A 70028-nucleotide genomic window follows, 5' to 3' on the forward strand; every position below is an offset into this window, starting at 1 on the left:
GATCTTAATAAAAAATTATTTTTTATAAATCAATTTTTTTTTAAATTTCTACTACCCTAAAAACACTCAAAATAGATTTTTTTTATCCTTTTTATCTTATGCTCGATACCTTGCCAACCTCTTCGGAGAATTAGGAAGCAACCCTTTCTTGACCAGGAGGCTCTGCTCGGTCTTGGATTAACCACACCCAAAAAAAAAAAAAAACAAAAAAGAATAAAGAAAGAAGAAGAAAGGTATAGGACTCAAATATTTTGCTGTAAAGCCTGGCATCCCGATTGGGAACAAAGGAAGACCCATGATCGAAGTGCCTTAGCCACCAAAATGATCACGCATAAGAGAGAATAAATAGGCAACACAAACCCCACAAGAACTCGCACAGCTTAAATACACAAAACTTCAAATTTCAAAAACAAAGTCTTCAATCCAAGGCACATAAATTATCCCACCTCCTCACCTTCATCCTAAATATCGGCAAGCTAACACAAGAAAAGAGTAATGACGACCTGCCGCAGCATGATTCTATGTTCCTCATATAATATAAATCATTGCTAGTATATCCTAGCAACATGCCAGAGATAAATCTAAACCACACTACGAGAATGATATGCGACTACATGGTCTGCCCCTCTTAAAAAAACAAACGACCCAGGTCCAGCTGGAAAGGGGGGCAAAAAGAAGCCAGCCCCTAGTTCATCATAAAGACAAGGCTTGTCAAAATGCAGGATAGATAGCTCAAGCTTGTCCGGACAAAGGATTTCATCATCACATCTTCAACCATTTCAACTTTTGCTGGAATCGGGAGAACCATCATCATAAGACACCAGGCCCTTCTTCCGACCAGGGCTTCTAGATGATGACCTTGATCTGTCTTTACTGGGTCGCTTGGGAGACTGGGAGTCCAAAGAGGATCGTGATTTTGATGGGCTACGGCTACGAGACGGCAACCTTCGCCTATCAACTCGTGGAGACACACGTGACTTGGACACGTCAACTGGGGAACAACTGCGAACAGGGCTGTGGCTATAACGACGGTTACGATAGCGGGGGCTGCGTGATACAGATGGGCTACGTGTCCTGCTTCTCCTCCCTCTGTATCTGCTAAAAGTATCATATAGAGAGATCAGGTTGGCAGGATGGAAAATTGTACAACCAAGGACTGATAAAACACTTCAAAAGAACCATCCCACTAAACAAGACATGCAATTCCAAGCAAACAAGCATTTCCAGCATCACTACCATCCAATGAGAAATAAAATCAGCCAAAAATAAATGAAGTAAATCACCGACCTTGGTGGAGTTCTTCCTCTTTGAGGACTCCTATAACGCCTAGGAGAATACCTTCGGTAACTGGTAAATCTAGAAACATATCATAGTGAGTTAGCATTCTAAAAAAAACATCATGTAGTTGAGCATGATAGTTCAAATGACCTGGATAAATTAGAACAGAAACGGGCAAATAACAAAGGAGGTTGGCTTGCCAAGTACCTATCACGGCCGCTATAACGGTAGGATCTCACAGGAGAACGCTCTGGAGAGGGGGTTCTGTATCTCCGAGCATAAGCGTATCGTTGACTGAAACCCCTTCCCCTCCTGATACGCTTGGGGGACCCATTAGGGGAAACACTTCTTGACAAACTTCTTCGATCAGGAGACCTTGCCCTCCGTATGCTTGGGCTCCTTGAATAGCTGCGACGATTATTCCTGCTTGGTGCCCTAACTGGGCTTCTGCTAATGCTTCTCCTTGAAGGAGCCCTACCAGAGCTTCTGCTGATGCTTCTCCGAGAAGATCTGACAGGGCTTCTGCTGATGCTTCTCCTCAAAGATCTAACTGGGCTTCTGCTGAGACTTCTCCTCAAAGATCTAACTGGGCTTCTGCTTACGCTTCTCCGAGAAGATCTAACTGGGCTTCTGCTTATGCTCCTAGAATCTCTTACAGGGCTTCTGCTTATAGATTTTTGCAATGATTGAGACCGAGATCTCACAGGGCTCCCGCTTATGCTTCTTCGAGGTGGTAATCTCACAGGGCTCCTGCTAATGCTTCTTCGAGACCTAGATCTCACTGGGCTAGTGCTTATGCTTCTAGCCTTCTTTGCCCTCACAGGACTTCTGCTGAAACTTCTAGCTGGGCTCCTGCTGCTTCCACTTCTAACAGGACTTCTGCTGATACTCCTCTGGGAAACATGAGGATGGCTTCTACTAGCACTGTGACTCCTGCTAGTGCTTCTCTTTGGACTAACACTCGGGCTCTTGCTCAGGCTCCTCCTGGGACTAATACTCTTACTTGTGGTCCTCTTGGGACTCATACTTTGGCTCCTGCTCATCAACTTTCAATAAAATACAGATCTGGAAGAATCTGTAAGCATAAAGAATAACTGTCACAAGATTTGAAAGTAGACCTAGATTTTCCTGGGTGACCATCTCTGATATCAGGTTGCCTATCTTCACTTCCAAAAGATTTAGCATCTGCCTCAATACCATCACTTCGTCGTGATCCATTTTCCTTGGGGAATTCACCATCTTCCTTTTCAAGTATATCAGGTTCCTGTCTCCTTTTACGAGGAAAGGAGGCCGCTTCTTCCTCCAAAACCATAGGAGATTGATCATCAGCTGCATAACATTACATGAAGCAAATAGTACAATATTTGTTAAATGCAGAGTGGATGACTATCACACGAGAGTGGCCACAAGGCCAACTTGAACAAAATGCAAATAAAAAAGCAATTCAGGAAGTATCACTATCTTTCCAACATTGTTAGCATTAGATATAAAATTGCAAGCATCCAAATGTATTGCAAATTTAACAAGAACCAGCATAGCAACAAAGATGACACATATGCAACGTGATTTGAAATAAAGTAGGAGCAACCAGATGATATTTTCCAAACACACTGCTGCAATTTTGGATGAGTGAAAAAACATACAGAATGACTTCAAGAAGCAGTACCAGTTTTCTGAGAAGGGCCCCTGCACTTCCTGTCTTTTGCTTGAGCATCATCATCAGAGCTGGTTTCACTCTCACTCTCAGCATCTGTTAGACTATCTGATGATCTAAGAGAAGAAGGAATTAATTCAGTATGGAACACGGAGAAGATACAATATAAAACATGAGTGACTGACAAGTGTTAAAAAAATGAAAGCCAATGAACTCAAAAACATAAATGATTAATTACATAACAAATGGGTTCACACTGTCATATCTAAAATACTTCTAAAGAAAGCAGATTCAAGTCTGTACCACAGAATTTCTATCAAATCATTTGTAACACCTAAATGGAAATTAACCTATCTGCAGTAGCATGTGGGGGTAAATATCAAAGACCAACAAAGTAGTTTGGAACCTTCCCTTGATTTTAAGAGCATACATAAAACATTAAGGGTATAAAAATCATGGCTAAGCAACTACCTTCTTGATCTACGCTTGGATCGTTTATCACGTCTCTTTCGCCTTTTGTCACGTCGCTTATCTCGTTTTTTGCCACGTCTGCGTTTATCTCGTTTAGAAGTTCTCTTTCTCTTCCTACGTCTGTCCTCACTTGAAGAACTAATATCAGATGATGAGGACATAGAGTCAGAATCACTGTCAGATTCCGATGATTCCATATCAGAATCAGATGAATTCTCTGAATCAGACGAATGGTTTCTCTTCCTCCTCTTCTTTCTGTCTCTAGAAGATTTCTGGTGCTTTTCTGTTTTCAGTTTATTTACTTTCTTTTTGTCTGCAGGAAAAAAAAAAAGGTATCTAAAGTGAAACTTGTGAAAAAATAGTGGCACCTCATCAAATAAAAAAGGATGACACAGAATGAGAGGGAAACAAGAAAGAAAGCATTCCTCATACACTTACTGGATCTCTAAACCAAGGAAATCAAACAGACTAACAGTCACACTTATCGTAACACATATATTAACAATAGAATACTTACCCTCAATGAATTCACCACAATTGACTATTTTCACTGTTACAGTGGGTCTCCCTTCTTCATCACCCACGTCTTCAATTTTCTTCAGTACTTTATCTCCTTGCACAAGCTTCCCAAAGACCACATACTTCCTGTCATACAAAATCCACAGCAAGCACTATAAAACATGGATGCAACAGCACATCAAACAGACAGTGAAAAGAAGGGCATAAACTTTAAAGTATTGGCATGCTTCCTAAGTAACAAACCTGTCAAGATGATGATTAGCCCTAAAGGTAACAATAAATTGAGAGCCTAAAGTGTCACGATCAGCAATTGACATGGATAGAAGACCAGGTCCATCATGTTTTAGCTTTGGAGACTCATCTGCAACAGTGCCACAAACCACTTGTCAGCACATTCAATCGAGGATCACTTTAACTTGCACAATGAATGTAAGACCTCAGAAAATCATGATAAAATTGTAATGCAAGGCCTGTGGACGAGGCAAGACTGTTGGTTCCCACACTGCTAAATCGCACTGGGGGGCCAAACATGAACATAGTGAAATTATCGCATCAACTGCAAAGCAGATTCTGAGTTCTTACATTACAGCATATTAAAAGAAAAATAAATTGCTTCTGAAAGTGTTGCACAGAGTCAATATCAATAAATAGGGATGTGTCAATGATATGCCCAGACAAAAATCAATCTGCAAAATAACAGTGCCAGTCTTCATTCTTGCACTGTTCATTACATTTCTTTCTAAGAGGGTGGTACTATTCTTAAGAGACCGGACATGCACAGAAAAAGTTTCTTTATTTCAAACCTATCTTCAAATTCAGACCCTCATAGCCTCTAAAAGGAGGCACAGAAAAAATAAAAAACTTCAAAGCTATAGGTACAAACATATATGATAAGCTAGCATAAAAAAAATGGCATGACATGGGGCAGGTCATTCCAACAAAGAAAAACCTATACAATGTGATTTAGTATCATTTGGACAATGGGCCAAGTTATTCAGAAATTTTAAGACATGACATGGGTATCTGTATTGACATTGAGTATGCCCTTATTAAGGAACCACTAAACCTATAGTTAAAATGTACACAAATTCATAATTTCACTTCATTTGGCATTATGCATAAAATGCAAAAATTTCCCAATTCTATGCTCACAAATCCATAACGTTTTCCTTGCAACAGGAATCAAAAGAAACAAAAGATTTCAAGTATTCTCACCAGGAAACTTGTCCCCATATATGCTCTCTCCAAAGGTCCCTGCAGAACAGGAAAACAAAATGGTTAATAATTTGAAGAGCAAAAACATGTCAGGAAGTATTATCCCCTGAAAATCTAAACTCATGCTGCATTCTGATTGCTTGTTTATCCTGATAAAAACCTAAACGCATCGATTATAAGGGAATTTCGATTGCAGACAATTTACAAAGGGCAAATCATAGAGTTATGTCATAAACAATAGTCTCCTCCCTTGGCCAAAACTTACTGTATTGCAATTGTTAATCACTAGAAAAAAGGAATTTAGATCTTTAAATCTAAAGAATGTTATAAATTTCAGGAAAAATTCTATAAATCCACCCTTATACTTTGAACCTAATCTCCAATCTACCCTCTTAACTATCAATTGCATCCATGATACCTCTGGAGGAAGATGAAATCTCCAATATAGCCTTCAATTAGTGAAAATTATCAAATTCTGCCATCCAAGTCTCAGATCCTACAGAGATGTGAAATTACAGATTTGAGTTTTTGAGATAAAAGAGTAGTTCAGATTTTTATCCAAGAAAAAAATAGGGACTGATAGAAACCCATTTAGATTTTACAATTAAACTGTTAAAGAAAAACTTGGTCAGCAACTGCGCAGTAAAGGAACACCCCTTATTAATGGCAGCTAATCCAGTCATTTATCATGGAATACACATGTACATGACACAAACTCTTAAGTTTAACAGATTTCACGAGGTCAATATTAGAGATTTTATCATAGTTCAAGTGTATGGTAGTTGCAATTAAAATTAACAAGATAATCAGAGATTAGCTTCCAAGTATAAGGGCAAATTAGTTGATTTTCCCTAAATTAGAGGGAAATGAGAATATAAGGGGTGGAAAAGTTTCTAGAATAAGTTGAATGTTGTAAGATTGTTAAAACAATTAGTGTCATCATTTCAAATCCATACAACAAAATGAATGAGTCATAAACTGCATAAAATCAAAAAGATTAACAACCCAAATGAACCAACAAGAATTACGTACCATCTCGTTTCAGAATATCACCACCCTGCAAAATTGACAAAAGAAGTTAGTCCACCAGTTGGCAAAATTGTTTATGTTTCAGAAATGGGTTGGGCATGGTGAATCATAGTAAATTTTGAGGATGGACAACTCAGTAAGTACAACCTTAAAACTACATCACAAGAAATGCAGTCATGACCATCAGCCCTGTAACCCTACAGCATAAACAAGGGTAACTGACTAAAAGATGGACCACCTCTTAGGCATGTTCAAACAAGAGAACTAAGCAAACCTATGCAAGAAAAATCTAGATGGACACCAGACAGGACAACAAACCTGAGCCATGGACCCTTTAACGATGCGATGGAAAAAGGATCCCTTGTAGTGCAATGGCCTTCCAGATTTGGGACCAATTCCTGTCTCCCCTGAGTTGAAAAGATTAAAGACATCAGAAAAGCAACTCAACAATACAAAATCAAATTTCTAAAATCTACCCAAACCAGCCTTCAAACAAAAATTAAAAATTCCAATAGCTGAAAAATATCGAATAAAAAGAAGGCATTTCCATCTAGAAACAAGGTAAAAACTATCAATCAAGACAAAAAAAAATGACAAAAGAGACAGCACTACCATCAAAAGACAAGTCATTACAAAGATTACCATAGCATGCAACCATTACCTGTACAAAGAGCACGGAAATTTTCTGCAGTCTTGGGAGCAATATCCGAGAAAAGCTGCAGAACAAAAAAATCACAGAGGAATTAATAAAAATGCAAGACAACACTCAATATACAGGTATTTCCCCATGCATCCAACAAGGTTGAAACATAATGATACCTCAAAAACCATTCTCTCCTTAGGATCGCCATCAATACACAAGTCCATAAAAACCAACGGGTTCTTCTTCTTTGCCGTTTTCTTCTCCATAACTTACAAGTATCACAAACTCAAGCCACCATAAACAATAACCTGATACCCAAATAACACATTACCAACTTTACAGTGAGCTAAAAAAATTGAATTAGCCCCACACCGACCGTGCGAGTAGATCTTGAGCCAGCATTTAATAAAAAACAAAAACCCGTAAAAAAACCATCAAATAACTCCTAGAACCAAAATAGTAGCTCCATTCTCCACAACCTTTAACTAATTTGCAACAAAAAAAAGCTCAAATAACCAAGTAATCATGCAGCCACAAAAAACCCTTAAACCCTAGCTAGATGCCCACAAATTAGAGAACGAGAAAACAAAGAAAAAATAAATCAATTAAATAATCAAATCTAAGTCTTCACTGAATATAAAAGATATACAAGCTCATCTCCCAAAAAAATCCACAGAAATTTAAACGAAATCACAGAGCTGAGATTTTGATAGGGCGTGCCAGATCAGGCACGCGAATTAGAAGACGGAGTAAAAAAGATATAAAAACGAAAATAAAAAAAATAAAGGGAAATGAGAAAGAGAGCTAGGGTTTTATTTTTTACCTGAAAGACGCGGAGCCACAGAAGACTCTCTGTGTGGAGATGAGAAGACAAAAGAGTGACGTGCTGCTTCTACTAGCTTACTAACGAAGGAGAACCTAGCTCTCCTAAATTACAGTGTTACCCTCGTGGTTATCGAGTCTGCTGGGTGCTGTCTTCACTTCTCGTCTTTTTGGAATGACGGGTGTGTCCCGTGTTTTTTTTTAACTGATATCACTTACATTTATCTACTGTGATAATTTTTTATCCAATCAGATTTTAAATAAATCATTTATATTCAAATAAATATATATATATAATTGTTTTTGAGTTTTTTATTTAGAAGCAAAATTACGAAATAAGAAAGGGAAAATTGCTAAGAATACTATGCAGGCAACATTTTATTTTCATATTTTGATAAACTATAATTTTGGTGAATTTAGTAAATGGTTAATAATTACAATTTAAAATATTTTTAATTATAAATATTTAATATGATTTTTTTAGATTTTTTATGATCTGCAACATTTTATTTTCATATAATTTTGTTGTATTTAGCAAATGGTAATAATTGCAGTTTAAAATATTTTTAATTATAAATATATAAAATAATATTTTTTTATTTTTAAAAAATACAAAATTTTAAAATTAATTTTTTAAAAAAATAAAATTTTAAAAAATATGATTTTAACCCGTTCTCTAACAGTTTATTTATATACTGATTCAACACCAATTTTAAATTTTGATGCGTTCACCCGTTATTTAATGAATTTTACTACACTGTTAATATTACTACAAATTTTTGAAATCAAGCTTTCGAAACTAAAAGAGCTACTGCTATGACTATTGTATCCTTACAAACACGGCATAAATGGCTTTGGAAGCGAGGTACAATAGTTTTTTTATGGTGAAATGACTAATATGCCTTTAGAGCAAAAAAATTCAAGCGGTGGTGGGGGGAAGTTTTTTTTTTTAACTTTTTCATTTTAAATACACAGTCAAATAATCACAAACTTTAAAATTAAAATTGTCTTTGCTGTTGAACAAGAGGTTTTTTTGCCCTTTTCTCTTAGTTTTTTTTTATATAATTATCAAATTTAATTATGTTAATTTAGTGTTTAAACACGTATAAAATATTAATTAATTTAAAAGTTCGGCTGTGCATGGATGTTCCCTAGCTCTTTAGATGCATTTACAATGTTCTTTCCTTTTTTCTTCTTGATTTTAGGTCCTTTCTTTACATATTTTAAAAGCAGTTATTTGATTATTTTTTTTCATATTTAGTTTTTATTTTTCTGAATGGTAAATTTTTTATAACTTAAATAATTTTTTTAATTGTAATTATTGGATTTTGTTAACTTTTCAAGTGACAAATTTTAAAGATTTAACCTATTTGATTTAGATTTATTTTTTCAAGTTTTTTTTTTATAATTGATGTTTTTCCATTTCATTATTCTATAGAGTTGTTCAGATTTTATATAGCAAATCACGTGTTTTATAGGTTAACTTAACTTAACCAAACCTAATGTTTTTTTATTTGTTATTGTTGCTAATTTTTTATATTATATTATTAAGTTAATCGAGATTTAACCTGATATTTAATTTTTATTACTTCTATGAAAGTTGTCATCACTTATTTTTTTGTGCTGAAAAAATTAGTAAAAAAAAATAATTGGTTCAACATATGGTGTTATGTGAGCCACAAATCTAAGTAACAAAAAATAAAAGAAAAAGGGGTTTAACTGTACTCATCTTCATAAAATACTATTCACTTGAACAATGTCTTTTTTTAGATTTTTTTTAATTATGATTTTTTTTTTCAAATTTAATTTTATCCTCCAACATTAAATTTATTGGAGATTGGACTTTATATTTTTTTAAAATTTACTTTTTATATTGTTACCCTACTCTCATGACATATACCATAAGTTTGACGAGGTAACTCAATTACCTTGAGTTTTTTTCCCTTTAATAATTGATTTTTTCACTCAATTTTATTATTTAATATTGGATTAATTGATAATTAGTTTTTATGATTTGTTTTGGATTCCTTTTTATAAGGTTATCTCTATCTCATAAAACGAGATATGAGTTTTAATGAGTTAACTCGACTACTTCAAGTTTCATTTTTCGTATTCTTTTTTAATCATTTTTTAATTTTAATTTCATTCATCGACATCTGGTTTATTGGAGATTGAGTTTCATAATTTTTTTAATTTACTTTTTATAAGGTTTTTCTAATCTCATGATTTAGATCGCGGGTTTGACGAATTAACTTGAGGTTTTTTTTCCCTTTTTCCTAGCTGAATTTTTTCTTAATTTTATTCTTCAATAATAGGTTGTTTTGGAATTAGACTTTGTGATTTGTTTTGATTTACTTTATATGAGATTATCTTAGTTTTACGACTTAGATTGCAAGTTTAGTTGATTAACTTGAGTTGACTCAGGTTGTTTTTTCCTTATTTTTAATTTATTTTTTCAATTTTATCTTTCAACACTGACTTTATTAGGGATTGAACCTCATAATTTATTTTAATTTATTCTCCGTAGGGGTTTTTGTGATCTCATAATCCGATTCACAGGTTTGACAGGTTGATTTGGGTCATTATTTTGTTGTTTTTAATTATTATTATTATTATTTCATCTTATAACATTGAGTTTATTGAAAATTAGGTTTCATAATTTATTTTGATTTGCTTTCTATAGTGTTATCATAGTCTTATGACTAGCTATGCAAAATGACAGGTTAATTTGAGTTAATCCAAATCGATCAAATATGTTATCGTTTTAATAATATTAAAAAATTTATTTTGAATATTTATTTTAAATCAAATTATATTTTTTATTGGTTATTTAAATTGTTTATATTACACCAATTTAATTTCTATACAATTTAAGTTTTTTTTCTAACTAAAAAGGCATGAATAATATTTAAATATTATTTTACATTAATTTTTTTTTGATCCGATTAATGGCATAAGGCAAGCTAATAATGTATTGCTAACATGTCTTCAAAAACAAAGCCCCGAGGCCACCATTGTATTCTTGAAAGTTAATGCAACATTTCAAGTGCACGGTCCCTCTAAATCATAAACATTATTTGAAACCCCCACCAAATAAAAAAGTGAAAAAAAAAAGATTATTCCATCTCAACTTGGCAAGCACATAGATTCTTGGCCACCGTGAGCTTTGAATTGGATTATTTCTTTTACTAATGTAGAAAGTAAATACTATAAGCATTACTAATATTTTTATAGTAGAATTTCTTTTAATTATATAAGGGTTAATATGATATGATTCATTTAATTTGATAAGTTTAAAAGCAATATAAATAATTAGTAAAAATATAATTTGACTCTAAAAAAATTCAAGATAATATCTTAAAAAAAATATATTAAAATGAAAATATATTAAATCGACTCGGGTCGACTCGGGTCAATTTGCTAAATTCATGATATAGAGCATGAGACTATGATAATTCTATATAAAGCAAATCAAAATAAATTATGAGTCTTAATTCTCAATCAGTCCAACATTAAAGAATAAAATTTTAAAAAAATCAATAATAAAAAACCTGAGTCAACTTGAATTAATCTACCAAATTTATAATCTAAATCATGAGATCAGGATAACATAATAAAAATCAAATAAAAAAATAATCCGAGTCAACTTGGATCTTCCTGCCAAACTCATAATACGAATCATAAGACTAAAATTAAAAAAAAATTATTAAACACAATACCCAACCAACCCATTATTAAAAATTAAATTAAAAAAAAAATAATCTAAAAAAAGACACTATAAAATATATCATCGAAAGTTAGAATTTCTTCATTTGCATTTAAAAGTTTAATTACTGCGCATTAAACCATAACAATTAATTTACTCCTAACATAAAGCCAAAAATTTAAATAATTAATTATACAGAATTGGCTTGGTGGTTAACGAAGAATATTTCTTCCCTCGACTTCATGAACTCAAACCTTGGGCCAATATCCAAAGAAATTATTAAGTTTTTCTAAATTTACTATATTGGAGGTTATATTGTTAAAATCATCTGGAATAGGAGTTAATTTTGATTTACATGCAAGCTGTTCTAATAATATATTTATTCTAAATTGAATCCTTCAAATTATCTACTCTACTTTAGCATCACAATCACAATCTTAAAGATCGTGCTAAATATCTCATAATTATTAAGATCATGCTAGGATTTTAGATAATCACATTTTTAAAGATTATATATACTAGAATTAAATACTATCTCTCGAATAAGGATTAAATAACATCTCTCTCTACACACGCACACATATATACACATTTCTGATATAGTTTAAAATTTAAATTTTATATAAATATTAGTCAGTGATATAAAATCATTTTAAAAAGCTCACTCCATCAATTAAGTTTTTGAATTAAGATGATTTTTTTATTTAATTAATATAATATTATCCATTAGCTCATTCATTTCTTAATTTGACCTCCAAATGCAAAATGAAAAATCATAATTTTGAGATATTTAATACTTCATCTAATTTCTTATCTTGAATCTTAATGCAACCTGAAAAATAAAAAATTCAATTGCTTAATTTATAGTTTTTAAAAATCAAAAAAATTCCATGAAACATTGCTACATAGTAACATCTAAAGTGTAAATGGTTGCTTGATATATAGTCAGGGGACTCTCTAAAGCTTAAACTGGTAAAACAGAGAGAAAAGAGGTGAACTAAGAGGGGATCAAGCTGGGTGATTTAGATCCTTGCTTTTTCTTTCATTTTTTTCCTTCTTTTTTTTTTTAATTATAATGAGTTTTTCATTGATCAAAGTCAGCTGGAGCAAATTGCTTACAAGGTTTGTACAATATACAAACACCACAATTCAAATAAAAGCAAACTACGTACTGAGAGTCCCAACTCTTGCATAGAGCATCGTTTCTGGGATTTACAGTAGCTTCTGTATGATTCTTGTTTCGTGGAGTTAAGAAGATTGGAATTGTAAAAACGATTATTTTTTAAATTATTTTTTCATTAGAAATATATTAAAAAATATTTAAAAAATTAATTTTAAATTAAAAAAAATTGAATTTCAACTGCAATTTCAAACGAGGGCTAACTCGACACTAACAACAACCCCATCCATACCATGCACTCTTCTGTTAATTTCTTTCCAAATTTGATAAATATAGGAGCATTAGGAAATCATCAACAGAACAAAAAGAAAACATTTGTTTTATAGAAAATAAATAGCCCAATCCAAGTACTCTTCCTGCCAATTCCCAACCTGCTTAAAATTCCCACTTTTCTTCAAAATACGTTGTAATATATTCTTAGTGAAGCTACAAGAGATGAATAGGTGATCATATATCCAACAAAAAGAAAATATTTCTCATTTTACAATATTCTTTCTCATAAACCAGGTCTATGGCAGTTCATGTATCATCTCCGCAGGCGATGAAGTACCTTGCCCTTCTGAGTTGTTATTGTTAATCTACTAATTACATCAATTTATATTGGTAGAGATAATATAAATTATATTCTGACCTTATTTAATAATTTAATTTTTTTGGTTGAGATAATTTTTTGATATAGTATCAGAATTTTGATAACCAAATAATTACGAGTTTGAATTTTATCATTATTATTTATTTAATAAAAATTAATATGTTTTGATAACCAAGTAGTTACGAGTTTGAATTTCACCATTATTATTTATTTAATAAAAATTAATATAAGATAATGTGCTTGACAAGATGTATTAAAAAATAATATAAATTATAGATTTGTGTAAGTTTCAAATTTAAAAAATCCTGTATTAAAAAATAATATAAATTATATTCTGAAATTTTATCTAATAAATTAAAATTTTAAATGGAAATCTCTTTTCAGGATGTATTTATCTTATGCATAATGTCCGAGATTGCTTGGTCATTTTGCTACTAGTAGTGTGTGGCTTTGTGGCTTCCCTAGCATTTAGCTTTTCTTCCCCGTGTTTTTGAGAGTGGTTTGACTCCTTTTTGAAAGATCAATGGACCGAAAAGGTTATGTTTTGGAAAAGTAGTTTGGAAATTGAAAAGAAAAACATTACGACTTCGAGGTTGCCAGTTAACTATTGTTACGTGTATGCCAAGTAAAGAGGACTGAACGGGATTGAAGAGAACAAGACTACCTCACCAAATGAGATGCTGCTGCGAAAATTAAGTCGTAGGATTGAACAATTTTATTATTATTTTTTATCATATATCCCATATGCACGTTAACACTAACACCAAAATGTCTTGTTTAGATACGTATATCAAATGTTACCTTAATGCGCTATACGAGAAGAGTCGTTATATATACGAAGATGGGGTTGGACAAGAACTAATTTTCATCATAAAATATGCTCAGTAAAGTTATTTTGTCCTCATCTATCAAACGCTACTCGAATGAACTCACCTGATGAAGCAAGGAAAAACGATGGAAGCATTGTGAGTTAAGCACAGGATAGTTTGAAGATGTTTATTGAGGAGAGTTTCATTCCCACCTGATTGACATGCAACTGTGTTATAGATGGATTAGTAAAGGAGGGCCCTGTCAACTCCGCGTTGTTAATTTGTTTATACAGGGATAACAAAAGTGGAGTACTGTCCCAAATGTCTTCTCTTACACTTGCTTGATTATCGGGTTTTGCAAGAACAATAATTTGGATCTTGCTGTGAATATGCTGGATGAGATGAAAAACAAGTTTACTGAACTGGATGTTGCTGTGTACTGTGCTCTGATTGATGGATATTGCCATAAAGGAGACATGGCAAGTGTAAGCCAGCTTTTCTCTTAACTCCTCGAGGTTGGCATATCTCCTAACACAGTAATATTCTACAGTTCCATGGTTAGTGGCTTCAGGAATCTCCAGAATATGGAAGCAGGACTTGACTTGCACAAGAGAATGGTGAGGGGATTCCTTGTGATTTGCAGGTTTACACAAACACTGGTTTCGGGATTGCTGAAAGCGTAAATTACTCTTTGCGTCAGATCTTTACGCAGAGATATTCATGCTTGCTAAGAGTATCTATCATGCCTGATTTAATAACTTTTAGTGTTCTTATATGCAGTCTTTACAATAAAGGACAGCTAGAGAACGCACATAATGTTTTGGAAGGCATCGACAAGGAATGCATGAACCCCAATGTCTACAAGAAGCCTTTAGACAGCACGATGAGATGCTCGACAAAAGGCCTTGTTCCTGATGAGACTACCTACGATATTCTTGTAAATGGAAAAGTCAAAGATGGAAATCTCTTTTCAGGAGCTTCAAGTGTTCGAATCCAACCTTGTAATTTTCTTTCCAGATCATCGTGCTTCTGATTCGGGCTGACTCTTAGCTGAGCTGAGATATATGGTCCTTCAAGATACTGAAGCGCATCACGATCAACATTAGTCCGTACCAAGTGGCGACCATCTCTGTTGGACGGTTTGGTACAAAATTTAGAATTTCGTGCGTTAATGAGAATGTTTACTTTATTAAATATGTTAGTTTTTTAAAATATAATAATTAATTTATTAAACAGATTTTATTTTTTTTAAACTCATTTCATCATCATGATAATTAATATTATTTAAAAATATATAATATTTTTTCTAATTAATTTAAAATAATAAATTATCTTTTAATTACTCAAATATTTTTATATAATTTAAATTTGAGTATATCTCAGTCATGAAAACAACTATTTTTTATAAAAAATAATATATATATATATATCAATTTTAATAATTCTAATTAATATAATTTTAATAAAATATTAATCAAATTTTTTTATAAATAGTGCTTTAGTGCATTAGATATCTCATTATAACAATTTTCTATATAAATTATTATTGTTTCATAAATTTTATCTTTAGTCTATATTTATTAATTAAATATAATTAAATATTATAAATAAATAAAGCCTTTATTAATAATAAATATATTTTACATGACTAAAATTAGTGTTACATATAATTAATTAATTGATTATAATATATATTCACTAACAAAATCAACTTCAAGAATTTTTTTCTTATTTTTTTGGTCTAAATTCAAGTTTTTTGTTCTTTTTAAACCAATAAAACAATAATATTTTAGAATTGATTTAGATTAGTTAAATAATTTTCAAATTGATATAATGATCCAGACCCTTAATTAGTACAACAGGAGTAGACCCTTAATTAGTACAACAGGAGTGACAACTACATTCACTACTCAATACTCAAATCTTTAATTTAAATTAATATAAGAATATTTTTATTTAAATTAATCTAAAAATATTTTTTATGTTAATTAATTTGAATTTATTATATATTTTTTAATGACAATATACACTAATTTGTTTTTCCATTCTAGTTATCAACTATAATTACAAAATCCATTTCAAGTAATAAGTTAGACGAATTAACTTTGAGGCGTTATCTATAATATTATTTAAGATTATATTTTAAATAGTGTTTTATAAAAATTAAAAAAAATTATTTTTATTTAAAATTATTTTTTATGTTTTTGAATTGTTTTAATATATTAATATTAAAAATATTTTTTTAAAATAAAAAACTTTTTTTAAAATATTTCTTAATAAAAAAATACTTTAAACTTTTTTTTAAATATTTCTTAATAAAAAAATACTTTAAAAAATAACCATTAATACACTCACTAAATATCTCATTAGCAACATCATTTTAATAATTAAAAAAAAAAATCAAATCGTGTTTTACTTAAACTCTAACTAGATAAGGAGTTAACCTCCCAGGTGATCAGATTTAATAAAACCAACTTCCATTTAACTTGATATGAAACCTGGCCCATTTCGAGCCGATGATCATCAGATTAACTTGGTGAACAAGTCGGGTCATAATACAGCAATCAAAGAAGAATCCTTTTCCAACACAAATTAAGATTTCAACAGATTTGGTCCAGTCCAATGGGTCCCGTTTTCCAAAATTTGATTTGGTAGAGAGAGAAGAGCTTCATAGATAATCTTGAATCCCACGTCACCAAGGAGGATAAAACATTGCCTAACTTCTCATCAATCCTTTGTTCCTCCCAATTAAATAATGCAAAAACAAAAACACCGTTCTTTTTAGGAAAATAAAACCTTTTTTCAAGGAAAAAATTAAATAAAAAAAGTCTCTAAATTGAAAATCAACCCCCCTACCCCCCACCCAAAAAAAAAAAAAAATCTCTCTATGATCGAGCTTTTCACGGGTTATCAATGCAAGGTTAGTGAATTTTTTTTTTTAAATCCTTCTTAAATTTTTATTATGTTTTTCAATTTATACATGATTAAAATAAATTTATGTTCTCATTGAACTAATGAGATTTTTAATTTTTTTTATGTTTCCCAGTTCACTGTATTCTATGTTAATTCGATTTAATTTAATTTTTTTCTCATGTAATTTTGATCAATTCGGATTTTTTTTATTAATGTTTGTTGTGTATTTTGCTATTTTGAGTTTAATTTCCTGCAAGGTGATTGCATAAAGAATTCTCTTTTTTTCAGGGTTTTTTCTTGATGGGTTTGACTTATTATTGTTTTTAGGTTACTAAAGTTTGTGTTTTTAGCAAAATTGTAGAGTATCTTTAGAGAAAGATCAAGTTTTTAACTATCAGAATTGTAGAGTTTCTTTAGAGAAAGATCAAGTTTTTAACTATCTAAACCTGGGGATTAATTGTGATTATTATTACTAATTACATCTCACTGAGTAATGATATTTTGGTTTATGTTAATACAGTAACAGTTTGTTGATATACATATATGATTTGTTTCTGTTTTTAGGCTATACTTGTTTTAATTAAAAATATTTATTTCCGCCTCGGATTTTTTTTAATGCTTGGAGACATAGAAGTTTCTGCAATTTTAAATGTTGTTGAAGTGGTTTCTGATTACTAGAACTTAAATTCCTTCTTGTTTCAGACATCGGCGAATTTGGGGATATCATGAAGTTCAAGAAAGGAAGTAGAGTGGAGGTGTTAAGAAAAACACACTTGTCGTCCTGTGCATGGCGGTGTGGTGAGATTATCTCGGGAAATGGACAAACTTATTGGGTTAGGTATGATGGTTTGTCGGGTTTGAATAGTGAGGATGATGTGGAGAGTGTGTCAAGAGAGGTAATTAGGCCCTGCCCTCCACCTGCGGATGTTTCAGATGGTTGGGCTGTTGGTGATTTGGTGGAGGTGTTCGATAATCTTTGTTGGAAAACCGCAGCAGTTATGAAGGTCATGAGGGGAAATTGTTGCTTGGTTAGGCTAATCGGGTCTTCAACAGAACTTCGAGTCGACAAAGTTAACATTAGGATGCGCCAATTATGGCAAGATGGTGGATGGGTTGAAATTGGAAAGGTAAGATATATTCCATTCTTCTCTACTGTTTTTTTGGTTCATAGTTTTTGGTTTCCATATTTATGCTTGTTGTCTTTATGTACGTGGTTCGTTAGCCTGGCTAACATAGTTTGCTTCATTTGCTTGTTCGGACTTCTGTCAAGCCAATTATGAATATTCACTTCCCATGTGCTGCATGTGTTGACTAATAATTATTTGTTGGCTACTGTTTCCAGGGTTCTGGCAGTTTTGAAAATGAGAAGTTGAATAAACCATCAGTTTTCAGTTGTTATCAGAAGAAGAGGTCTCTAATGCAGCAAGCCAGTGAGAAGAGGAAAGTGCAAGCAAGAGAAACTTGTTTAGCTATTGAGCACAACCTTGGTTTCCAGGAGTCTTGTGCTATGTCAGCTAGAACATCCAAGAGGGCATCCCCAGTTTGGGCAACTCACTTGGAATCATGTAATGAAAAAGTTGACAAAATGAGAGCAATTGAGAAACAGAGTGAGGTCCGGCGAGTGATATCAGGGTACCCATCCTCATTCATGACAAAGGTAGATGCTGTTGCTTACCCACGAGAGTGTCTGGGTGAAATATACATGCATGCTTCCTCTAACAATCAAACAATTGGATCTTGTGAAATGGAGAGGCGAACACCAAATAATTTTGTCACTTCTTTTTGTGGAAGAAGCTCAGAATCCAATGATTCTGATAGTGATGCATGCTCCGTTGGTAGTTGTAGTGTTAATAGTGACAGTCCAAACAGACTGTTTAATTGTGTTGTAGCTGGGAATAGTCCTGATGCAGATACCCTTAGTAGTGATGCTGAATCTTTTTATGGCCATGGAGACAAGGAAGAAAATTGTTCCCTTCCCTTAGGAGAGGATGTTAGAGTAAGAATCCATAGTTTAGAGTTGCATGCTTATCGTTGCACTCTAGGGGCATTCTATGCTTCTGGGCCCTTAAGTTGGGAACAAGAAGCATTGTTGACAAATCTCCGTATCTCACTTAACATTTCAAACGATGAACATCTGATGGAGCTAAGGAACTTAATTTCTGCTGGAACAAGCATTCATATTTGTTAATGTTTCCTCTCCATTTTCTTGTTTTTAGGTTTTTTTCTCTTCTAGCAACAGGTTTTCTTTTGGGTTTCATGACCTCACATCATTGTAAGCAAGATGAAATTGTTACATTTTGTAGCTTTATTATAACTCTTCAATCTAGGTGATGAGCTGGTGAAAATTTGTAATTTGGATTCTTATTATATTATAACCTTTCCAGGCCCATTAATTTGTTGTATGCTTCTCTACGATTCTATGCTCCTTTTTCTCCATTTTCCCATCCTCTCTTTATCCTTTGTTTTGCTTTAAGGAACTTGTAACTGTTCTTTGGATATTTCATCAGCCACACTATGCCAGAATGATATGGCAGCTACAAAAAATGCAGTTCATATAGTATCTTTGAATTTGCATTTATTTATGATCTGTGGTTTGGTAAATATTGTTGAGGGTGCTTACTCTATTTCACATCTGATCTGTGAAAAATTGCGCTTCTTCATCTGGTGTTTGGCATGCAAGTAAAGGGAGCCTGTTCATTTAGCATGCATGACAGGATGATTAAATGTTGTATCGAATGGAAATTGGAAGATTTGGTTGTCATGGAGTGTGAAGTCCACATCAATATTATTTATGTCTTCTTGCCAATGGAATGCCTATTGCTTCCCAACTTTCTTTCATACAGTTTTGAGGTTGTTATTGATGAATCCCTACATTTTTCAGGGCCACAGTTGGAGGCATGCGAATTTTGCTTCCAAAGGTCTAGAGATGATGCTGGGGACCTGTGGTTCACCATCATTTTTCTGGCTCAACGAGTTGGGGGCAATGTTTGCATCTTGTTCTTTTCAATTATGCCAATTAGTGGCCGGATACTGACATCATTGTTATTTCCTCTGATACCATAGTTCGTTTCAGGTGTGCTGGGATCATGTGCAGAGTACTGGATGAATTAAAAGCAGAACTCTGATATGGCTGACATGAGGAGGTCATCTTAGCTCCAAGATTGAATCATGCACAAGATTTATCTTGCCCTTCCTTTTTGGGTACAAATGCATGTTCTCTTACTGATTACAATGTCATTAACTGCTAATTTTATTTAACCCAAGTTTCCTTCAAAATATGTATCCCTTCTGGTTTTCTTTTGGCAGTTTATGTTTTATAATGTGGTACTGTTAGAATTGGAGTGGAGTACTCAGTTGGCTGCTGCCAGTTTTGTGTAAGAAGTACAAATCTACTAGTTTATTGATCAGCCATCAAATCAGTAAATATGCAAGTCATATTGTCCATGGGAAAGGAGGGTCTAATGAATTCTTGCTATTTGAATTGTTGGGGTCCTGGACATGGGTTTCAATATTTGGTTGAAATGGCAATGTATGCTGGAATAGTGACAGTCTGTTGGGCTGTTCTGGAGACCGAGCACCAATGTAGGCTTAGGAACAACAATAGGATTTGATTCCCTGAAGAAGCATCCGGAAACATTCATTGAAGGCTAAGTTTATTTCCCAAAATTATACTCTTGATTACTTTGACAGCACAGCACCAGATGGTAAGTACTGATGTATTATATAGTATATGGATTTATTTGGCAGGTTCCCAAGTATTCAGATTTTGAATGATATCTAGAAAGTAACAATGTTAGAACTTCATCAAGCATTGATTTTCATATGAATTTGATCCGAAGTAATGATTAACCTCTAATTTTTTCATCTCAAATATATTGCCCTCTAATATGGACGCATTAGTTACAGCTTGTAGTCTCACTGTTGCCAGATTTCTAATCAATATTCTGAGGCAGCATCCCCATTGAAGTTGCTGCTGGGGCTTTAGTGAGAAGTTTAGAGTTTGTTTACAAGTTCATTTATCATGTCTGATGCTGTGCCAGCTGATCAGAGTATAGATTCCCCTCTAATATGGATGCGTTAGTTACAGCTTGGAGTTTATCTGTTGCCAGATTTCCAATCATTATTCTGAGGTCATTGAAGTTGCTGTTGGGGCTTTGGTGAGAAGTTCAAAGTTTGATTATGAGTTCATTTATCATGCCTGATGCTGAGCAAGCTGATCAGAGTCATTCTAAAAGAGCAACGTCGATTATGAGTTCATTTATCATGCAGTTCAAAGTTTGATTATGAGTTCATTTATCATGCCTGATGCTGAGCAAGCTGATCAGAGTCATTCTAAAAGAGCAACGTCGATTATGAGTTCATTTATCATGCAGTTCAAAGTTTGATTATGAGTTCATTTATCATGCCTGATGCTGAGCAAGCTGATCAGAGTCATTCTAAAAGAGCAACGTCGATTATGAGTTCATTTATCATGCAGTTCAAAGTTTGATTATGAGTTCATTTATCATGCCTGATGCTGAGCAAGCTGATCAGAGTCATTCTAAAAGAGCAACGTCGATTATGAGTTCATTTATCATGCAGTTCAAAGTTTGATTATGAGTTCATTTATCATGCCTGATGCTGAGCAAGCTGATCAGAGTCATTCTAAAAGAGCAACGTCGATTATGAGTTCATTTATCATGCAGTTCAAAGTTTGATTATGAGTTCATTTATCATGCCTGATGCTGAGCAAGCTGATCAGAGTCATTCTAAAAGAGCAACGTCGATTATGAGTTCATTTATCATGCAGTTCAAAGTTTGATTATGAGTTCATTTATCATGCCTGATGCTGAGCAAGCTGATCAGAGTCATTCTAAAAGAGCAACGTCGATTGAAGTGATGACATGAAATCCCTTACTCCTTTGTGGAGACAGGAGCACTCGAAATTGGCCTCATTAAGCATGCTGTATTTGAAACCGATTATCACCGGCTGTGGTTAGATTATTTCCCATTGTGATTCGTGACTTGTTCCAATTGTAAATGCTTATGCAGCCTGCTCTGTCGGTAGTTGTAGTTTTGCAAACTGTTTGGTCATAATGTAGCAGCTAGCAGTATTGATGCAGATAACCCTAGTAGTGATGCTGAATCCTTTTTACGCAGATAACCTTAGTAGTTGAAAGAATTAATGGCAATGACAACTGCGCAACAGTCCAAATCAATATATTTCGTTATTTACCATAGCCAGCAAGAATTTGTAGAAACTTGATCCATCATAGTGGATGACTTTTGGTTTTCATTCTGAATTACACCTCGAGTTCATTAATTTTTGACAGATTTCTAAATTATATTGAAGACAGCATCTCCATATCAGATTCACTGTTGGTTGTGAGCAGCTTCTTGCGTGGAACAAACTGAGAATAAACTAGACAGATCTCTTCCAAGGCATGGGATTGCTACTGCTTCTCTTTTGGTGAAAGTGATCAGGAAATCTTGTTATTAAAGTTGGTTTCACAAGAGGCTGACAAGTGATGTCTGAAACACCACATAACCTAAGAAAGGCATGTTGAAAAAGGAAGCAGAAGGGTGAAGACAATCATGGGTTATTGCAAAACCCGCCAAAAAGAACAAATTATCCGGCAGCTCATTAGATTCCATGAAAAAACTATGCGCCCTCTTCAACTATCACAGAGCAGGAAACAGCAAACTAACTGCAAGATGAAATCTGAAAAAAAGAAGGAAAAAAAAAGCAACACGAACTCAGTAGACAAAGATAGGCAGACCAGAGTATGATACCAGCAATACAAGAAGGATCACACGGGCACGAAGGATGTGTGTACCACGCATTTTACAAGAGATTAAAATCTTCCTCCTAAGAATCTCAGCTAAAACGATGAATACATGAAGAACACTGCCTCCAAGCATATTCCCTAGCGTGTGATTACATTTGCCACCAAAACCATTCTAGGTTTTACAGATGCCTCCTTCAGTCAATAAAACAAACAAGATAGAAACCACCCCATAATTGTTCAACTCTAGAAAGCTTCCAACTCTGTAGGATCCAGTGTCCTCTCTGCTTGTAAAGTGTTTCAATGAGAGGGATGCCTTAAGAATTTGTATACATAGACTTGTGTTGCCGCTTTTCTACTAAGAATTCTTTAATCAATTTTTGAAAGAAAAAAAAAGGAAAAGAAAAGCTAAACATGCTACATTGATTGAAACTCGGACATTTTGGTCTCGACCTTTTCTCATCCTTATCTAGAAGATCGAATTTCACTACTCTGAAATTACGGGCTTTAGTGAAGTTGTTCTTTTTCAAACAAGATTTCAATCTCTTCTCCTCCTGAGAACTGCTACAATTTAAAGCTCCATCATCATCTCTTGATAGTGGAACAACTAATTCAGCATCACTCAAAGTGCTTTGTGATGGAAATGAAGAGCTTGACTAGTTCCGGCGATTTCTGTAATCGCAGACTACCGGACGATGCTTGGGTGAGCGAAGTTTCTTTGGAGAATCGTCAAAATGCTGCTGTGTCTTCACCTCGAAGTGAGCCTTGCCTAATGATTGACCGTCAGGGCATTGTTCAAGGAATTGCTTAATATTTGAGTCATCTAAATCCTTCGGGAAAGTAGCATATTCATCTTCAAACTTGCAATCTACTTTAGCTCGTTCTTGGGATACTGGAGGAGATTGTTTCTCCGCGAGAAGATGGAAGTCTTGTCTTATCTCAAACGAAGACTCTAAGGAGTTCCCTTCTTGAGGAAATTGAATTAATCCATCAGATTTTTCCCACCTAACTTCTTGTTCAGCCCATGCTGGACAAATTTCGTCGTCACATGGAAGAAAATGATCTTGTTGTTGCTGCATTAGAGAGGTTTGTAACAATTCATACACGGTATGGCATGGAACAATGAAGAAGACATTTCCGGGCTTCAAAATGGACTCAGGACAAATCGTTATCCATGGAAATCTGAACGCATCAGGTCTCGTAACGAGATGTCTTGGATACTTTTTCATGACCTCGGCAGCTGTTATTGGATTCTTATGAATCTCAACAAAGCCTCCAGGATGCACCAGCTTGAGGAATCTTCGATTCCAGGAGAATGACCCCATTTTCATAGGATTGCAATTTGCAAATGCTTGGTTTGGAACAAGGAAAGATGGCGGCGAGGACGTTGACATTATACTCAAGCTCAGTTGTCGTGTTCTTGCTATCTGACATTTTATTTTTGTCTGGCGAGTATTCTTAAGCATCTTGGGACAGCATAGGCGTTTCCACTCTATGCTGTTGTTTTGGATTCGTCCTCTGCTGTCCAACAAAAGTCTAGGTAAAGTTGCTGATTTATGTTTCATACACGTTTTGTCTTCAACAGTTGAAGCAGACCTTTTCTCCATTACCTTTTCTTGGTGCAGGATCCCCTTTAACCATTTTTATTCTTTCAAAATGTTGCCATAATGTCTGACCAGCCACTAATAGCTTGCTTTCAAGAGTGTGTGTGTGTGTGTGTGTATTCGTGTATCATTTTGATGTACTGAAATAAAATAAAATAAAAAAAATAAAATTATTTCAATGTATTTTGTACATAATTTTTTTTTTTTTAAATAATTATCAAAACATCAAACTAGCTCTAGCTATTGACTATTCCAACTTTTGTTGGATTTTGATGGGAATTTAAATATTCTGAATAAATTCCTTGACGAAGATACAAAGAAAAGATACAACCAGAGTTCCAAAGATAATTGAGACAATTGCAGAGAATACTATAATATTTTCTACAGTCAATAATTCATAATCTTACTTCAAAATTAACACACCAATTGTTTTTATAATGGTAAAATCGATCCTAAAAATTAAAATTAAATAGAAAAATAAATAAAATCCAAAAACATATAGAAAAATAATTAAAACAATAAAAACAACATTTTCTAAGAACGGGAGAGTCTTCCTGACTTCATTGATTACAGCCAACTAACGTTTTAAAATTTAAAATTATGATTGTTTTTGTCAAATTAATCATTTAATATATCCAAACTTCTTTGCAGGTTTTGTCTTGTCTATCTAATCTATAAACACTGGTTTTTTCTTGTTTATATGATCCATAAACACACACACATTACAAAGTTCCCTCATCTTTCAAAAAGCTCTATACAGTTCGAGAGCCCGCCCACCTCCACGGCGAGTGTTGCTCCGTGAAGTAATTGTTACGAGTTTAGCGGGTGATGCTGTGGCAGCCAGTCAAATTCTTGCCAGGTTTAAATAGTCAAATTCTTCCAACGGTGTAGTTATAGTTAATTTTTTTATTTATAAATAAAAATATATTAAAATAATATTTTTTAATTTTTAAAAATTATTTTTAATATTAACATATTAAAATAATTTAAAATCATCAAAAAATAAAAATATTAATTTAAAATAAATAAATAAATAAATTTTAAATTTTTTATATAATTAAAAAACAAAGCACGATAGCAACACTAGAACAAATCAAAGCATGCCAAGTGACATTCATTCGAGATTCGTTTAATTATTAGAATTATTGATAAGATGGTAGCAAGCTAGACCGGCCACTATTGCCTTAAATTATAATGGAACGCCCCTTCCCCATTGTATAGCCCTCCATACAAATCCTCTGCGGCTGAAAATCCAAGGAATTAAAGAAGATCAAATGTAGAGGCATGCTAAGATTTTACTAGCGCCACAAACATCCGAGTCACTCAATTTGCCTCTGGATTTTATTTGGTTTATAAAATGAAAGTGAAGCCATGTTTTAATTCACACTAGACAAAAAGGAATCACCATAATCACATCGCGAGCACTCATTGAAAAGGCCGTGATTTTAATCATTAATCAGCACAACGCTTGCAAATTAAGGATATAGAGCAACACTAAGCATCCTACAGACATCAATCAGCAGTATAAAACCGTAGGTACGGGGATGGAATGCACAAAGCTAGACACTCCCCTGGAAAATGATGAAATGAGCAACTCAAAACAAAGAGGTCAGGCAGAGACCTGAAACCACTCAATTTATACTCATACAAGTCAGAGGACATAAATCCATATCCTTGAAACCATATAATCAAAGCCTCTCACTCCAACAATGACAAAGCCCCTTCTATTCTTTATTCAAATGCATCATCGTCATCATCTGGAAGAGGCTGACTAGCAGCAGCAGCAAGTTCAGCCTCATGCCTGCGGAAATTACAGGCATCAAGAACAAATGTTAAAAACTAAACTGGTGGTATCTACCAAAATGACATAATAGAGTGAGACCAGAAAAATAGCATGGATGGTTTGCTATATCATCTGTTTAAAGATAAGGAATCAAACAAGCCTCTTATATACTTGCTAAACACACAAATAGTCATGGTGCTATATGGATTCATTTTCATTAAATTTGAGAAATTCTTTTTTTTTCCCTTCTGTGTGTAATTGTGTATGCCTATGTATAAACAATGCACAGAATATGCATGCAGAATTGTAAAGATCCATGGACTAGAGAGAGTAACAGGCTAACAAAGAATAACTAATCTAAACAAAACAAAACACTTACTGTGCTTGGGCTACAAGGTCGATAGGCACTTCTGGGGGAGCCAAGGCAGGAGTCTCAACAAAATGCAAGTTCGGATCCCTGCAGTCACAAAACAATTCAAAAAACTATCGCTTGGGGTCCACAGAAATTGCGAGAGTGAAAGCATTCTGATTGAAAAGATTATCCTTTACCCAGCAAGTTTTCTGGCAAGGTACAAGAATGGCTTCTCAAAATTATAGTTGCTCTTAGCTGAAATCTCATAGTATTGCAGGTTCTTCTTCCTGTGAAAGGTAACCTGCTTTGCCTTCACCTGCCTGTTCTTCACATCCACCTTGTTTCCACAAAGAACAATTGGAATGTTTTCACAGACCCTGAAGATTATGCAACACAAAGTGATAAAATGTATTAAATAAATCAGCTTGGCAAAAAGAATTGAAATTAATAGATCATGAACAAAGAACTCAACACACCTGCAAAGATCCCTGTGCCACGTAGGGACATTCTTGTATGTCAACCGAGCAGTGACATCAAACATGATGATAGCACAATTACCATGGATGCTGCACCATAAATTCAATTGCGAAGCAGTTAGTAACTCCAAGATACCAAGAAACAAAATTACAGAAGGACAGGATCAAGAAATATAAAAGTACACAACCAAAGATAAAGGTTGTTAAGACCCAGAATACACCTTCAAGGCATATAAACTAATCCATTAATCACAATTGAATTTAACATAATCAATTCACTCAAGAAACAGCCTAAATCTAACAGCTGTAAACAGAAATGTATTCAGATATTCAATTGCTGACAAAACAACAAAGCGAGACTAAGACATCTTGCAGAATCTGTCAACAACCAAGATCATAAAACCTACTACACAACTATTACACAAGCAGTAGTCTTGTAGACAAATCCCCCGTAAAAATAAAATTGATCACAAACAACCGTTGCACTCGTCACGTTTTTCATAAAATAACATCTCACAATCTATGTAACACAAGCAGTAATCTTGTAGACAAATCCCCCATATAAATGAAATTGATCCAAAAACATTTTTTGCATTCTTCATGTTTTCCATAAAATAACATCTCACAATCAGCACATAAAATTTCACATAGAATATCAAGAAAGGTAAAATCTTACAATAAATCACTTACTAGTATCCATCTCGAAGACCACCAAACTTCTCTTGACCAGCTGTATCCCAGCAATAGAATCTTATTTTGCCACAGTTAGTGAAGAAATCCAACGGGTGCACTTCCACGCCAATAGTTGCTGTATTCATCACAAAAACATCAACCAATCAATAAACAAAAAACGAACTAAAACATAAGATTATTCGAAAATAACAAACGAAATATATATTAACTTACGCTCGTATTTCTTCTCAAACTCTCCGGTAAGATGCCTCTTAACGAATGTGGTCTTTCCTACAATTCAAAACCATCCAGATGCCACAAGTCAGAACCCAAAACAAAATGAACATTAAAAATCAAAACCCCAAAATGACAATTTTCACAAACAAACATTCTCTTCATGTTATCAAATACCCAGAAGCTAAGAACCTAAAATCAAAAACCCAAATTGCAGACAACAGAAAAATTCAATCTTTCTATGAAAAAGCCAACTTCCCTTTAGGAAAAAAAAATCAAAACCCCAAATGCCAAAGAAAATCACTACAAATCAACATAAAACCCAGATAAAAAAACCCGAGACAGATTTAACCGCACAGAGCTTTGACGAAGATAAATTTATACCTGTACCACCATCACCAACAATTACAAGCTTGAAGCTTGGATAATCAACAGTTTGCTGATTCGGCAAAGCCTAGAAATAACCAAAATCCAATAAATAATATTAGTAACAAATCAATAACATAACGAGAGATTGCAATTAGATCTAATTAAAGCAAAGAACGATAACCACTCACCATTTTGGGTTAATTTTTCAAAATAGCGAAGCTCGAGAGACAGAGAGAGAGAGATTGAGGCTGTTCTTAAAATGATTTTATAGAGAGAGGTTTTAAGGAGATCTTGTGCGGTAAGGTTCAGGGATTTGGAAGATCTGGAACGTTGGTGAACGTGGGCTTCGTTACGTGGAGGGTGGATATTCAAAGAGTGACGTGTGTGTAGAGGATGGAAGCTATGGGTTTTCAAAATTCAAACTGGTTCAGGTGGCTTAAGTTTGACGCACGAATCTAGACCGTCCGATTTTTGGGAATCTAGGGTTTGATCTCTTGACGTGTGGGTCGTGTATTGGAATTATGCTCGCTGTGTTCAGATTTTTTTTTTACTTTTAGATATGATAAATTGATAACTTTAATTAAATACTATTTTAATATTTAATTGATAACCGAACATGGAATGAATATATTAAATTATTATAACCTAAAGATAACAAATTTTGTCCCGTTTAATATATAAATTAATATTTTTTTATATATCAAAATTATATATATTCATGACTCAATTAAAAGATTTTTATAAAATATAACTCCAACATTTTTTTCTAAAAAATAATTTATATCTATTTCATTTCTAATTTTTTTAATATATTGATAAGCTCTATATATTATTTTTGTAGAAAATTATATGATATGATTCTTATTGTAAGTGTAGATTTCCATTGTTTGGTTTTCTAAAACATATATATTTAGTAAAAATGATAAATTTAAATTATTTTTTAAAATTTCAAGGATCCCATTAAATAAATATAAAGTTTTTTAGGGTTTATATAAAAATTATTTAAAAATGAAATGTTTTTTTTGTTTTGAATATTTGTTTTAAAGATAGGTTGTCGCAAATCACAAGTTGTCCATGCGTTTGGTCTCCAATAATAATTTACACAAACCACTAATAAGAAATCTTTTAAACTCTTTTATGAGAAATTGATTGTTATACCTTAGAGTGTTATGTTTTTCATGTTATATATATATATATATTGTAGGTCTTCACGTACTATAATTTTCTCACCATCACTTAAAAAATAATATGTATAACATTCTATTTATAGATGAACCTAAAAAACCTTATATATGAAAAAAAATATCAATTTGTCTTTTAAATAATATCACATATATTATTTTAGGATGATTTAAGAAATTTATTCAATCAAGTCCCTACTTAATTTTTTTATATCTAGAATTATAATTCCTTGTATTAATTACATTATAATTCTCAATTTATAAAATTTATTTACAATTAAGTCACATTTGATTAATTATCACACTTTAATTTTTAATCAATGATTTTTATATACGTGACCTATCAACTTCCTTGATAAGTTGGATAAATATAAATAAGATAAGATTAAATAAATTAAACAAGTTAATTTATTATCAATTCAATAAGTGATTGACTTATATTTGAAGGTCAAGTATAATATCTAATAACCTATTATGATCTCTTAAATATTAGAAAAGTCATAAGTGATTTGATTTGACATTTCAGTAACTAGTTTCTAGGTATAATTAGTATCCCTTCATCAAAAAATATTTCAATTTAGATATTATAGCATGTAATATGTCTCCTTTTCAAATCATGTTAGTTCTCAGCATTATAGTTATTGATTTTTTGAGTAAGATTTTGAAACTCTTTTTAAATCTCATTTCATCTTAACTAAAAATTTTACAATCAATACTATTTGAGAATAGATATAATATTTTTTCTAATTTACATGGGGTAATAAATTATCTCTTGATTATTTAATTACTTTCATATAGTTTAATTACATAAAATATTTGTTTGTTTGTTACCTTTAATTAGGACAACATGTGGCTAGGATCAAAGCACAACACTTTTTATATAAGTGTAATTGTATTTAAAAAAACACATATGTAAAGTGTAGATTCCTCCTTTTATGCCATAGAAAATCATGTCCATAAAATCATGACATATTATACCCACAACATATAAAACTAATTTTAAAAATCTAGTAAAAGCATGAATTGCTTTATTCATTAACTTTGATTTTTTTTTTATCCAAGAACTCACCGTAACAAATGTATATAAGTTACAAAATAAGACATAAACATTTAATTAAATTATCTTTTATTAATTTGAGTCTCCTCTTTCCCACCAATAAGGACCCAATATGAATTAAAAATGTCCCGAATTATAGTTCCCTAACTAAAATATGTTAAGTTTGAGAAAATCTAAAAATAGGTGGATCTGCTATTATGGGTAAAAATATTTTTGATTACCTTACCTTTTAAATTGTAATTGTTAATTTCTAAACAACAATTTTGTTAGCCATGATACATTTGCAATCTTGCAGGAAATGTTATCCTAAAAAGTTATATTAGCTTATTTGTCTCCAAGTAGTGGGTGATGTATCGATTAATATATAGACTACATCAACTTTTACTATATGCTTTTCCATGTCTTTACTAAAAAAAGATTTTCTTCCCTTTAATATTTTAACATACTAAGAAGGTCTGAATTATAAATAAAAAGATAATTATTATTTCAAGAGAGCAGCAACAATCCTCCATTAGAAGCAATAATGACGTTTTAACATAACAACTAAAAGTTCGTTCTAAAAGAAAATTCACAAATAATGACCAACATATGTTACAACTCAAATTTAACTAGCAAAACTCCTACAAATTTACTACTTAAAACAATCAAAATGGTATTTGATGAAGTTGATGAAGGCTTTTTCAAGGCTAACAATGGACTGGGTAGTACTGGTGTGTTTTGTGTTAGTATCATCTGCAAATCAACTATTCGATACTTAAGTCAATTTTTTAGTTTTTGTTATTTAAAAGAGTAATAAGTAAAAACTTATTTAGAAGATAAAAGATGTGATTTTGTTATACGTGGTTAAGAGATGAGATGAAGGTCAAACTTAGGAACAATAAGACTATTTATTGCTTATCTTGCAAAGTGGCTACACTAAAAAGATCATTTCCTTATGAAATAAGAGAGCGGGCTTTATTGGTTTAGAAAGCAATGCTTGATTGACCATCTTGTTTATCTAATAAAAAGTGTGGGTTTGAATATTTTATTTATTGAATTATATGATAAAATTTATTAGGTGAAGAGAATACTAAAAAAAATAATGTAGAAAAAATCGGTTAAAAAGGAGAAAAATATATGTATTTAAAAAAACACAAAAAGTACTGAGTTTTTCCTATATTGGCCTAGGTTGCCCCTAAGGGCACGTATACCTTGACGTGGTTCTATATTAGGTTCCAGGAGTAATGGGGCCACTTCATCTAAGTCAAATGGCCCTTTATCCAGGTAGAATAACGAAGCATCCAATTCTCATCAACCTATTCATCATGAGTTGCATGATTGCTATAATTCTACTTTGAGTACACACATACTCAACAAGATTATGGGAGGAGGGATGATTATCAATTCTACAAGGGCTTTCACTTTCAAGATTTTCTTTAAACTTAAAAAAGTTTCCCTTTAGATTACCCATGTGCTTTTGAATGGGATAATATTGATGGGGGTTATTATGATTAGAAGGGCAAGGTTGTTAGGAGAGGTGAGAGAGTTGAGGAAGATAAATGAGAACATTATGAGAGAGTAGATAATGATAATTATGATAATGATGAAGATGAGAAAAATGATGTTAATGCAAGAGGATGAGGTGATGAGAGAGACGATTGTAATGTTAGAGATTTAGAGGATATCTCATTAATTCGCGATTCAAAATCTTCTCCATTGCATCACGAGCAAATGGTTCAAATAAGGGTTTTGACACACTAAACATCCAATTACAAAAAAAAAAAGTTTCATCTATATGAAATAATAGAGTAAGTTGAAATTTATACGATCATTGTGCTTTATAATTATTTTTTAAGCTTCATTGTTGTAATGAATCTTTGTTATTTTTTTAAGTTTCAATAACTCATTGTGTGGGTGTGAGATCAAACTTATTTTGAGGTGAAATTTTAAAGGAGCATGACACAATTGGAAAAGAGTTGACTCAACTTATAGGGATGAACTCTTTAAAGAGTTTAAAGTATGAAATTATACATTTGTATTTTAATTTTAGATATAATTATGTGTTAATGAAATAAACTAGCATTGTAGGACTTGATATATGTAATAGGGAGCTATTTTGGTAAAAGGATGCAAAAATCTATTTATAATGAAAATAAGCTATTGTAAAGCCATAAAGAAACATGAAACTTAAGACTTAAGATTTAAGATTTAAAAAATAGTTGGTTTGAACTTTCATTATTTATCCCTATATACTGCAGAGGTTTAAAACATGATTGCTTTTTGCTTTGGTGATGCGTTTCTTATTAATACATGTGGCACTTATTTATGACATTTCTTTGTAAAGATACAAGTTAAGTTACCATGAAAATTCTGTAATTGTTTGAATTTAATGTTTATATAGGGCATCATTACTTGTAATTAGATTACATGACTGTGAACCCATGTCATTCTTTTGGTTCATGATTTTTCTTTTTTTCTTAATGAGTATTTTTCATTCGAGACTTTTGTTTGGTGTAAGGCTGAATATTGAACGATGACATATTAGTAGAGATCTTAATTTGCGTAATTTTTTATTTAGCAATCTTAATTGCCTGTCATTTTAATGACCTTGGTTCATTATATCAAACCAATTCATATATTTTTATATTTTAAAAATATTATAATAATAAGAATACAAAACAAATTAAATTCTATTTTATGATGTAGTTAAGAAGTTATTATTTTAATAATATTTATTGTTTGTCTTTTTGGCTATTGGTTGTTTATACATTGTAATTATAGAGGTTAGTTGACAATTATATTAAGCTTTGTTTTTATTTTTTTAGTAGAAAAAATATACATTTTCTAAAGATGATGAACTAATTATTTATAAGATTTGAGAAGATAAGACTATAATTGCTTTGAACCAACAATTGACTCAAGCTCGTAAGAGAACTATGTTAGATAGAGATACTACAAATATTATAGATTGTATTAATAAAGGTCCTGTTTGGATAAATAATGATGATTGAAATCAAAAGATTAAAGATATTTGGTCAATCTTTAAATTTTAAAGGAGATCAAAATCTATAAGGAATAATCGGTTAACTGAAATAAATGATAAATTAAACATTCTGGAGATATAGTGTCATTTGCATTATATTGAGCTAGTATGATAATGATTTTTTTTTATTTGTTACCATGGACTTTAAAATTTTATATTTATATTTTCTAATATTTTTTTTGGTTGATAGCAAGAAAAAGCAAGTGGAAAAGAACCTCTATGGGATGATGTGTTTTCAGTGTTGCATCAAAGTGCCAAACAGCATGAAACCTTTATAGATAATAAGTCTAAAAAAGTTGTTGTAAATATTTTTTATGTAATTTAATTATTATTTAAAATTAAAATGAATTTATTATTATATTTAATTTTATTGTAGAAGAATTACAAAAAAAGAAGAAGATGATTTCAAGATATGGAACTGATCGAGAAAATCATCCTTCATTTGATGGAGCAGCTTGGCGTGTGACTATATAAAGAGTTACAAATGATAGAATATATGGTGCACTTGGTATGTCAAAATCCATAATTAGTACGAGTGTTTTAGCACGATCTTATATGATGGAATCAACACCTTTAAGTTCATCAATTCAAGCCTTGAAAAAGCAAATAAAAAAAAGAAATGGTCATATTTTATCACTATAGCAGGAGATGACTTTTTTCAAAAAATTTCTTGGTAACATGCGATGCCAAGCTTTGGCATCAAATATGAACCAAGACATGTCAACACCTATTGTTTTATCTATACCATCACATGTAGCTCCACAAATGACGATACCTACGCATCTCCTAATCTAGTATATTGACCTAGACCTCGACCACCATATACTGATCTCATCTTATAATGATCAACATTATTTTGGTTTATTTCTACCATCACCCGAACCACCACTTCTATACTAGGACATATTTATTAAATTGTGACTTATTGTAAGTTTAATAAGATTTTAAAATTTATTATGATATTTATTTCTATTTGACTTATTATTGTTGATAAAATAATTTCTAGTTTTAATTTATGTTCTTAATATATTTTTTTATAATTTTTAAAATATCCACAAATAATTATAAGAAATTTAATCAATGGAAAAAAATTATGTTTTAAAAAATAATTATTGGACAAATCAATAGCAAATGAAAATTAACAACAGATCAGCAACATAATATCCATTACTGATCAGCAATGGTGATTAGCAATGGAATATCCATTGCTGATTTATATAATTAGAACTGAATTTCAGCAATAGATAAATTATTGCTAAAAAAATCAATAATTGATAATTCATTGCTAAAAAATTAGCATTTATTATTTGCATGTGATACTATTTATTGCTAATTTGGTTATTGATTTTTATGAGCAATAAATTTTAGTATTATCTGTAACGGACTAGGTAGTTACTAATAGACACTTTATGTTTGGGAGTGTAATAACGATTATATTCTAAAATGTTTTTTATTTCAAACACACATTATAATAATATTTTTATTTTTAAAAATTATTTTTGACATTAACGTATTAAAATGATAAAAAAACATTAAAAAATATTAATTAAAAAAAAACAATTTTAAAATTTTTCTAAATCCAACTACATGCCAAACACTAGTACTGTTGTTTTCTTAATATTCCTAGGCTGAGAATTCATCTTTTGAACCTTGCAAGGCCTGAATTCCTAAACTCCACACTGTTCTGTATATTCCAATAACATACACTGATATTGCAGGATTCTATAAGAACATCCCCCGTCAAAAACACCCACAACATTAGACTTCACACATCCTCCGGTATCGCTGGAAACCTCACAAACACAAACAAAAAAACCCTAGAATTCAATACAAACCCAGCTCCTAGTAACCAGGTTATATCCCAAAGAATTAGGAATCCAATCACGTTAATCAACAGCCTCATCCTGAACGCCACCATGGCCACCCAAGCACACTGAAGCAGCTGCAGCATCCACCATGGCCACCCAAGCATGCTGAAGCAGCTGCAGCATCCACCATGGCCAGCAATGCCCTCGTCAAGATTTCCAACTGTCGAAACAAGTTGTAAGCCCATTTCCCTTTACTAGGTTATTGAGATTGAAGCTTCGGATCACTCTCAAGATGTCAGCCCATTTCCCATTTCAATTCTTTGTTTAATGAAATGTTCAATGGACCTTGAATTTTCTCGTTAAATCTCCATCTTAGGTAACTATATGCTAATGCAGGCTGCCAGCTACCTAGTTTTTGTTTCTCATCGTGTTTTTGCAAGGGGAAAAAATAAAATAAAGAGAGAAAGCTTTCCTTCACTGAACTAGCAAAAGAACCAACACTTAGCTTATCCAATTAAGTGTTTGTGTTTTTTTTTTGAATTTTAGATAGTTTTAATATCAAAAATAAATTTTAAAAAGATAGTTTTAATATTAAAAATAAATTTTAAAAATAAAAATTTATTTAATATATTTTTAAATAAAAAATACCTTACAAAACAAATACTATCTCCATTTACACTTGAGAACTAACTAATTGTTTTGGTTTTTTTTAAAATTTTTTTATTGAATTCATTTGTAAATAACCAATTATTGACCCGTTTATTTGTTAGAAAGTAGTTTTTTTTAACTGAATTTATTTGTAAATAACCAATTATTGACCCCGTTTGTTTGCTAGAAAATAGTTTTTTTTTTTTTAAAATAAATTTTAAACTGCCCAAATTTTCCAGAAAAACATTTTTCTCAAAACCAAGCTAATTTTTTTTACTAGAAAATATTTTTTTTTGACCAACTTTCATAACAACAAATAAACACAAGAAAGTTTAGAAAATGATTTCTCGAAAATCACTTTTTAGAAAACAAACACAGTAAAAAAAGAAATACTTTTCTAAAAATTAAGTCAAATTTTTCTTTGGTCAAAAAATATTTTCTGTTAACCAAAAACTATTTTCCGTTAACTAACTTTTCTAATGATAAACAAACACGAAAAAATAATTTCTAAAAAATGATTTTTCAAAAAATAAGCATAGCCTTAAAAATATATAATTAAGTCTGTTTTCATTGGCATAAGAATCAACTCTATTTCACTTTTTTTTAATATATTTTAATTGGAAATATATTATTTTAATATCTTTTTATTTTTAATATTAATATATTAAAATTATGAAAAATAGGTAAAAATAATAATTTATTATTTTTTAAATAATAAATAATTTAAAAATTACTTTTAAAAAAAGTCATGTCGAACGGGCAAAATGTGAAGCTGAGCAATACCTATGGTTCAGCAGCGTTGGTGGCAGCTTTAAGCTTCGCCTTTTAAAATTCAAATCCAATAGTAGCAGTAGCGGTAGCTCTCTCTGTTTCAATTCCAAGTCTTAAAACTCAAATGGTGAGCAAATAAAGCCCATGTTTTCACTTCTCATTTTCTATATAGCAATAATCTCAAGATTTCATTTTTATTTTCTTTTTGGTAATTGGTGTAGGCTTTGCCGAATCAGCAAACTGTTGATTATCCAAGCTTCAAGCTTGTGATTGTTGGCGATGGTGGTACAGGTATGTATGTATATCTCTTTTTGAGATTCTGTTTTGGTTAAATTTGTCATTTTTTTGTGATTTTTGAAGTTTGTTGATCTGGATTAGTTGATTTGCATTGATTCTTGGTGTTTTTTGGACTTGGTTTTGATTTTCTTCTTCTGGGTTGAAGATGAGATATATTTGTGAAAAAGGGGATTTGGGTTTTGATTCTTTTTTATTGAAGAACATGGGTATTTGAAAAAGAAAAACAAATTTGTTTGGTTGGAAGGGATTCGGGGTTTTGGTTTTTGATTGGTTTTTGGATTTAGGGTGTTGATTTTTTATTTTATTTTATTAAGAGCATAGGGGTTTTTTGATTTTTGGCTTCTGGGTGTTTGCTCAATGCAGGGAAAACAACATTTGTGAAGAGGCATCTGACTGGCGAGTTCGAGAAGAAATATGAGCGTAAGTTTTAACTTTTGTTATTTTGATTGATTCTTGTGTGCTTGTCTTGGTTTTGTAGTGCGCTAGTTATTAAGTTATTTACATATTTTCGGTGAATACAGCAACTATTGGTGTGGAAGTTCATCCTTTGGATTTCTTCACTAACTGTGGTAAAATTAGATTCTATTGCTGGGATACAGCCGGTCAAGAGAAGTTTGGTGGTCTTAGAGATGGATACTAGTAAGTGATTTTTTGTTTCAATTCTAGATTTTTGTAAACAAAGTGTGTGGGTTTCAACTATCAGGATTTATGCAACGAGGATGATTTGGTGCTTAATTGCAAGATCTTTTTAGATATCCCATGTTCAATCTTTTGTGCTGATTGTGTGGTGTTAATTTATGAAAAAGATGAAGAATGTTTTTTTTTTCTGCTGTTTTTTTTTTTTTTTTTTTTTTTTTTTATGGGGGATTTGTCTTCAAGGTTATTGTTCATATTATTGTTATATTCCAGGTTTTAGGATCTTGGTTGATGTCACAGATTCTGAGTGATGTCTTAGTTTCACTTTGTTGTTTTGCACACCTGAATATCTGAACAACATTTCTCTTTACATCAGTAGATCTAGTTTGTCCTGGGTGAATTGATTAGTCTAAACCTTTTTTAAAGCATGGATTAGTTTATATGCCTAGAGGGTTTATTCTGGATTTTAGCAAACCTTTTTGTACTGGGTTCTTTTCTATTTCCTGACCCTCTCAGTAATTTTGTTTCTTGGTATGTTGAAGTGACTAACTGCATTACAATTGTACCTATGGTGCAGCATCCATGGTAATTGTGCTATAATCATGTTTGACGTTACTGCTCGATTGACATACAAGAATGTTCCTACATGGCATAGGGATCTTTGCAGGTGTGTTAGTGTTGTTTGTTCTGATCTGAAATTAAATTCAATTCTTATTGTCAAGCTCATCTCATACATTTTTTTTTACCACTATCTGCTGTCTACTCTTCAGGGTCTGTGAAAACATTCCTATTGTCCTTTGCGGAAACAAGGTGGATGTAAAGAACAGGCAGGTGAAGGCAAAGCAGGTTACCTTTCACAGGAAGAAGAACCTGCAATACTATGAGATTTCAGCTAAGAGCAACTATAATTTTGAGAAGCCATTCTTGTACCTTGCTAGAAAACTTGCTGGGTAAAAAATCATCATAATTTTAATCTGAATGCGTTCACCCTTTTGTAATCCCTGTTGATGCGAAGTGATAATATTTGGGATTGTTTTGTGACTGTAGGGATCCTAACTTGCATTTTGTTGAGACTCCACCCTTGGCTCCCCCAGAAGTGCCTATCGACCTTGTAGCACAAGCACAGTAAGTATTTTGTGGTGTTTAAGATTAGCCATCCTTTATCAGTCTTTTGCTCTCTATTCTCCATGGATATTTACAAATCTGTGTGTCCGTTGGATTCTTTTTCTTTAAATAGTTGATACAGCAAATCATCCACGGCTTGTTTCTCTTTATATCCTGTCATTTATATTCATATCATCAGTTTATTTTTTAACATTTGTTCTTGCTTCCTATACTTTTAACAGGCATGAAGCTGAACTTGCTGCTGCTGCTAGCCAACCTCTTCCAGATGACGATGATGATGCGTTTGAGTAAAAAAGAATAGAAGAGACATGGTCCTTGTTGGAATCTGAGAGGCTTTGATTGTATGGTTTTGAAGATATGGTATAAACTGAATGATTTCAGGTCTATCACTGACCTGTTCGTCTCGAGTTGCCCATTCATCATTTGCAGGGGGTGTCTTGTTCTGTTTATACCATCCTTTTTTATGGTACTAATCTATGCAGGATGCTCCTGGTGTTGCTCTGTCCTTGAATTTCTAGCGCTGTGCTGATTATACCATCCTTTTTTCGTTTTTTTTGCTATGAATTAAAACCAGGGCGGCTTCTCATTCATTTTATAGACTAATACAATAAACGAAAACCTAGAGGCTGCAAATGATCTTGTTAAATTGTTACAGTGATTCGGCTTTGCCTGTAAGAACCGGTTCAAACGAAACATGCCTTTTTCAGACTATCAGATCAACAAATGGGCTTTCAAAACAGTGATACGACCAAATTTGAAACACAATAAACTTGATGGCAGCAATCCCCATCACCACCATTTCCACAGCAAACAAGGATTTGCGCCAGTTAATCAAATTACCTTTGTAATTTGGCAAAAAGTTGACTTGCTGCAACGGCATTACGAACTCTTAACAAGTTATTCATAGTTCTTGAAACATATTCGCCATGGGGGTGCTCTCTCAAACTAACTGAATCTTTAGGAACCTGTTGAAAGACAAAGGTGAGGGGATCTATTCAAAATATATAAATTTCCCATTACCATTTCGATAAAAGTTTGAATATCAAGGGTTTAATGACACTAGAAGTTACTTTTATGTTATTAATTTCCTACAAAGACAACCTTCTAGTTTCAGTTTAGGCAATTGAATCCTTGTGCTTTGGTCCGTACCCAGTTTTGTATTAATTTTTAACTTTTACAAGCATGGAGAGACTTATAGATTTCTATTTATTCTGACTTTAGGAAAAAAAATTAAAATTTTGAAAAAATAATGAACTTTTTTCTTAATTAACAACAATTGTTTTTTTTTTTTTTACAATTTAATTTACATGATCTAATTTGCAACGTAACGTGAACACTAGAATTAGTAAAAACAATAAAGACATGGTTTTTGTTTTTTGAAACTTTCTTTTTTAGAATATAATAGGTTTTGGTTTATAAAACATGCTACTCATAGAAAAAAGATATGTTTTTATTATAAAAAATAAAGTAATAAAGAAATGATATTTTGTCTCATGAAATAACTGTTTTCTCTCTTTAACTTAAATAATCGGGATTCTTGTAAATAGTTATATTAAATATTTTGTGTTTTTATTAAAAAATAACATTGTTAATACAAATATTTTTTCATCATGCATAAATAAGATGTAGAGATTTCAACTTAAAAATTAAATATTCGTCTCTTCAATTTAAACACTACAAGCTCTTCCATATATTTATTTTAATTTTAATTGTCAGAATTTATATAAAAATTAGCTTTGAATTATGCCTAATGTAAAATCTAGTTAACAAAACATTAAGGGTATAGAAAATCACTGTTTATTCACATCTGCAGCACCGTAGATTATAATAGTAATATACAATATTTTTTTTTGTTATTGAATTTTTATTATAATTTTTTATTTAATTTATTTTTGTTAATTTTATCTTTTAATATTGAGATGATCGAGAATTTAATTTTATAATTTCTTTCATGTTATTTTATATTTCTATAAGATTAGCGTGATTTGTGATTTATAAGGCAACGCAGGTTACTCGATTTACAAGTTTGATGAAGTGTTGAACTTGAATTTTTTACATTTATTTTTTCTCATATAGTTTTTAAAAATTATTTTAATAGAAAATTCATGTTATTAAACTTTAGGTTGCTTGATTTACAAGTTGATGAAGTGTTTTTTTTTTAATTGAACTTGAATTTTTTATCATCTATTTTTTCTCATATAGTTTTAAAAAATTATTTTAATAGAAATTCATGTTATTAAACTTTATAAAGTTCATGTACCTGTTCATAAGTCTGGTTGATTGACCTGGTTCGCTGATCTGACGAGTATACCTTTTTTTTTAATTAATTAAATTTTTTTATTTCATCTTTAGATAGTAAGTTACTTAATAATTTAGTTTAATAATTGATTTTGATTTACTTTCTATTATGTTATCATGGTCTAAAAAAAGTATGGGTATTAAATTGTGTTTAATTTTATGATATTTTCTTTTTGTTATTACACAATTAAATAAAAAGTATTTTCAAAATAAAATAAATTATAATCTTAGTAGTGTCCATAATCTGATTCACAGGTTTAACATGTTAACTCGCATTACTCGATTCACATGTTTAACGAGTTTACCAATTGATCAAATATGCTCTTTTTTTATTTTTTTATTTTTTAATATTAAATTTTTTTTTATATATATTTTTTAATATTAAATTAGTTGGGAAATAGACTACATGATTTATTTTTGTTTGCTTTTTATAAGATTATCACGTTCTCAAATAAATATTTATTTTTATATTGATGCTTAATTTTATAAGTATCTACTTTTATCATATAATTAAATAAAAATATTTATAAAACAATTATTAAATTCAATAGAGTTCATGAATTGAGTTGTGTGGGGATCAAGGTCGCTTCAATTTGTTTTTATCTCAATATTTATTTTTTAAAAAGTTGTCGTCTAAAGTTTTTTTTAAGTTAAGTTGTGTTTTTACCCGTCATTAAAATTATATTTGATTCTATAAAATCAATTAATTTAAATCAGATTAGCTTCCATATAATTTAAATAAAACTCAAATTAAATAAAAAGTCAAACTGTTTTAATATTTACCTTCTTGACTAGGTTTTATAACATTGTAAAAAATAAAAAATCTTATCTCTTTTAATATTCTTTTTATATTTTAAAAAAATTAGTTATATCAGCGGCAGAACATAGAGCCACCAAACAATTAGTGCAATCTATTTCCAGTAAGCAACTCATATTTGTTGTTACTCAATTTTATACCCCACGTGTTGGAGATGGTGCATATCTCTTTTGAACTAAGTGTAGAAGTTTAGCTCATGTTCACCAAAATATTAACAAAAGCAGAGAGAAATATTTTTTTTTGAAACTTTGTTTGAGCTGTTTTTTGCTTTTTTTTATCCTACCCCTTTATTTTCTTAGGTTGATCAAGAGTTTTCATAATGATAAATTCATTCCTTCTTTATCTAATCTTTAAAATTGGATAAATCCCTCAGAATTTGCATTAAAAAAAAATGTTTTTGTTGTTGTCATAATTTTTTTTTGTTCCAACTTAGGCTCTGATTCTGACTTGGTTTCGTATGATAGTTGACCATCTTAACTATATTCTATCACTCATGACATGTTGAGAAATTGACCTATACCTTTATTAGGTCCTAGGGATCACTGTTCTTAAAGCAAATTCTCAGTCAGATTTGGATGTTTAGCATTGTCAGATCAAGAACCTTTTTGACCAACTAGATTACTATCAGATTCTGTTCTGTAAAAAGATTTTATTTCACTTCGATTTATTTATCAAAGTTGTAGTCCTAGATATGTAGATGAATTTGAGCTTTTGAATCACTTGATTTTGATATCAGAGGCTCAAGATGTTCCCGTTTGAATATCTAACATGAAGGTAGAGAATTCTGCCGCGAGAAGGATATTGACCTGATTCTGCACTAAAAAAATTCTATTTTTGGCCTAGTTTTTGTGATTTTTATTCTTAGTTCATACTCTCAGTCATATCAGGATTTTTAGCATTCATCAGTTTTTGAGTTAGACCCGGACATCCCTTTCGACCAACCAAATCACTGCTAGATTTTGTTCTGTAATTTTTTTTTTATCTCACTTTGATTCCTTCATCAAAGTTGTAGTCCTCGATGAGTAGATTTTTTTTTTATTTCACTTTGATTCCTTCATCAAAGTTGTAGTCCTCGATGAGTAGATGAATTTGAGCTTTTGAATCACTTGATTTCGATATCAGAGGCTCAAGATGTTCCCGTTTGAATATCTAATGTGAAGGTAGAGAATTCTGCCGCGAGAAGGATATTGCCCAAGTTCGCCGGACTGATTTGAAGGATTTTTTTTGGACCAAGGACTGAATCGAAAAGTGTTAAAATGAGGGATAGAATTGAAGAAGGATATTGAAAGCTGTAGAGTGGTGTTGGATCATCATAAATGACAGGATTTTTATCACACCGAATAAGGAAAATAAGACTTTACAGCTGCACTCTCCATCTGATTTCTTTCCTTTTTTATCTGTTGTTTTCCTTTCTCATCATGCCTGATTTTTGGAGCAGCAGACCATGTTTTTTATTGTCTCATTTCAAAGAAAGTAGTTGACTCTATGGAAAGAAATAAAAGAGCCGCACCATCCTGTAACTAGGAAAGAAATCACTACTGATCACAAAATCAGAATCAAATATTCTGGTTTTCTATTTTTCTATTTCTGCTCACCCAATATTACACCCTAGAGTTAATGTAATATTTGTTTCCTAAATAAAGCCATATATATGCTATATAGAAGCCTCGACTGCTGACCTAAATGAGGGGAGAAACATACTCAAAGGGGGGGCAATTTTTCAGAAAATAGGGAAAACACAAAGAAAAACCTAAACCTATCCTTTCTATCAAAGAAGTCGTAGCTCTTCCCCCAGGGGCGGAGCCAGGGGGTGGCAAGCAGGGGCCCGGGCCCCTGCAAAAAATTTTAATATTTTTTATTATTTAATATTTTTAATTTAAATAAATAAATTTTTTAATAATATATACATTATTATATTAATTTTGGCCTCCCTGTAAAATGAACCCAGCTCCGCCCCTGCTTCCCCCCTCTCATCTTTTTAAAAACGAAGCAGCCACCCCCTGATTTTAAAATAAAACAGAGATCTCTCTCTCTGGACGCACACTGTTCCCTCTCCCTCTCATTAGCATAGACCTTTTACCCTTGTTAGTCTCTGCTCACTCTGCTCTTTTGAGGACTCGGCGTCCCTAAGCCGCATCAGTAATGCTGCAAGAATGTTTCTCACCCTGGATGAGAAGAACCAACGCTGAATTTTCAAAGGTGAAGACCTTCTCCGTAGGATGAACATGTTTGACTCCTAGAAACACATTGATTTTTCTCTCAAAAGTCCACTTGGAGGTGGTGGTCCTGGAAGAGTGAAGAGAAAGAATCAGAAGGCTGCTGCCTAGTGGATGCTTCAGGCGAGAAGGCACAAGCTTTGTCCATCGGCTTGCATGTCATCTTTTACATTTAAAACATGCCATATCAACAGGGATGAGCCTCATTTTTTTTTTCTTCTTCTTTGCCGTATGTATATTTGGAGTTTGTTGTTCGTTCTTTTCAAGAACTTGTTTCTGTTTTCTTTAAAACGAGGTAGCTCCCATTTATTTCTTTAGTCTTAGTCTTTAACATACGAGGAATAGAGCATGCTACCTAGGTTCTTCTCCTTTCGCATGAATTAGTATGGCTGCACTGCATCATTTGTTTTAGCTCAAACTTTGGTGTCAGAACCTTGGCTCCCCTTTGCGCATACAGAAGTATTCCATTTTCCAGTTATAGGATTTTAAGTTAGTTGGCTTTTGAATGGTTTTTTTTATGAGTTGTTTTTAATTTTTTTTTAATCTTACAATATATATGATGGCTTGCTACTTTTTATCGTAATGTTTGCATTTAATTGCGATGCTTATGATTTGGACCGAATACAAATTATTTTTTTTATTGTGTGTTGCATACGGTCAATACCCTAACATCTTTTTGAACTTCCTCTAAATAACAAATATTTGAAGTTTTGAAAAATGTGTTTTTACATGGATTTCTTAAATACAAAAATTATTTTTTTGCACTTCTGGATTTTACAACATGTTTGTAAAACTCCAAAGGGTATTGGCCAATATTCAAAAAAAATAATAATTTAAATTTATCATTTTTACTAAATATATATGTTTTAGAAAACCAAACAATGTAAATCTACACTTACAATAAGAATCATATCATATAATTTTCTACAAAAATAATATATAGAGCTTATCAATATATTAAAAAAATTAGAAATGAAATAGATATAAATTATTTTTTAGAAAAAAATGTTGGAGTTATATTTTATAAAAATCTTTTAATTGAGTCATGAATATATATAATTTTGATATATAAAAAAATATTAATTTATATATTAAACGGGACAAAATTTGTTATCTTTAGGTTATAATAATTTAATATATTCATTCCATGTTCGGTTATCAATTAAATATTAAAATAGTATTTAATTAAAGTTATCAATTTATCATATCTAAAAGTAAAAAAAAAATCTGAACACAGCGAGCATAATTCCAATACACGACCCACACGTCAAGAGATCAAACCCTAGATTCCCAAAAATCGGACGGTCTAGATTCGTGCGTCAAACTTAAGCCACCTGAACCAGTTTGAATTTTGAAAACCCATAGCTTCCATCCTCTACACACACGTCACTCTTTGAATATCCACCCTCCACGTAACGAAGCCCACGTTCACCAACGTTCCAGATCTTCCAAATCCCTGAACCTTACCGCACAAGATCTCCTTAAAACCTCTCTCTATAAAATCATTTTAAGAACTGCCTCAATCTCTCTCTCTCTGTCTCTCGAGCTTCGCTATTTTGAAAAATTAACCCAAAATGGTGAGTGGTTATCGTTCTTTGCTTTAATTAGATCTAATTGCAATCTCTCGTTATGTTATTGATTTGTTACTAATATTATTTATTGGATTTTGGTTATTTCTAGGCTTTGCCGAATCAGCAAACTGTTGATTATCCAAGCTTCAAGCTTGTAATTGTTGGTGATGGTGGTACAGGTATAAATTTATCTTCGTCAAAGCTCTGTGCGGTTAAATCTGTCTCGGGTTTTTTTTATCTGGGTTTTATGTTGATTTGTAGTGATTTTCTTTGGCATTTGGGGTTTTGATTTTTTTTTCCTAAAGGGAAGTTGGCTTTTTCATAGAAAGATTGAATTTTTCTGTTGTCTGCAATTTGGGTTTTTGATTTTAGGTTCTTAGCTTCTGGGTATTTGATAACATGAAGAGAATGTTTGTTTGTGAAAATTGTCATTTTGGGGTTTTGATTTTTAATGTTCATTTTGTTTTGGGTTCTGACTTGTGGCATCTGGATGGTTTTGAATTGTAGGAAAGACCACATTCGTTAAGAGGCATCTTACCGGAGAGTTTGAGAAGAAATACGAGCGTAAGTTAATATATATTTCGTTTGTTATTTTCGAATAATCTTATGTTTTAGTTCGTTTTTTGTTTATTGATTGGTTGATGTTTTTGTGATGAATACAGCAACTATTGGCGTGGAAGTGCACCCGTTGGATTTCTTCACTAACTGTGGCAAAATAAGATTCTATTGCTGGGATACAGCTGGTCAAGAGAAGTTTGGTGGTCTTCGAGATGGATACTAGTAAGTGATTTATTGTAAGATTTTACCTTTCTTGATATTCTATGTGAAATTTTATGTGCTGATTGTGAGATGTTATTTTATGGAAAACATGAAGAATGCAAAAAATGTTTTTGGATCAATTTCATTTATATGGGGGATTTGTCTACAAGATTACTGCTTGTGTTACATAGATTGTGAGATGTTATTTTATGAAAAACGTGACGAGTGCAACGGTTGTTTGTGATCAATTTTATTTTTACGGGGGATTTGTCTACAAGACTACTGCTTGTGTAATAGTTGTGTAGTAGGTTTTATGATCTTGGTTGTTGACAGATTCTGCAAGATGTCTTAGTCTCGCTTTGTTGTTTTGTCAGCAATTGAATATCTGAATACATTTCTGTTTACAGCTGTTAGATTTAGGCTGTTTCTTGAGTGAATTGATTATGTTAAATTCAATTGTGATTAATGGATTAGTTTATATGCCTTGAAGGTGTATTCTGGGTCTTAACAACCTTTATCTTTGGTTGTGTACTTTTATATTTCTTGATCCTGTCCTTCTGTAATTTTGTTTCTTGGTATCTTGGAGTTACTAACTGCTTCGCAATTGAATTTATGGTGCAGCATCCATGGTAATTGTGCTATCATCATGTTTGATGTCACTGCTCGGTTGACATACAAGAATGTCCCTACGTGGCACAGGGATCTTTGCAGGTGTGTTGAGTTCTTTGTTCATGATCTATTAATTTCAATTCTTTTTGCCAAGCTGATTTATTTAATACATTTTATCACTTTGTGTTGCATAATCTTCAGGGTCTGTGAAAACATTCCAATTGTTCTTTGTGGAAACAAGGTGGATGTGAAGAACAGGCAGGTGAAGGCAAAGCAGGTTACGTTTCACAGGAAGAAGAACCTGCAATACTATGAGATTTCAGCTAAGAGCAATTATAATTTTGAGAAGCCATTCTTGTACCTTGCCAGAAAACTTGCTGGGTAAAGGATAATCTTTTCAATCAGAATGCTTTCACTCTCGCAATTTCTGTGGACCCCAAGCGATAGTTTTTTGAATTGTTTTGTGACTGCAGGGATCCGAACTTGCATTTTGTTGAGACTCCTGCCTTGGCTCCCCCAGAAGTGCCTATCGACCTTGTAGCCCAAGCACAGTAAGTGTTTTGTTTTGTTTAGATTAGTTATTCTTTGTTAGCCTGTTACTCTCTCTAGTCCATGGATCTTTACAATTCTGCATGCATATTCTGTGCATTGTTTATACATAGGCATACACAATTACACACAGAAGGGAAAAAAAAAGAATTTCTCAAATTTAATGAAAATGAATCCATATAGCACCATGACTATTTGTGTGTTTAGCAAGTATATAAGAGGCTTGTTTGATTCCTTATCTTTAAACAGATGATATAGCAAACCATCCATGCTATTTTTCTGGTCTCACTCTATTATGTCATTTTGGTAGATACCACCAGTTTAGTTTTTAACATTTGTTCTTGATGCCTGTAATTTCCGCAGGCATGAGGCTGAACTTGCTGCTGCTGCTAGTCAGCCTCTTCCAGATGATGACGATGATGCATTTGAATAAAGAATAGAAGGGGCTTTGTCATTGTTGGAGTGAGAGGCTTTGATTATATGGTTTCAAGGATATGGATTTATGTCCTCTGACTTGTATGAGTATAAATTGAGTGGTTTCAGGTCTCTGCCTGACCTCTTTGTTTTGAGTTGCTCATTTCATCATTTTCCAGGGGAGTGTCTAGCTTTGTGCATTCCATCCCCGTACCTACGGTTTTATACTGCTGATTGATGTCTGTAGGATGCTTAGTGTTGCTCTATATCCTAAATTTGCAAGCGTTGTGCTGATTAATGATTAAAATCACGGCCTTTTCAATGAGTGCTCGCGATGTGATTATGGTGATTCCTTTTTGTCTAGTGTGAATTAAAACATGGCTTCACTTTCATTTTATAAACCAAATAAAATCCAGAGGCAAATTGAGTGACTCGGATGTTTGTGGCGCTAGTAAAATCTTAGCATGCCTCTACATTTGATCTTCTTTAATTCCTTGGATTTTCAGCCGCAGAGGATTTGTATGGAGGCTATACAATGGGGAAGGGGCGTTCCATTATAATTTAAGGCAATAGTGGCCGGTCTAGCTTGCTACCATCTTATCAATAATTCTAATAATTAAACGAATCTCGAATGAATGTCACTTGGCATGCTTTGATTTGTTCTAGTGTTGCTATCGTTTTTTTTTTTTTTTTTTTTTTTTTTTTTTTTTTTTTTTTTTTTTATGGGGGATTTGTCTTCAAGGTTATTGTTCATGTTATTGTTATATTCCAGGTTTTAGGATCTTGGTTGATGTCACAGATTCTGAGTGATGTCTTAGTTTCACTTTGTTGTTTTGCACACCTGAATATCTGAACAACATTTCTCTTTACATCAGTAGATCTAGTTTGTCCTTTGTGAATTGATTAGTCTAAACCTTTTTTAAAGCATGGATTAGTTTATATGCCTAGAGGGTTTATTCTGGATTTTAGCAAACCTTTTTGTACTAGGTTCTTTTCTATTTCCTGACCCTCTCAGTAATTTTGTTTCTTGGTATGTTGAAGTGACTAACTGCATTACAATTGTACCTATGGTGCAGCATCCATGGTAATTGTGCTATAATCATGTTTGACGTTACTGCTCGATTGACATACAAGAATGTTCCTACATGGCATAGGGATCTTTGCAGGTGTGTTAGAGTTGTTTGTTCTGATCTGAAATTAAATTCAATTCTTATTGTCAAGCTCATCTCATACATTTTTTTTTACCACTATCTGCTGTCTACTCTTCAGGGTCTGTGAAAACATTCCTATTGTCCTTTGCGGAAACAAGGTGGATGTAAAGAACAGGCAGGTGAAGGCAAAGCAGGTTACCTTTCACAGGAAGAAGAACCTGCAATACTATGAGATTTCAGCTAAGAGCAACTATAATTTTGAGAAGCCATTCTTGTACCTTGCTAGAAAACTTGCTGGGTAAAAAATCATCATAATTTCAATCTGAATGCGTTCACCCTTTTGTAATCCCTGTTGATGCGAAGTGATAATATTTGGGATTGTTTTGTGACTGTAGGGATCCTAACTTGCATTTTGTTGAGACTCCAGCCTTGGCTCCCCCAGAAGTGCCTATCGACCTTGTAGCACAAGCACAGTAAGTATTTTGTGGTGTTTAAGATTAGCCATCCTTTATCAGTCTTTTGCTCTCTATTCTCCATGGATATTTACAAATCTGTGTGTCCGTTGGATTCTTTTTCTTTAAATAGTTGATACAGCAAATCATCCACGACTTGTTTCTCTTTATATCCTGTCATTTATATTCATATCATCAGTTTATTTTTTAACATTTGTTCTTGCTTCCTATACTTTTAACAGGCATGAAGCTGAACTTGCTGCTGCTGCTAGCCAACCTCTTCCAGATGACGATGATGATGCGTTTGAGTAAAAAAGAATAGAAGAGACATGGTCCTTGTTGGAATCTGAGAGGCTTTGATTGTATGGTTTTGAAGATATGGTATAAACTGAATGATTTCAGGTCTATCACTGACCTGTTCGTCTCGAGTTGCCCATTCATCATTTTGCAGGGGGTGTCTTGTTCTGTTTATACCATCCTTTTTTATGGTACTAATCTATGCAGGATGCTCCTGGTGTTGCTCTGTCCTTGAATTTCTAGCGCTGTGCTGATTATACCATCCTTTTTTCGTTTTTTTTGCTATGAATTAAAACCAGGGCGGCTTCTCATTCATTTTATAGACTAATACAATAAACGAAAACCTAGAGGCTGCAAATGATCTTGTTAAATTGTTACAGTGATTCGGCTTTGCCTGTAAGAACCGGTTCAAACGAAACATGCCTTTTTCAGACTATCAGATCAACAAATGGGCTTTCAAAACAGTGATACGACCAAATTTGAAACACAATAAACTTGATGGCAGCAATCCCCATCACCACCATTTCCACAGCAAACAAGGATTTGCGCCAGTTAATCAAATTACCTTTGTAATTTGGCAAAAAGTTGACTTGCTGCAACGGCATTACGAACTCTTAACAAGTTATTCATAGTTCTTGAAACATATTCGCCATGGGGGTGCTCTCTCAAACTAACTGAATCTTTAGGAACCTGTTGAAAGACAAAGGTGAGGTGAGGGGATCTATTCAAAATATATAAATTTCCCATTACCATTTCGATAAAAGTTTGAATATCAAGGGTTTAATGACACTAGAAGTTACTTTTATGTTATTAATTTCCTACAAAGACAACCTTCTAGTTTCAGTTTAGGCAATTGAATCCTTGTGCTTTGGTCCGTACCCAGTTTTGTATTAATTTTTAACTTTTACAAGCATGGAGAGACTTATAGATTTCTATTTATTCTGACTTTAGGAAAAAAAATTAAAATTTTGAAAAAATAATGAACTTTTTTCTTAATTAACAACAATTGTTTTTTTTTTTTTTACAATTTAATTTACATGATCTAATTTGCAACGTAACGTGAACACTAGAATTAGTAAAAACAATAAAGACATGGTTTTTGTTTTTTGAAACTTTCTTTTTTAGAATATAATAGGTTTTGGTTTATAAAACATGCTACTCATAGAAAAAAGATATGTTTTTATTATAAAAAATAAAGTAATAAAGAAATGATATTTTGTCTCATGAAATAACTGTTTTCTCTCTTTAACTTAAATAATCGGGATTCTTGTAAATAGTTATATTAAATATTTTGTGTTTTTATTAAAAAATAACATTGTTAATACAAATATTTTTTCATCATGCATAAATAAGATGTAGAGATTTCAACTTAAAAATTAAATATTCGTCTCTTCAATTTAAACACTACAAGCTCTTCCATATATTTATTTTAATTTTAATTGTCAGAATTTATATAAAAATTAGCTTTGAAGTATGCCTCATGTAAAATCTAGTTAACAAAACATTAAGGGTATAGAAAATCACTGTTTATTCACATCTGCAGCACCGTAGATTATAATAGTAATATACAATATTTTTTTTTTGTTATTGAATTTTTATTATAATTTTTTATTTAATTTATTTTTGTTAATTTTATCTTTTAATATTGAGATAATCGAGAATTTAATTTTATAATTTTTTTCATGTTATTTTATATTTCTATAAGATTAGCGTGATTTGTGATTTATAAGGCAACGCAGGTTACTCGATTTACAAGTTTGATGAAGTGTTGAACTTGAATTTTTTACATTTATTTTTTCTCATATAGTTTTTAAAAATTATTTTAATAGAAAATTCATGTTATTAAACTTTAGGTTGCTTGATTTACAAGTTGATGAAGTGTTTTTTTTTTAATTGAACTTGAATTTTTTATCATCTATTTTTTCTCATATAGTTTAAAAAAATTATTTTAATAGAAATTCATGTTATTAAACTTTATAAAGTTCATGTACCTGTTCATAAGTCTGGTTGATTGACCTGGTTCGCTGATCTGACGAGTATACCTTTTTTTTTAATTAATTAAATTTTTTTATTTCATCTTTAGATAGTAAGTTACTTAATAATTTAGTTTAATAATTGATTTTGATTTACTTTCTATTATGTTATCATGGTCTAAAAAAAGTATGGGTATTAAATTGTGTTTAATTTTATGATATTTTCTTTTTGTTATTACACAATTAAATAAAAAGTATTTTCAAAATAAAATAAATTATAATCTTAGTAGTGTCCATAATCTGATTCACAGGTTTAACATGTTAACTCGCATTACTCGATTCACATGTTTAACGAGTTTACCAATTGATCAAATATGCTTTTTTTTTTATATATATTTTTTAATATTAAATTAGTTGGGAAATAGACTACATGATTTATTTTTGTTTGCTTTTTATAAGATTATCACGTTCTCAAATAAATATTTATTTTTATATTGATGCTTAATTTTATATCTATTTTTATTATATAATTAAATAAAAATATTTATAAAACAATTATTAAATTCAATAGAGTTCATGAATTGAGTTGTGTGGGGATCAAGGTCGCTTCAATTTGTTTTTATCTCAATATTTATTTTTTAAAAAGTTGTCGTCTAAAGTTTTTTTTAAGTTAAGTTGTGTTTTTACCCGTCATTAAAATTATATTTGATTCTATAAAATCAATTAATTTAAATCAGATTAGCTTCCATATAATTTAAATAAAACTCAAATTAAATAAAAAGTCAAATTGTTTTAATATTTACCTTCTTGACTAGGTTTTATAACATTGTAAAAAATAAAAAATCTTATCTCTTTTAATATTCTTTTTATATTTTAAAAAAATTAGTTATATCAGCGGCAAAACATAGAGCCACCAAACAATTAGTGCAATCTATTTCCAGTAAGCAACTCATATTTGTTGTTACTCAATTTTATACCCCACGTGTTGGAGATGGTGCATATCTCTTTTGAACTAAGTGTAGAAGTTTAGCTCATGTTCACCAAAATATTAACAAAAGCAGAGAGAAATATTTTTTTTTGAAACTTTGTTTGAGCTGTTTTTTGCTTTTTTTTATCCTACCCCTTTATTTTCTTAGGTTGATCAAGAGTTTTCATAATGATAAATTCATTCCTTCTTTATCTAATCTTTAAAATTGGATAAATCCCTCAGAATTTGCATTAAAAAAAAATGTTTTTGTTGTTGTCATAATTTTTTTTTGTTCCAACTTAGACTCTGATTCTGACTTGGTTTCGTATGATAGTTGACCATCTTAACTATATTCTATCACTCATGACATGTTGAGAAATTGACCTATACCTTTATTAGGTCCTAGGGATCACTGTTCTTAAAGCAAATTCTCAGTCAGATTTGGATGTTTAGCATTGTCAGATCAAGAACCTTTTTGACCAACTAGATTACTATCAGATTCTGTTCTGTAAAAAGATTTTATTTCACTTCGATTTATTTATCAAAGTTATAGTCCTAGATATGTAGATGAATTTGAGCTTTTGAATCACTTGATTTTGATATCAGAGGCTCAAGATGTTCCCGTTTGAATATCTAACATGAAGGTAGAGAATTCTGCCGCGAGAAGGATATTGACCTGATTCTGCACTAAAAAAATTCTATTTTTGGCCTAGTTTTTGTGATTTTTATTCTTAGTTCATACTCTCAGTCATATCAGGATTTTTAGCATTCATCAGTTTTTGAGTTAGACCCGGACATCCCTTTCGACCAACCAAATCACTGCTAGATTCTGTTCTGTAATTTTTTTTTTATTTCACTTTGATTCCTTCATCAAAGTTGTAGTCCTCGATGAGTAGATGAATTTGAGCTTTTGAATCACTTGATTTCGATATCAGAGGCTCAAGATGTTCCCGTTTGAATATCTAATGTGAAGGCAAAGATTTTTGCCGCGAGAAGGATATTGACCCGAGTCTGCACTAAAAAAAAAATTCTATTTTTGGCCTAGTTTTTGTGATTTTTGTTCTTAGTTCATACTTTCAGTCATATCAGGATTTTCGGCATTCGTCAGTTTTTGAGTTAGATCCAGAAATCCCTTTCAACCAACCGAATCACTGCTAGATTCTGTTCTGTAAAAAGATTTTATCTCACTTCGACTCCTTCATCAAAGTTTTAGTCCTGGACGTGTAGATGAATTTGAGCTTTTGAATCACTTGATTTCAATATTAGAGGCTCAAGATGTTCCCGTTTGAATATCTAACGTGAAGGTAGAGAATTCTGCCGCGAGAAGGATATTGCCCAAGTTCGCCGGACTGATTTGAAGGATTTTTTTTGGACCAAGGACTGAATCGAAAAGTGTTAAAATGAGGGATAGAATTGAAGAAGGATATTGAAAGCTGTAGAGTGGTGTTGGATCATCATAAATGACAGGATTTTTATCACACCGAATAAGGAAAATAAGACTTTACAGCTGCACTCTCCATCTGATTTCTTTCCTTTTTTATCTGTTGTTTTCCTTTCTCATCATGCCTGATTTTTGGAGCAGCAGACCATGTTTTTTATTGTCTCATTTCAAAGAAAGCAGTTGACTCTATGGAAGGAAATAAAAGAGCCGCACCATCCTGTAACTAGGAAAGAAATCACTACTGATCACAAAATCAGAATCAAATATTCTGGTTTTCTATTTCTCTATTTCTGCTCACCCAATATTACACCCTAGAGTTAATGTAATATTTGTTTCCTAAATAAAGCCATATATATGCTATATAGAAGCCTCGACTGCTGACCTAAATGAGGGGAGAAACATACTCAAAGGGGGGGCAATTTTTCAGAAAATAGGGAAAACACAAAGAAAAACCTAAACCTATCCTTTCTATCAAAGAAGTTGTAGCTCTTCCCCCCCGGGCGAAGCCAGGGGGTGGCAAGCAGGGGCCCGGGCTCCTGCAATTTTTTTTAATATTTTCTATTATTTAATATTTTTAATTTAAATAAATAAATTTTTTAATAATATATACATTATTATATTAATTTTGACCTCCCCTGTAAAATGAACCCAGCTCCGCCCCTGCTTCCCCCCTCTCATCTTTTTAAAAACGAAGCAGCCACCCCCTGATTTTAAAATAAAACAGAGACGCACACTGTTCCCTCTCCCTCTCATTAGCATAGACCTTTTACCCTTGTTAGTCTCTGCTCACTCTGCTCTTTTGAGGACTCGGCGTCCCTAAGCCGCATCAGTAATGCTGCAAGAATGTTTCTCACCCTGGATGAGAAGAACCAACGGTGAATCTTCGAAGGTGAAGACCTTCTCCATAGGATGAACAGGTTTGGCTCCCAGAAACACATTGATTTTTCTCTCAAAAGTCCACTTGGAGGTGGCAGTCCTGGAAGAGTGAAGAGAAAGAATCAGAAGGCTACTGCCTAGTGGATGCTTGAGGTGAGAAGGCACAAGCTTTGTCCATCGGCTTGCACGTCATCTTTTACATTTAAAACATGCCATATCAGCAGGTATGAGCCTCAGTTTTTTTTTTCTTCATTGCCGTATGTATATTTAGAGTTTGCTGTTCGTTCTTTTCAAGAACTTGTTTCTGTTTTCTTTAAAACGAGGTAGCTGCCATTTATTTCTTTAGTCTTAGTCTTTAACATACGGGGAATAGAGCATGCTGCCTAGGTTCTTCTCCTTTCGTATGAGATTAGTATGGCTGCACTGCATCATTTTTTTTAGCTCAAACTTTGGTGTCAGAACCTTGGCTTCCCTTTGCGTATACAGACGTATTCCATTTTCCAGTTATAGGATTTTAAGTTAGTTGGCTTTTGAATGGTTTTTTTTATGAGTTGTTTTAAGATTTTTTTTTTTTTGTAAATCTTACAATATATATGATGGCTTGCTACTTTTTATTGTAATGTTTGCCTTTAATTATGATGCTTGTGATTTGGACCGAATACAAAAAAATGTTTTTTTTTGTTGTGTGTTGCATGATTTCTTCAACAAAAAAAAATTATTTTCTTGTATTTCTGGATTTTACAACATGTTTGTAAAATTCCAAAGGGTATTGGCCAATATTCCAAAAAAATATAAAAATCTTATTTTGGAGGGAATTCATCTATTATTCACCATTAATGTTTGGATAAACAAATCCTTAAAGGATGAATATCCAAAATATTATTGGAAATAATTTGTTATTATTTACCATTAATATTTGGATAAAGAAACCCAGAATGGTAAATATCCAAAATAATTTTCTAGGAATAATAAATCCACACACATCCTTGAAAGAAGCCTTGATTATAATCGAGGATATTTCAAATTTTTTTACTTCATGGTTTACGAGCCGTGAGATTATAAAACACTAAGGCAAAAATAGGCATTTAAAGCACCCTAGATTTCTAAAATTTTGTTTCTCCTCGTGATTTACGAGTCGTAAACTCTTGAAATACCAAAGGAAAAATAAGCTTGTAAAACACTTTAAATCTTCTTGGATTTCTATTTTAATAAATTTAGTTAGAATCAAGCCGAGAAAACTGTTGGGATTAAAAAACACCAACACCATAACAATTATAAGACAAACTAAACACCAAGCAGCTTACCTTAGGTAGGACGTACTAGGAATGCTAATACTTTTTTTTTATGCAACCAATTTCTTGCTTTAAAATCTCTGAAAGATCAATTAGATTTTTTAGTGACCATAATACTAGGTAGCGACTTCAAAGAATCAATCAAGCAAATTATTACAAAAAAAATCGTTATCGAACACTGCGCGCGGGAGGGTGCGACAATATTAAACCTTCTTGAAGTCCATTTGATGGACTTCCAATCAACAATATGCAGATTGATTGGGTCCAGGATAGAGAATGGGTGGTAACCATGCATCTCTATCAAATTTACAAAGAAGCCAGCGAGTGGATTGGCTGCCTAGCTAGCACAGGTGGTTATCTGAAGCAGGGCACTTTCTCTTCTCTCTCCTGTTTCCTTCCTCGTAATGCCTATGGGACTAGACATGAGAGATGATCAACTGGGGATGGCGTCTAGCAGGATGTGTGGTGACTCTTATTTTCTGAGCCTTTGGCCTCTCCCGGAAATTAGCTGCTTGCAAGTCTTGTTTCTGCCGAGCAGAAAACTGTTCGTCCTGGAATGATACTGATTCATCTTTCAAAAACTATCATCAAATGCTCAAGATTCAAGCATTTGTAGTCCTGTAATGTCAAAGAGCATTGGGAGATGAACATTCACCAAGCATTCAAATCAAGAATACTTATAAAACTTCATTTTATTTTTGCTAAAAATAATACAGAACACCACTCTCATAAAATCACACTACTACTATAAACTACCCTGATATTAGTAAAATATATACTCTCATTTTTCTTGATATATCATGCTAAAAACTCACCCTTAAAACCCCTTGCCTGCCTGCCTCTCTTATATAGCAAAAATATTCATACATAGTATAACCGTGACAACGAAATTCATACATCCAACCTAATAAAGACTTATCAATAACCTTAATTAGCTTTTAATGATTCATGTTCCACGGAGACTCAACAGCTTGATATCATCAATAACAGGTCCACAAAGAGAAGAGAAGTCATCACTCCTCATGGTGTAAAATGTGCTATAGAACATTATTCTTGTTCTAGTAGAAACAGCAACAAACTTGAGCACAGCACGCTTAAATCCACCTTTGCCCTTAGACTCATAGGGAACTTTGAGTGTGTCCTTGCCGGCAAACGCCTCGACAACCATTGACCCTTCACATGAATTGCTGGCATCTCCTACTGCGAATGAGAGGGTATAGGTTTTGCCGATTACGGTACGGGCTACTTGTGCAATGGTGCTTTCTTTGCCTGCTACAAGTTCTACGGCACGTCGTCCTTGAGGCACTGAAAAGTGTTCTACATCTATGTATTTAACAGCTTTAAGGGATTCAACCATCCAGCCAGGGAGTGTAGAGTGCTTATCTTCAATGTTGGGTGGGATTAGGACACCCCAGGTCGTGTTAGGAAACACATAAGGACCTTCTTCGAATCCCCCGTTTTTTAGTATGTTCTCTGCAAAATATAGCATAAAATCGTAAGTGGTTTAGCATTAACTCAGCATTTTGGTGCTTATAGCAGGACACAATAACTGAGAACCATGTTGAGTAACGATTCAAAGTTCAAACAGAAAGGAACAACTGCAATGGGACCCGAGCATCAAGTAGTCATTAAATACGGGGCTCTTCACAGGTCAAGTTGCAATCTGCAGGCCGCAAGTTAAGCATCTTAATGTCTCAAATCCACTGAGCCAAGTTAATTATAGCTATTTACCGCTAGGATTCTTTCATTGACAGAATGTTACAAAGCATCTTAATGTCTTAAATCCATTGAGCCGAGTTAATTATAGCTAATTTGCAGACTACTTGCAGGTTAACATTTTTAGAACTGAATTTAAGACTACTTATCAGTCATACAAAGCAAACACTGCAGACTACTTATCAGTCATACAAAGCAAACATTACCTATACTATTCTCCAATCCTTTTCTCTACTTGGACCATTGTCCTCTTGATAATCTAGTCCTGTTACTTTCCTATACTTGTCCCCTGGTGAAAACGACTAGAAAATAAGTGGTACCAAATTTCTATACTTAAAGGCCAGTCCATAAATATTGTGGGCAAACCGGGGAAGATAGTCCTTGAGTGCCCTGCTACTTACTAAGGGCTAAATATCAAGTTGAGACAGTGTTCTGTAGGTCTCTCATTGCAGTGGCATTGAGGGGCAAAATTGAATGAGGACCCATTAACTTGACATCAACAACTTGTCCTATATTTCTGTATCCTTCTTGATGATTTGATGCCTAGCAACCCATAAGTCTGATGCATAGAAAATTTACAAGGAACTTACTATTTGTTAGTCTAGGAGGATATAAGGATGTAATTGCCACTGAATCAATAAGTGGACCGCAAGCAGGATCTTCTTCAACTCCGGGATTGTGAATAACAAACTCAACAGGACTGATCAAGGCTTTAAATGCCCAAGCATACGAGTCCCATCCATTGCTACTATACAATGTCTGCATTGGCAACACACCCCATTCAGGAGAAACCGAAATGTTCAATGTTTCCTCTTGAGCGCAAGTTCTAGCTGCACTAAATGTGATGGAATAGTACATTCCCTTTGTAAGATTCAGTCTCTGCTTAATTGATGCCTCATTGCCAAGCCTTACTGCATAGGCTCCTTCTGGCACTACTAGCAACATGTCCCCTTGTTTCTGGCCTGCTTTGATGTACTCCACGAAGCCTGAAATCTCCCAATTTGGTAATGCATAGCGTCCGATCATCTGTGTTCCTTTCATATCCGATTGCCTCGGGCTATTCTCGAAGTTGCCATTCTCTACTAGCCCTGCATTATGATGAACAAATTCAACTTCTTGAGAAAACTTACTACAAAAAAAACTTAGAAGACCATGAGACCATGATGTTCATTTAAGAAAATAAATGTGAAAACATGCAAAAAGATAATTCTTTTCAGTACAATGATGGTGGTGGAAAACGGTGGCTCGATCCCAAGGTCTAGTTTCTCAAGTGGAGCGTGCTTCAACTATCATCCCTGCTATATACTATCCGACAAAAACATTCTTTGCATTCAACTCATTTTGTAATGTTATATAATTAAATCATAATGATTTTGTAAATACAAGATTCCATGTCTCTCTCATGACCATCTTAGGTCATGTTCAATTGAATAATATCTAAATTATATGTGAAATCTTAGTAAAAAAAAGGGAGTGGGGGAAGCTAGAAAGTAAGAAAAGGACAGGAGCAAAAAATGTGTAAAATATTTTGGTAAAGGGACGAGTGACGTGTTATAAGCTATAAATAGGAAGGTGGTACGACTGGTGCTATATACAATTTAAGGATCACGTGCCTCACTGGCTCAGCCTGGAATGCAATGCCCTTTATGCTTTCCACAAAAGATGAGCTACAGTGGTTCAATTCAAAATGATTTTAAAAAAAATAATATAAAAAAAAAAAAACCTGCCATAAAAGAATAGATTTTTTTTTTTAAATATAGCTGTACCGTGAAAACAAAAACTGCCATAGATATACTTGAAGCAGAACCAAACCACTGAGAAAAAACCAGTATTTTGATCTATTGAACTTAATGGCGACTCTGTTTTTGAACATCTTCATCACTGCAAGAATCGAAACCTCTAAATTTTGCTGGAACAGACTGTGTGTGGCTAAGCAATTTATAAGGTCAAGAATGGTGAAAAAAGATGAATTGGTACTGATTAATCACTACTCTAGGGACTAGAAAATAGCAAACAAGGTGCAAAATATGGCTGTGAGAGACCTGCCTAGAGATTTGTGCACAAGAGACTTTGCCAACTATATTAATGAGGACCAAAATGCTTTGGATGATCCTATCAAGGGTCAAAACAATGAAACCAGGTGGGTTTTTGGTGGAACATCATGGTGGGTAGTAGCTACTAGCTAGCTACTGTGTTTAAGGTTGTGAAAACAATGTACATCATGAAGACATATGCAAGTGTCTTCGAGCTCTGAAGCTTACCTTCTATGAAAGAGAAGGCAAAGTGACAATTAGTGGCAAACAGCAGCACCGACAACAACAAGGCGGCTCCTCTCATTTCAAGTCCTTTACAATTTCTTGTCCGAGGGAAAGAAAGAGAAGAGGAGGAGGAGGAGGCATGTAGTGCAAAGGAGGGAGAGAGCACGAGCTTATATGCATGCCGTGAGGCAAAAAAGCCCTTGGATTTGAAAGAAATAGCAAGACTGACATGTATCATACATACATTTTAATTGTTTTATGATAATGAAACCAAAATCTTGACGTGTCTTTTGGTAGAAGATGAAGACAGATGCTGTTCATGGTCACATGATTTCCCTTCCCATAGCTTATGCAAGCCAAGACATGGATGTCCACCTTTTATCTAAATGTCGTCCTGTAATTTATCATGGGAAAATAGATGACTTTAATTTGTTTTAATTCAGAGTATATGACTGTAGAAAATCTATGAATTAATTATGGAAAATTGTATTTTTACTATATAAAGATTAATCCAAAAACCAACATCTCAACCATTAGAAAAACTAAGTGAATGCCTTAATATATGAAATAAATATCCTGTCGTAGAATTTAATAAAGATAAATTAAACGTTTGAATTTCTGAATTTGATGGTCAAATGTGATCAAAACCCATATCTTTAAATGAATATTTAATAATGTATTTATAAGAACAGTTTCACGATAACATTAAATATAATCGGTTAGGAAAAATGGGAATGAATTGGGTTCGTCATTAGTCAATTAAATAAAAAAATAGTTAGCCTTTGTTGGTCGATAGAGAAGAATATGCTATTAGTTTGATTAACGAACAAATCTTTATCTATGTAATCATTATGATATAATGCAATCAAATCAGTATTACAAGCTTAAAAACAATTTAAATAATCAGTTAAATTATAGTTTGATTTATAATAAATATTTAAATTAAATTTATTTTATAAATATTGAGATAAAAATATATTAGATTGATTTAGTTCAATTTGGGTTAACCTCTCAATCTGAATGTTATGTCATGAGACTATAATAATAATATAACAAGTAAATCAAAATAAATTATAAAACTCAATTTCTAATAAATTTAATATTGAAGGATAAATTTGAAAAGAAAATCAATAAAAAAATAACTTAAATTAACCATTCAAATTCATGACTCGAGATATAAAACTGAAATAACCCAATAAAAAAATTTAAAAAAATTATGAAGTTTAATTTTAATAAATTTAACGTTGAAGGATGTAGTTGAAATTAAAATTGAAAAATTAATTTAAAAAATACAAAAATTAGCTTGATTTAACATAAGTTAATTACCAAATTCATGACTCAAGTTATGAGATAAGTATAACCTGATAAAAAATATATCAAGATAAATCATAAAATATAATTTTCAATCAATCTAATGTTAAATAATGGAACTGAGATAAAAAAATTAATCACAAAAAAAAATAAAAAAACTCAACTTAACTAGCTTAACCCATGTTTAAGTTTATAAAATTGAAACAACCTTACTAGAAACAATTATGAAGCTCATTCTCAAATAAAATTAATGTTAAAAAATAAAAATAAAAATAAAAAATAAATTAGAAAAAAAATACTATTAAGATGAATGATATTTTACGAGAAAGGTGAAGTAAAATCTCATTCCATTCCATTTTAGTTTTTTTTTTATATATATTTAGGACATCTTTGGAATATTAAAACAAAGTTTATTTCTATAATCCAATATAAAACAAACCATTCATCATTTCGGAATTAAAACTTAACTGGAGTTTCTAGTAAATTAAGATTTAAATGACAGTGATTACAAAAAAGTATGTTAACTTTTTTAATCACTAGACCAATCCTTTGACGTTACAAATATTAATTTAGGATATCTTTTATTGCCTTTTCGTGTGGCTTATCATTAATTTTTGGCTTTGACATAATTGTAAGATGTAAACAAGTAACCTAGTACCCATTACCATGTGAACAATCAGCCTTCCTTAATTTATTTTTCTTTTTTTATATTTTCTTATAATTTTTTCCGGTTTTAATCAACTTAAATATTTTTTATTTTTTTAATTAATATTGATATCTGACTCAATTTATATATATTTCAACTAATCTTATAAATTTTAAAATTAATAAATATAAAAACTTTTAATAGCGATTATATTAGCGTTCACATTATTATTCTTAATTAATGAAAATCAAATTTTTTAATCCCATATTTTTATCACTTGTTCACTGTTAGTGCCTTGTTCTTGTGAAAGATGGCGGGTTTTGTCTCTTCTGTCAGCTTTTCTTCGTATTGCAATAATCTTGTGCTTTAAAACGTTGATATTGAACGTTTTTAACCTATAATTAGACTAGTTTGGTCTTTTACAAACCAGATTCTTTGATCAATCACACTATTTTTTTCACATAACAATGCTCGAAAACATGCTGTGGCCAAGAAACAAAACTTAAATATATAAAATTCACGAGCACCCCTTGTCTCTTACCTGCATTCTCGAACCAGCAAAGGTAAAAACTTCACTTGAAAAATCAACACAGATCCTCCATAAATGCCTAATGCCCTAAGCCCAAAAGACCAAAAACCCCCAGGATGCAAACAAAGAGGTGCCTGTAGAATTAAAAAGATGATCCATGTTTAAAGGAGTGAAAGAAACATGCCATGAGGAAGAGGGCCAGGTGATCAGGAGTCGAGGGACCCGGCAGAAGAGGGGCAAGGGTAAACAAGAAGAACAGAGGGCATGTGGGCCTTCTAGCTTGAAATAATCATAATAAACAACGCATGAGAGTAGGCCTGACTTCAATTACAGACTCATCTATTCCTTGATAGGGTAAACAAGAAGAACAGAGGACATGTGGGCCTTCTAGCTTGAAATAATAATAATGAACAACGCATGAGAGTAGGCCTTACTTCAATTACAGACTCATCTATTCCTTGATCATCTTCATGTGGACGACCGTGCTCAGGCCGCAGGTCTTGAGGGACCGCCGTCCTCTTCCTTTTTGGATATCTTTTTCTTCCTCTGTATACGGTCCAAAACTCAGATCTATGTAGTTTGTGTTGAATTTTAGGGATATGCCCTGATTTGTGGTTGTTACTAACATACTTTTTATGTATTATTCTGTGATCTGGATTATCTGCATTTGGTTGTTCAAGGTTTATGGTCTTGTCGGCTGGTTTGGGTACTCAGAAATTAAAGAAAAACAAAATAATATTCCCTTTTCATTTCTTTAACCTGCCATTCCAATAATGTGTTGAGACTCGTAATCTAATTTAATTTCAAATTATTTTTTTCTATATTAACTTAAAGTTTCATTTGTGATCTAGTTAATCTAGTCAAATCTATTTTGAACTCAATGAGATCAAAATCAAGAGATTTATAAAAAAAATTGAAATAAAATGTCTTTAAATAATAATAATAAATATAAACAGACTTGAGAACCCGTAAATTAACTCAACAATCCAATAATGCAAACTCTAACAAATCACAAGTGTTAAAATTATAGAAACTAGTATATCAATTCATTCAACCTGATTTCATTTTTGGAGTTTCATTTTAAATTATTATTTTTACATTGATTTAGAGGTTTATATGCTATATTCTAAATTTAATCAAGTCAAAATCAAGGGATTTTTTTTTAAAATTAAAATAAAATAGCTTTAAATAAAAATAATAAGTGTAATAGACTCGAAAACTCCTAAGTTAACTCAACAATCTAATAATCCAAACCCTAATGAAATGCGGATCCAAGAACTATAAAAGAAATCAGTACATCAACAAATTCAGAGTTATGCAAGGAACAATCATGATGTTGCATGACAGCTAAAGATATTCAATTCATTCAACCTGATTTAGAGTCCCAAGGTTTGGATACAATTGCTCGTATCATCATATAAGCTGCAATGATCCCTTTCTCTCTTTGTTTTTTTTGTTCTTGCTTCAGATTGTAAGGATAGGCCTGCTGCAACATACGCAGAATGACTTGAATCAATGGATCCAAAACTGCCAACGTGAAGTTTAAGTTCATGTTCTCTGATTTGCATGGGACAAGCCTCGGAACTTCTACCCTTGTGAAAAGCATCAGAACATGGCTGAATAAACAGCAGAATATAAAATTAAATAGCCACATTATTATTATTATTATTATTCCTTACCGTGCACCTCTTATATGGTTGACTACCATTGCAAGGATCCCACGGCCAAATATTCAATGAATTTTGCCCTTCGAAGTGCCAACATATGCCCTTCCCTTATCTTAAATAATTGCAAGAAATAATATCAAGCATTGTTCATCTCTTACAGTCTGGTTTTTATTGCCACATGTATTTTTTAGTATTTTTAATGTGGTAATATTATAAATAAAATAATTATTTTATAAATCATTATAACACTAAACACATATTAAAGTGATTTTTACTTGAAAATATATAAAAATAATAATTCTTTATTTTTAAAATTTATTTTTAACATAAGAAATCAAATTAATTTTTAAAAATAGTTAAAATTTTTTAAAAAACTAAATACTGTTCAAACACGTAGGAGATCATAAGGCGGCTAATAAGACAATGGCAGAATAATGGCTCGCGATTAACAAGGTTGTCACCCTAATCACACCCATAATTTCTTCCCTTAATTGTGATGAAGTGACACTTACAAGTGCTTTGTGCTTATGGATTTTAGTGCCAAAAGGGTACAAAGAAATCCTATTGAAAATTCTTCCCACCGGACTCGAAGATTAGTTTAGAAACTGGTTATTTGACTAGTAATTCGCTATTTAATTAAATATATAAAGAATTATTTGTATTAATAAATATAAAAAATAAAGTGTTATTCAATTTGTTTTTGTTGTAGGTTGAATAATTTTTTTAATGCAAAATAATTAATGTACATGTTTTATTAATGTTTTTTATAACATAGAATCAAGATATTGATGTTTATATATAATAAAAAATAGTTAATGGTTACAATTAAATATTATGCATCATTTTTTAAAAAAATAAAAGAAAAAAATTACAATACAAATTACAAAAAAATAAGAATAAGAATAATTTTGTTTATGTTTTTGAAAGTATTTTTGGTTTGAAAAATATTAAATTAATATTTTTTTAATGTTGTTTTTGATAATTTTAATATGAGAAGATAAAAAATAAATAAAATATGTAAAAAATTATATTAATATATTTTGAAAAACAGTAACATGACGCCCAAATGGTAGAATCTCTCGCTGGATTTTCCAATCGAGAGAGACGACCCAACCAACCGTCTTATGTCTCAACTGCCCACGTGGCTTGCATTTATTAATATTGTTTCTTGATAACTTTCTGAACGTGACCACTTCCTGGAAAAAGGGGCTCTTGGCCCCTGGCCCTCTGACAATTTGACATCAGAAAGAGAAATCACTTCTACTTAATTTGCTCAATATTATTTTGAAATTCACTCACAAGCCATATAATGTATCGGGCTCCACAGCCAATAAAGATTCAACTCCATTTTTACGTGAAAACTAGGAAAATCTTATGATGTTTAGATATTAATTAATAATATCTTATTATTTATTTTATGAACTTATCTTACAATAAAGATAGATATAAAATGACAAAAAAAAAAACTATGATCCTCTAAAAATTATAAGAATATTTTTATCTAATTTTTTTTATATATATATATATATTTTTTACTATGATCCACTAAAAATTATAAGAATATTTTAAAATGGATTCTAGAAGTAACTAATAAAATATCACTAGTTATTTAAAATGGATTCTAAAAGTAACTAATAAAATATCACTAGTTATTTTCCAAGCACTATAATTTTTTTTTTAAAAATACACCATGTATTATTTTATTTTTTTATTTTTCAAAGTGATCATATTGGTTTTTTTTTCAAATGCCGAAAAAAAAATCCAAGCATAGTTAATATGTTTTCTAAGAGATAAAAAATTTAATCATGAATTCAAAATCTAGCATTTATTGACGGATATTTTTTATAAAAATATTAAAATGGCTATATTGACTAGAATAAACCAGAATTAATAAGTTAATCTGTAACCTGAATCATAAGACTATAATAGCCATAAAAAAACACAAATTGAAATAGACTATATTGTTTAATTTTCAACCAACTTAATATTAAAAGATAAAATAAAAATATTCAATTAAAAAAAACTCAAGTTAAGTTGCAAGACCGACCCAAGTCATGTATTTTATTGGATTTAATAATTTTTTATTTATAAAATCATTTTTTATTTAATTATATACTAATTAGGTATATGATAACTTCTTTTTTTTTTATTATCAATCAATTTTTTTTCAAGTAAAATAAAAAAATAAACCTATGAAAAACAAAATATTGCAATGGGATGTCAAGAAAATATAAAGTTTGTTAATTATTCCTTTGATCTTCGTCAAGAAAATACTATCTAGCATTCTATTTGAGAATGAAGGTCACACAATTACTTGAGATGTGGCCGGACGGGCAATGGACTGTACCTGCAAACTATTGCAATGGGTTCATTGAAGTTATCTACCTCGATAATGGAACTACACAGGTAGTTCTAGTTCACATGTGTGGTCTCTGTATCTGCCTTCCATGTTAAATTTCAATTGGACAGCTCTAGTGATGAACGAGGATGTAAAGATTTTCATGTGATTCCATGCTACCCTAATACAGGCTTTTCAGAAATCTCATGTATACAATGCGAATCGCTTGCCAAAATTCCCATCTGAAAACCTAATTTAGACACATCAAATAACATGTTGTGACCTATGATTTGAGAGTCTAAATTGAACACCTTAGAAACCATCTCTATATTTGTGAAATGGAAAATTTCATTGAATTGATGATTGTTTTTAACTACCTTTGGCAATCAAATGAAACATAATAGACTCATTTTTTCTTGTCGGTGTTTCATAAATGGTGATTGAAGGGGGGGAAAAAACTTGCAAGGACATAGATTGAGATCCCACATGAAATGGATCTCCACTGTATTTCAGATTTATTAACACGATGAAGATAGTCCTACTTTTAATGATTTAAGATAAACATTCTACCAACTGACAAATCTAGTTCCAAATTTAAAGCTCCAATCTCCTTTGATTTTTATGATCTATCTTCAGTCTAAGCATTTAGATTCTTCCTTATCCTGAAATGGTGAACTTCTTAGGACTCCATTTTTTATCTACATGAAAAAAAGTGATTACTTTCACTTACAATGATCTTTTTTGAGGAGCTTCCTCTTCATTTTATAACCAGTGAGTCTTGACACATACAAGTTGTGCCCGACAGTACAGTGTTACCAGATAATCTATGAGAGGTCAAGAGACAAGAAGGAAGGTGGTATTTTATTGCAAGACCAGCCTTCTCATTAAAGCATGGATACATGTTATCACATGGAAATGTTCATTTGCAGGAAGGAGAAAACCCTCATGGAGGAGACAGAAGGTGGGTAACAAAAGACGTGTTCCTATCACACAACAAGAGAACCACCTAGGTTCTCCACTTGGCAAGTTCTTGTCCAATCAGAATAACATGTCCCCCCCAACATACAATTATCCTACAAAAACATTTATGGCCGTCCTTCAGATGATGCAGCCACATGGAATTATATGGGATTTACCAGGCACCAGCTGCTAATGGCACTGTGTAATAAATCGATTTTTAAATCTTAAGTTCTTAAGCAGTCACCTCCAGGTAGGTACATGAAGGCAGAAAAAACATGAAAGCTTGCACATGGTCCCATTTATGGAGACAAACCCGTAAGATGTGAGAAAGAAGTTTGTGGACGTAATTTTGGTTACCACTCCAGGTGATCGGGTCTAAAATCATGGTCTGAAAAATCATCTATTGCGGAATGCAATTGATTTTGGAGGCTTAAACAGGAAGCAAAATGTATTTACTCTTCTGAAATGCGGCAGAGTTTTATTCCCCTAGCCGTTTGTGCATGTTTACAGATAAAAAAATAAAATAAAACAACACTATGATCTATTCAAACTTAAGATCCACCAAAGAAGTATTGAACCACTGCTCTAAGAAGTATTGGGGTTGGGGAAAGGACTAAACTGGACATGCCTTTGAGAATTGAACCACTGTGTCCATTAGCTTTCAAATTTCCTACATGTGCCGTGTACAAAGTTGACACATGAAACCATAATCGTTTTAACTTTAACCCTAGGTAGGAACAGTGTTAAGATCCCATCTATCAGACTATAGCCCGGCAATAGTAGTAAAACACATGTTCCAAAAAAGTAAAATGAAATAGCTACTTAAATCTGTTACTATCTCCCGACACCCCTTCTGTACGCATATATGGACATAGATTTGTGATTTTATTGTACAGGTATAAGAGAGAGATAAAACGAGCACATATGTGCTAACCTTTAGAAAGGAAGTGGGGAATTATAACCATTAGCATGTGACCATCGAGCAACCATGCCAAGATGTCATACCAGACCTACTCTCTCTTTGCCAGCATCTGCTGCCATAAGGCACAAATGAAATCATGACCTTCATAGCCTAGTTCCAGGGTAAAAACCACACATGTTTCAAGAATTATCAACCGAGATCATAAGTCAGCTACAAGTAAAAGTAAAAGACAATCCTTTTTATTGCAGTTGACCATGAAGTTAAAGTTAAATAGCAGGGTTCTACATGATTATTGGAAAAGGTGACGGTAAAGACAGCTAGCGACAACATTTAACCACCACCATCACAAAAAGATTGGGAGAACAACTTATCAAGCAGAGACATAATACATCTGCCCTTCCCTTCTGTAAGCAGAACATATAGGAAAAAAATTTCAACAAGATTTACTTCAATATGAAATGGACACGGGTAATGCTAAGAAACTCAAGGAATGGTGCGCTGGTAAAGAGGCAGAGCTCCCAAAGCCTCACGTTCTGCTCTCTCCTTCTTCACCTGCAAAACATGATAAAAAGACTCATTTAACACAGCTTGTGAAGCAGGATTCAGTTAACTTAAGTTAGACATTCTTCAATAATGTCTCCAATTTAACAACTGTTCTGTTATTGTTTTTGCAATAACAAAATTTACATCTAATCATATTCCCCAAAATAAAGCAATAAATGGAAGCATTTCTACCCCAAGCTTATTTAATTCCTAAAATTTTTCTATATATTATTAACAATGTTTCCCATGTACTTGCATGCACCTTATGCTTTCATAAATGTATGAACAAGCCCCCTCACCCCATTTCTCTGAGAAGGGCGAGATAACTCTAGCAATCTGCCTAGGTGAACAAGACAATCAGTAACCAAATGCTAAATCATCTAGATGATGTACAAAATCCTCATGAAAGAAAGCAGGATAAAAATCCATAGTGCAACAAAATATTGTAAAAATGATTTCAAGCTTATTCGTTTTCATAAATTTGATCTAAAATTGAACGATTGATTTATATTATGATGAAAAATGATGCCAAAATCTGCAAAACTGACACAATATCTGTCTTAACCAATCCAAATCTTAGCAGATGATGTAGCATTAACATCATCCAAGATAATGCATCCAGCATGCATGCAAAATCACATTCCTCAATGAAATGAGTATCACAAAGGTCAAAGCAGCAGCTTGGGCACCAAACTGCTTCACAGAACAACTCCCATATCATTCAAAAGTGGTCCAGCAACAAATTGAATGAAGCTATAGATCAATTGGTGTAGCTTGCTTCCAAATTTAGGCAAGTCCATCTATGACCAAGAAATTCATGCTCGT

General features: G+C 32.2%; 8 protein-coding genes across 19 annotated transcripts in view; 3 read left to right on the forward strand and 5 right to left on the reverse strand.

The window, feature by feature from the left end:
• Nucleotides 1-363: 363 nt before the first annotated feature.
• LOC105127064 (peptidyl-prolyl cis-trans isomerase CYP95-like) lies at nt 364-7739 on the reverse strand. Of its 3 annotated transcripts, none has more exons than XM_011028173.1 (14): nt 7633-7739; nt 6986-7117; nt 6828-6882; nt 6485-6573; nt 6170-6194; nt 5138-5176; nt 4166-4283; nt 3921-4048; nt 3404-3716; nt 2945-3048; nt 2397-2607; nt 1486-2313; nt 1288-1356; nt 364-1095 (listed from the first exon to the last, which is right to left on the reverse strand). In XM_011028173.1, the coding sequence occupies exons 2-14, from the start codon at nt 7073-7075 to the stop codon at nt 780-782; spliced, it is 2385 nt and encodes a 794-aa protein (XP_011026475.1). In that variant the 5' UTR covers nt 7076-7117; nt 7633-7739; the 3' UTR covers nt 364-779. The 3 variants fall into 3 exon arrangements, with proteins under 3 accessions (XP_011026475.1, XP_011026473.1, XP_011026474.1); XM_011028171.1 differs by having other exon boundaries at nt 364-1098; XM_011028172.1 differs by having other exon boundaries at nt 364-1098; nt 6986-7113; nt 7630-7731.
• Nucleotides 7740-16515: 8776 nt separating this feature from the next.
• Nucleotides 16516-21030, forward strand: LOC105127067 (uncharacterized). Of its 6 annotated transcripts, XR_842533.1 has the most exons (7): nt 16522-16838; nt 17534-17958; nt 18174-18488; nt 19713-19816; nt 19905-20032; nt 20760-20815; nt 20941-21030. XR_842533.1 is itself a non-coding variant. In XM_011028178.1 (5 exons), exons 1-5 carry the CDS (start codon nt 16832-16834, stop codon nt 19954-19956), a joined length of 903 nt encoding a protein of 300 aa, XP_011026480.1. In that variant the 5' UTR covers nt 16522-16831; the 3' UTR covers nt 19957-20702. The 6 variants fall into 6 exon arrangements, 3 of the variants coding, with proteins under 3 accessions (XP_011026479.1, XP_011026480.1, XP_011026481.1); XR_842534.1 differs by lacking the exon at nt 20760-20815 and having other exon boundaries at nt 20941-21026; XR_842532.1 differs by lacking the exons at nt 20760-20815; nt 20941-21030 and adding an exon at nt 20138-20702.
• Nucleotides 20305-24312, reverse strand: LOC105127066 (uncharacterized). Of its 2 annotated transcripts, XM_011028175.1 has the most exons (3): nt 21134-24312; nt 20706-21029; nt 20305-20535 (listed from the first exon to the last, which is right to left on the reverse strand). In XM_011028175.1, exon 1 carries the CDS (start codon nt 24201-24203, stop codon nt 23253-23255), a length of 951 nt encoding a protein of 316 aa, XP_011026477.1. In that variant the 5' UTR covers nt 24204-24312; the 3' UTR covers nt 20305-20535; nt 20706-21029; nt 21134-23252. The 2 variants fall into 2 exon arrangements, with proteins under 2 accessions (XP_011026477.1, XP_011026476.1); XM_011028174.1 differs by having other exon boundaries at nt 20305-21029.
• Nucleotides 24313-25621: 1309 nt separating this feature from the next.
• On the reverse strand, nt 25622-28335 carry LOC105127068 (GTP-binding nuclear protein Ran-3-like). Its single transcript, XM_011028180.1, has 8 exons — nt 28275-28335; nt 28102-28171; nt 27718-27774; nt 27502-27619; nt 26812-26901; nt 26533-26712; nt 26363-26440; nt 25622-26001 (listed from the first exon to the last, which is right to left on the reverse strand). The coding sequence occupies exons 1-8, from the start codon at nt 28275-28277 to the stop codon at nt 25932-25934; spliced, it is 666 nt and encodes a 221-aa protein (XP_011026482.1). The 5' UTR covers nt 28278-28335; the 3' UTR covers nt 25622-25931.
• Nucleotides 28336-36621: 8286 nt separating this feature from the next.
• On the forward strand, nt 36622-48110 carry LOC105127070 (GTP-binding nuclear protein Ran-3-like). The gene is made up of 9 exons (XM_011028185.1): nt 36622-36700; nt 36795-36864; nt 37234-37290; nt 37392-37509; nt 38084-38173; nt 38277-38456; nt 38554-38631; nt 38853-38963; nt 47920-48110. The coding sequence occupies exons 1-8, from the start codon at nt 36698-36700 to the stop codon at nt 38920-38922; spliced, it is 666 nt and encodes a 221-aa protein (XP_011026487.1). The 5' UTR covers nt 36622-36697; the 3' UTR covers nt 38923-38963; nt 47920-48110.
• On the forward strand, nt 45480-50045 carry LOC105127069 (GTP-binding nuclear protein Ran-3-like). 3 transcript variants are annotated; one of them, XM_011028182.1, is made up of 8 exons: nt 45480-45539; nt 45643-45712; nt 46041-46097; nt 46196-46313; nt 46914-47003; nt 47103-47282; nt 49411-49488; nt 49710-50045. In XM_011028182.1, the coding sequence occupies exons 1-8, from the start codon at nt 45537-45539 to the stop codon at nt 49777-49779; spliced, it is 666 nt and encodes a 221-aa protein (XP_011026484.1). In that variant the 5' UTR covers nt 45480-45536; the 3' UTR covers nt 49780-50045. The 3 variants fall into 3 exon arrangements, with proteins under 3 accessions (XP_011026484.1, XP_011026485.1, XP_011026483.1); XM_011028183.1 differs by lacking the exons at nt 46914-47003; nt 47103-47282 and adding exons at nt 48941-49030; nt 49134-49313; XM_011028181.1 differs by lacking the exons at nt 49411-49488; nt 49710-50045 and adding exons at nt 47375-47452; nt 47814-48064 and having other exon boundaries at nt 45481-45539.
• A 7079-nt stretch (nt 50046-57124) lies between these two features.
• On the reverse strand, nt 57125-60446 carry LOC105127071 (uncharacterized). The gene is made up of 3 exons (XM_011028186.1): nt 60291-60446; nt 58620-59117; nt 57125-57786 (listed from the first exon to the last, which is right to left on the reverse strand). The coding sequence occupies exons 1-3, from the start codon at nt 60364-60366 to the stop codon at nt 57260-57262; spliced, it is 1101 nt and encodes a 366-aa protein (XP_011026488.1). The 5' UTR covers nt 60367-60446; the 3' UTR covers nt 57125-57259.
• Nucleotides 60447-68877: 8431 nt separating this feature from the next.
• Nucleotides 68878-70028, reverse strand: part of LOC105127072 (cytochrome b-c1 complex subunit 7-2) — a 3186-nt gene continuing 2035 nt past the window's right edge. For both annotated transcript variants that reach the window (XM_011028188.1, XM_011028187.1), the window contains one exon: nt 68878-69212. In XM_011028188.1, the coding sequence (XP_011026490.1) occupies nt 69144-69212 (69 nt within the window). In that variant the 3' untranslated portion in view covers nt 68878-69143. The remainder of the gene's footprint in view (nt 69213-70028) is intronic.

The sequence above is a fragment of the Populus euphratica genome, unplaced genomic scaffold (genome assembly GCF_000495115.2).
Source record: "Populus euphratica unplaced genomic scaffold, PopEup_1.0 scaffold50.1, whole genome shotgun sequence".
Lineage (NCBI taxonomy): Eukaryota > Viridiplantae > Streptophyta > Magnoliopsida > Malpighiales > Salicaceae > Populus > Populus euphratica.

What these genes read in the sequence shown, in the direction of transcription:
- LOC105127069 (XM_011028182.1), top strand. An exon ending in GTTTGAGAAGAAATACGAGC is followed by an intron (nt 46,098 to 46,195) that starts GTAAGTTAATAT and finishes TGATGAATACAG; the next exon opens with CAACTATTGGCGTGGAAGTG. An exon ending in GGTCTTCGAGATGGATACTA is followed by an intron (nt 46,314 to 46,913) that starts GTAAGTGATTTA and finishes TTTATGGTGCAG; the next exon opens with CATCCATGGTAATTGTGCTA.
- LOC105127070 (XM_011028185.1), top strand. An exon ending in TGTTGGCGATGGTGGTACAG is followed by an intron (nt 36,865 to 37,233) that starts GTATGTATGTAT and finishes TGCTCAATGCAG; the next exon opens with GGAAAACAACATTTGTGAAG. An exon ending in TGGCATAGGGATCTTTGCAG is followed by an intron (nt 38,174 to 38,276) that starts GTGTGTTAGTGT and finishes TCTACTCTTCAG; the next exon opens with GGTCTGTGAAAACATTCCTA.
- LOC105127068 (XM_011028180.1), bottom strand. An exon ending in GGTCTTCGAGATGGATACTA is followed by an intron (nt 26,902 to 27,501) that starts GTAAGTGATTTA and finishes TTTATGGTGCAG; the next exon opens with CATCCATGGTAATTGTGCTA. An exon ending in TGGCACAGGGATCTTTGCAG is followed by an intron (nt 26,713 to 26,811) that starts GTGTGTTGAGTT and finishes CATAATCTTCAG; the next exon opens with GGTCTGTGAAAACATTCCAA.
- LOC105127064 (XM_011028171.1), bottom strand. Translation starts at nt 7,075, where the DNA reads ATGGAGAAGAAAACGGCAAAGAAGAAGAACCCGTTGGTTTTTATGGAC. An exon ending in GGGCCCTTCTCAGAAAACTG is followed by an intron (nt 2,608 to 2,944) that starts GTACTGCTTCTT and finishes AATGTTATGCAG; the next exon opens with CTGATGATCAATCTCCTATG. An exon ending in AGAGGAAGAACTCCACCAAG is followed by an intron (nt 1,099 to 1,287) that starts GTCGGTGATTTA and finishes TGATACTTTTAG; the next exon opens with CAGATACAGAGGGAGGAGAA.
- LOC105127067 (XM_011028177.1), top strand. An exon ending in GATGGGTTGAAATTGGAAAG is followed by an intron (nt 17,959 to 18,173) that starts GTAAGATATATT and finishes TACTGTTTCCAG; the next exon opens with GGTTCTGGCAGTTTTGAAAA.
- LOC105127066 (XM_011028175.1), bottom strand. Translation starts at nt 24,203, where the DNA reads ATGGAGAAAAGGTCTGCTTCAACTGTTGAAGACAAAACGTGTATGAAA.
- LOC105127071 (XM_011028186.1), bottom strand. Translation starts at nt 60,366, where the DNA reads ATGAGAGGAGCCGCCTTGTTGTTGTCGGTGCTGCTGTTTGCCACTAAT. An exon ending in TGCCTTCTCTTTCATAGAAG is followed by an intron (nt 59,118 to 60,290) that starts GTAAGCTTCAGA and finishes ATCATAATGCAG; the next exon opens with GGCTAGTAGAGAATGGCAAC. An exon ending in TCCTCCTAGACTAACAAATA is followed by an intron (nt 57,787 to 58,619) that starts GTAAGTTCCTTG and finishes TATATTTTGCAG; the next exon opens with AGAACATACTAAAAAACGGG.